The 71936-nt window shown below is 43.5% G+C and overlaps 2 protein-coding genes across 4 annotated transcripts in view; one reads left to right on the top strand and one right to left on the bottom strand.

Annotated features, from left to right (window-relative positions):
• The first annotated feature begins 35066 nt into the window (after positions 1-35066).
• On the top strand, positions 35067-66471 carry FXR1 (FMR1 autosomal homolog 1). Of its 3 annotated transcripts, none has more exons than XM_081911008.1 (17): positions 35067-35270; positions 46480-46532; positions 47565-47658; positions 49214-49285; positions 50734-50882; positions 51892-51985; positions 52730-52846; positions 52972-53142; positions 54385-54463; positions 56163-56272; positions 57029-57115; positions 57512-57719; positions 60409-60579; positions 60732-60932; positions 61856-61936; positions 64341-64432; positions 65438-66471. In XM_081911008.1, exons 1-17 carry the CDS (start codon positions 35220-35222, stop codon positions 65606-65608), a joined length of 2001 nt encoding a protein of 666 aa, XP_081767134.1. In that variant the 5' UTR covers positions 35067-35219; the 3' UTR covers positions 65609-66471. The 3 variants fall into 3 exon arrangements, with proteins under 3 accessions (XP_081767134.1, XP_081767133.1, XP_081767135.1); XM_081911007.1 differs by having other exon boundaries at positions 60373-60579; XM_081911009.1 differs by lacking the exon at positions 61856-61936 and having other exon boundaries at positions 60373-60579.
• A 1722-nt stretch (positions 66472-68193) lies between these two features.
• DNAJC19 (DnaJ heat shock protein family (Hsp40) member C19) overlaps positions 68194-71936 on the bottom strand; it is a 14230-nt gene continuing 10487 nt past the window's right edge. Inside the window, exons 5-6 of the mRNA XM_081911438.1 lie at positions 70276-70346; positions 68194-69197 (exon numbers count right to left, since the gene is read on the bottom strand). Of these exons, the coding sequence (XP_081767564.1) occupies positions 69127-69197; positions 70276-70346 (142 nt within the window). The 3' untranslated portion in view covers positions 68194-69126. The remainder of the gene's footprint in view (positions 69198-70275; positions 70347-71936) is intronic.

Below are 71936 nucleotides of genomic sequence, written 5' to 3'. Positions count from 1 at the left end.
TGCTCTCGCCGCTAAAGCCGCTGTAAAAAATTGCCATACTTGCCAAAGCTTTAATCCGAAACATACCGCCAGATGCCCTCCAGGGGCAAGACCATGGGCTTTTGTTCCATTTGAAAGTCTTCAGGTAGATTTCATAGACCTGCCTCCCTGCCTAGGCTACAAACATGCTCTGGTAATCATCGACCAGTTGACCGGGTGGGTGGAATGTTTCCCTACTCGCAGAGCAACTGCCCACGTTGTTGCAAAGATCCTATTACAAGAAGTCATACCCCGCTTCGGAGTTCCCCAACACATGGACAGTGACAGGGGCTCCCACTTTACATCAGATATAATCCAACAGGTTGCCAACGCCCTCGGAATTAAATGGAAGTTACATACCCCATACCATCCACCCTCCTCTGGGCAAGTTGAAAGAATGAATCAACAGCTTAAATCACAACTAGGTAAACTTTGTAAAGACTCCGGTATAAAATGGGTTAATGCCCTCCCATTAGTCCTACACAACTTAAGAGCATGTCCTCGCGGAACCCTCAAACTATCTCCCTATGAATTGCTATTCGGAAGACCCTCCCCAGTGTATAATACCCAGTTCCCTACATCAGAATTAGAAGTTGGAGAAGCAGAGTTAACTAAATATGTGATACAACTGCAGAAACAACTCATCCTTCTTCACAGATATGCTGCCTCTAGCCAAAATATTCCTCTGGACGAAAACATTCACCCGTATCAACCAGGGGATTGGATATTAGTGAAAACCTACCATAAGGTACCCCTGCAGCCCACTTGGGAGGGCCCCTACCAAGTACTTTTAACCACTCCAACTTCTGTTAAGGTAGCAGAAAAGACAGCCTGGTTACACCACACCCGCTGCAAACCTGCATCGCCACCCGAGCCCACAGCGGACGACTCGCCTTACGACATACCAGCTGGAGCAGCAGACGACGACACCAGCATCGAGGGAGACCAACAGACCGGACCAGATCGGGGCACGCATCGAGCCCAACAGACCGGACCAGATCGGGGCACGCATCGAGCCCAACAGACCGGACCAGATCGGGGCACGCATCGAGCCCAACAGACCGGACCAGATCGGGGCACCAACCGGGCCCAACAGACCGGACCTGACGCTTCACCCCATTGGACCTCAGAAATAATCACAACTGCCGACCAGAGCGGCCAACCCCCAATTCGCCTCAAACTCCGTAAAACACACGCCCCCATTTGACAGCTCCGTTTGACAGCCCCGTTTGACAGCTCCACATCTGACAGCTCCACAATTTGACAGCTCCGCAGTTTGACAGCTCCACAGTTTGACAGCTCCGTTTGACAGCTCCACATTTGACAGCTCTACAACCTGACGACACCTGCCACTCGCAATGGTGAATACCAGACCCACTCTGCTCCTCCTTCTCATTGCTTCTGCTCTCTCCCAACACACCATAACTACACACGTCTCATGCCCAGGATTGCAAATGGAATACAAATATCTCCACTTTGGAATTGTTGATATGGTGAAAAGAGGGAGACTAGACCGCCTGGGAGATTTTGATTTCTGCCTACCCGAAACCTGCGTTCTCCTTCGACATGCTATTTTACCGACCCTCACTAATCACCAAACGCGGGAACTTTTTATTCGCTCCCCCTCTTACATGCCGCTAGGCAAACTCATCCTCACCAGAGATGGACCTTGGAACCGAGCCCAGTGCCTCAATGGTTCTTACGTACTGTTCTCTGATGGTACACCCAAACAAACCCTAAACTGGACACTCCTGGACAACGGTGGCGGCGAGTCAGTTTATACTGACCGGAATCACCCCACAGATCGCCTGATTCACGGGTTTTACTGCCAACGAGTGGATTCCACCCCCCGCCAAACCATCCTACAAGGAGTTTGCCTCCGAAGGTACTGCTGCGTCTGGGACATCGGACTCGCTTCCGGTTGGGACGGGAAAGCGTACCTCGAAGGCTGGCACCACTCCGTTACACCTCCAGCAGAATGGGATACTACCGGACCCCAAAGGTGTGGAGGTCTCGCCACAAACCTCACATACCTGCTTCGTCAAGACCCCCTTCACCCTGCCGGTACCGCACCTCGACAAAGGGGGGAACTGTCAATATCCAAAAACCCCAACAACAACGACCTTTTGTCCACGTGGCATTCCAACACCTACGTGAAACTGATCTCTCAAATTGCAAAACAAACAACAACCAATGAGTGTTGGATTTGTGCCAATGCTCCCGCACACCTCCACAGTGGCATACCATTTCTTGGAGTACCCCTCACACTGCAACAACATCTCTCAGCTGATGTGCAATCCTGGAACCTGACTGCCGTGAACTTGACTTATCAATACATCTACCTAACCGGACCCACTACAGGTGACCTTTGTCGGAAGTTCAGCGGGAATGACAAGGTTATCGGCGAAAGCACCTGTAAGTACACCATTGACATTACTTTAAACGGCAAGATTACCCTATGGCACCAGGGCAACCCCTCCATCCATCCCAGTTTAATTTCAGCATGGAAACGCGTGATGACCTTACCTGATTCCTGGAGTCCCTCCCAGGTCTCCCAATGTTTCTTCCGCGCCTTCCTCACTGGCCGCATAGACTCGTGTCTACAGGGGTTGTTTTGGGTTTGTGGCCACCGCGGCTATGTATGGGCCAGCCCCCACTCCCGTGGCACTTGTTATCTTGGACTAATTTTACCTGGAGTTCGGGTCACACAAGATCTACCCTCCGGAAGAAGACGCAATAAGAGGGCAAAGGACCTATCACAACTCTCTGACGTTGTAGCTAATAGTGAGACTTATGGCCGGGCTCTCTTTCCTGCGTATGGAGCCGGCTCCAACCACGTTGATATTCTTAAATTAACGGACATCCTACTAAATTTCATGGAAGAATCCAATGCGGCTACTCAATCTATCCTGACAGAGTTAACAGAGGTCAGGCAGACTGCGATACAGAACCGCCTTGCTTTGGACTATGTTCTCGCCTCGACCGGAGGCGTTTGTGCTCTCGTCGGAACCGAATGCTGTACACACGTGTCCGACCAAACCCTCAATATCACTGGACATCTTAACAACATCCATAAACTGACGGATGAGCTTAAAAATATCCAACATGAGGGACTATCAGATGCCCAATTGTGGAGCTGGCTGCCTGGATCGGGGTGGATAAAGCAACTCCTAGGAAACGGACTCCTGATCCTCATAACTGTAACCATTTGCGTTGCTGTCTTCTGCTGCGCAATCCACTGCTTCCCGATGTGCTGTCAGACGTGCGGCTCTTGCCTCCCAGCCCATCGCCCGCGATCAGCTACTTCCCACAGACTGCCGACTCCAAGAGCCCAGGCGACCCCCATCGAAATGGGACCCCTGGAAAACTTCCAAGATCCGGATTCTAGGTATGGCATATCAGACTTTTATTGATTGTGCGGAGAGAAGGATTGCGCGGTTTCCAACCTTCGCAATCTTATCTCCGAAGGGGGGAACTGTCACCGGAATTCACCCCCCCTCTCATCTACACGTGTACCTCACAAGCACCACACGCACACACACATCTCCCCTTCCGGACCCGAGAGATGTCCCTTTTAGAGGGTCATCTCCTAAAAGCCTTCCGTAAATAAGGAAGCGCTAGACAGACGACACTTCTCCATAAGCGCTCCGCTTCGCCCCATTTTACTGTGGGTAGACCGGGCGCCTGAACTCTGGGTCAAACAGCGGCCGCCTCAGCCAATCATCGTTGCCGAACAGCGCCCCTGGTGGCGACTACACTGGTACTGCAGCCGGCATTCGCTACGTCCCTGTTTGACAGCTCACTAATACAATGTTTCCGAGTTCAGTCAACCGTGACTGATCCAATCAAGACCTTGCTACATTGTTTCCTGAACTTGGAGCTGGTTTGAACTTCAAAGTCTTTCGCCGTTTTATATTCACTAAAAATCAGTCGTATGTCGGATTTTCATCGGACCACTTTTATTCCACTGCATGTTACCAGGACTATCAAAGGGGGGTGACTCGGGACGGAGTAGCCATAATCCCTTGACCGAGCAGTCACGTACTCTGCGACCTTTCCCCGCTGTCAGGTCAACCTTGATAGCCTCCATGATGGGCTCAGACACAAGGCTATCAAGGATACAATAACTTGCATATCTTGGTGTATTCTGCACGGACTCTCACAAAGGACACTGACCGGATTCCCCTTAGGGGGCAGGAAACTTCGTCTTTCTCCTTTGTTTTACAGAGTGACTCATGTGGGGAGGGGAGAGGAAGCTCTGGCCAGGTGTCAGGACACTCGGATTACCTGTGGAGCCCCTCCTCGACTCCTCCTAATTCAAATGTAATCATGATGTAAATATGATGTAATTCTGGGGGTGTAGCTTGGGGGATTAGCAACTAATAAAAGTTAGGGTCATCCTTTGTTCGGGGCTTCCATTTTGCTTCACCTCGTGGGCGGTGGGAGTCCTGTCGCGACAGTCTTTCTAAATAAAGACCGGGCCTACTGGCTGCTGTTTTGCTCTAATTTGCTCTGGTCGGTGTCTTCCTTTGCCCAAGAGAACCCTCGAAGTCTCCGTTAACAATTACTATGGTGTGTATTTTTGTGTTGTTTTTTGTAAACCGCCCTGTGATCTTTACCACCTCCATTCGTTGGTGCAATTTCAAATGTAGGCTCTAATCCATGGGTTGGCAAACTAAGGCCCGCAGACCGGATTGGGCCCAATTGGCTTCTGGATCTGGCCTGCAGACGGTCTGGGAATCACTGCATGGATTGCGAGCGTGCACATTCTTTCCCTCTCCCTCCCATGGCAGCAGCGCCTCCTCCCTCCCTCCCTCCCTCCCTCCTCCTGGCTTCTCCCTGCCCTGCCTAGAGGAGGAAGGGGGCTGGACTTTGTTGGTGCCAGCAGCAGCAGCAAGCGACTGCCATTTTAAGCAGCCCCTCTCCAGAGCCCTTTCACGTGCTGCTCATCGTCCCTCTACCGCTGCCGCCAGCCCCTGCTGCTTGCAAGACACAGGTAAGCAGCCACCGGGGCTCGTCGGGTGCTGTGGTCTGAGGGACGGTAGACCGGCCCCCTGCTGAAAAAGTTTGCTGACCCCTGCTCTAATCTTTTTCCGCTGTTAGATAGCTATTGCTCTGCCTGCATTCCTACCCTGGAAATCATTTGTTTCACTAAATATCCACCTTGTTTTCCCATGCAAAATATTGGAAGCAGCTTACAAAACAACCGCAACGTAACAGAAGCGTGGCCAGGTAAAAATAACCAGCATATTGAAAGGCAGGTAAGCAATAATATGAAAAAACATCATCATCATCATCATAAGCATCAGGTGACCAAATCCTATATGAGGCAGCCAATCAGAAGCCAAACGCCTGATGGGATCTTAACTCCCTAGCTGCAATGGAGTCAGCTTGGGAGAGTGCCTATTTCGTTGTTTAGTCGTGTCCGACTCTTTGTGACCCCCTGGACCAGAGCACGCCAGGCACTCCTGTCTTCCACTGCCTCCCGCAGTTTGGTCAGACTCATGTTTGTAGCTTCAAGAACACTGTCCAACCATCTCGTCCTCTGTCATCCCCTTCTCCTTGTGCCCTCCATCTTTCCCAACATCAGGGTCTCTTCCAGGGAGTCTTCTCTTCTCATGAGGTGGCCAAAGTATTGGAGCCTATTTACTTCTTTTTAATTAGTTTATACAAAGCTTAGGTTGTGTGTGAGGGGGAAATCTCTAAGAAGTGCCCCCCCCTCATTTCAGTCAGTCAGTTTTATTGCACATAGCCAAAGGCTGCCGCAATGTACACAGGATCATTCAACAATTAAAAGAAAGTATGCTGGATTAATACAAAAAACTTAAAACATTTATATTATCAAGACATTACCTACTCTAAACAGAGCTATAAAATTACCTTAATATACAGGTTAAGACATTCAACAATAAAATTTATGGGCTAAAATCACCACATGGCCACTAGTATATAAAAAAATAATGTTAATTGCCGGTAATACAATGTGCAATTATATTCAGAGTTTGCTGATAAAGGTAGAATATAGCTTGATGTAGATAGGGTCAAATAAAATCATCTCCTTCGTTTCTCTGTAACATCTGAGTGGCTGAGCAACAAAACTGAGTTTAAACCTTGGCAAGATGGAGGCATTGTGGGCAAGTGGTTCCTGTGTTTGTCAATTGAGGCATAGGTGTTCTCGGTCGGCCCACAAAGACCCACAAAGACAGCATGGGTGCCATGGTCCTACAACCGCAGTCCCTCCAAGTGTCCATATTTTCCAGGGACGTCTCTGATTTAGAGATGCCATCCCAGTTTCTGATTTGATCCCAGAACGTCCCGCTTTTCCTTAGGACCTCCCTATTTTAATTGGAGAAATATTGGAGGGTATGGCGTTATGTGACCTCCAAGTCAATGAGATAAGTAACTATGCAACCCTTAGAAGACATCTGAAGGCAGCCTTGTATAGGGAAGTTTTTTAATGTTTAATGTTTTATTATTATTATTATATGTTGGAAGCCACCCGGAGTGGCTGGGGCAACCCAGTCAGATGAGCAGGGTATAAATAATAACATTAATAATAATAATAATAATAATATGGAATAGGATGTCCCTGTTTTCACTGGAGAAAGGTTGAAAGGTAGGTACTGTGTTTTTATATATATATACATTTTAGATGCTTTTAAATTGTCTTAAATGTTTTTACCTTCTTTTTAATTATCACTGATGTCTTTGCCACTCTGGGCTCCTTTAGGATATTGTGATGGGATAATGAGCTGCTTGTGCGTAAAAGCTTAATCCCTCTGGGGTTTGGCTGGTCAACCAAACCCAGGCACTAACGGAGCCCCCAAAGCATGACTCCGTCAGTCGCTGGTAGAATCTGACAGTGGGCGTCTACGGAATTTACTCCAACATAAAAGCTGTTTGACGGACATGCGCCTTCGTGACTCTCTGCGTGACAGTTTCCGGCGAGGGGTGGGAGTTGCTAACGGGGGTCTTGTTACCTCTGCACTATTCTCACTAGAAGTATCCCAGAGCCTTCCCTCCGATTCCCCTTCCGCTGGAACTCCTGCGCTCCCCCTGCTGGTTCCTGCTTCTGCTGTAGAGTCTCTCCTATTCTCCTGGAGCCTTACCCCCATCTCTCTCTCTGATGGCAGTTCCCTGACAGATATAAATTATAAAATAAAATAAATAGATGAATTATGGAGCAGGGGCATACACCCAGATCTCTGTATCGTTAAGTTTTTAGTGTTTGATGTTTTATTATGTTTTTATATACTGGAAGCCACCGAGAATGGCTGGGGAGGCCTGGCCAGATCGGTGGGGCTTTATTATTATTATTATTATTATTATTATTATTATTATTATTATTATTATTATTATTTGTAGGGCTCTGTCTGAGAGATCCACACACCTTTCTTCCCCACTTCAGTGCTTCAATTTTCAGAGCGGCTCTCTAGCTGGAAATCTCACAAGGGTATGTTTCCTAAAAAGATTAGAAACCAGAACCCTAGTTAGCTTTTGTTTAGCTGTTTTGCTGAGGGTGTTCTCCTAAGAGCATGCCAGCGGTGAATGATCCACGCTGAAAACCTTGACGACTCTTTAAAAGCCTTATTTTCATTTTTCAAAAATATGACAGCAAGAATTAGCACTGGCTCTTCTGTTTCAATAATGGCAGAGATGTTGAAACGACAACAAACACCATTACATTTGCATGTACATTTCTGGAGACAAAAATTGTCATTACTAATTTGGGTGGAACGTTTTATCATCTGCCCTCCAAACAAACAAAATCAGTATAAGCTGTTTTTAGCCGTCAGCTGCAAATCAATGCGAGAAACTTATAGACAGACTCTCTGGCACTCATCAGAAAAAAGGGGGGGGGGGGAAATCTTGTTTATTTTTTTTAAGCTGAAGATTCCTCCCCCCTTTTCCATTTTTTTTAAAAAAACAGTTTTCAACACCATAATGAAACTACTTCATTTCAGGCAACAAATATGTGAGGATGCAAAAGTAAAGCACTTTATGCTTTGGCAATGTACTTGCAAATGTGGGACAGCAACATAATGCAGTGTTTCCCAACCGGTGTTCCGCGGCACACTAGTGTGCCGTGGAACTTTGCCTTGTGTTCCGTGGAGGCGGGCGAGTCGGGCAGTGAGAGGCGGGGCGGCGGCGGCGAGCACACGCGGTGCGGCGAGCGAGCGAGCTCCCACATCCCATTGCCGCTCGCTACTGGGCCTGCGCATCCGCTCGCTACTGGGCCTGCCCCAGGAGGTGGGGTTGCGGGCATCACGCCCTTCCCCACGTGAGCGGGGAATCCCATCCGCCCCCACGTGAGCGGGGAATCCCATCTCAGCCCCCGCGAGAGCAGGGGAATCCCATCCGGCCACGCCTCCTGGCCAGGCAATCGGCTGGCTGGAGGGGGCGTGGCTTGCCCTTTTTAGGGCCGGAGCGGAGGGGGCTCGCCCTCTCCGGCTAGCCCCATCGCCGCTCGCTACATCCTATCGCCGCTCGCTACTGGGCCTGCGCATGCTCGGCGAGCACACGCGGGGCAGCGAGCGAGCGAGCTCCCACATCCGACGGCACCAAGCAGGGGCCCTTGGCCGTGCCGGTGCCCATCGTGCCCGCCTCCGCCCAGGAGGGCGGCAAGCAGCCACCGCCACCACCACCCCCGCCGCTGCCCGGCAACCGCGCCGCCGCCCCCGGCTCCCCGCGGCGGGTGATCGTGCAGGCTTCGACGGGCGAGCTGCTCCGCTGCCTGGGGGACTTCGTGTGCCGCCGCTGCTACCACATCCCATCGCCGCTCGCTACTGGGCCTGCGCGAGCGCGAGCGCGCCTTCCGGATTCCCTTCAGCAGGCATCAAGCAGCCTGCCTCCCTGCTTTTTCCAATTAAGGGAACCTCCACTCTCCTGCCCCTCCGTGTTTCTCACCCCAAAGCCTTGTGGGCAGCAGGAAGTGGGGCCGTCCTGCGCCGGGTGGCTGCTGACACGTCCCTTGGGCAGGAGAGGCATCCGGCTGGATGAAGGCAGCGACGCCGGGGGAACGAAACAGCACGGCAGGTCTGAGTTGGCGCCTGGAAGGACACAGACTGCTTCATGTCGCTGCATTCCACAGCTCCGAGGCTGGCAGGTGAGTGCGTGCACTCCTCTCTCTCATTTTATTTAATGTGCATTTTTGAAGCATGTGGAAATAGCCTGCGTCATCAACCACTTTGGGGAAAGTGTGCGTGTGTGTGTTTGGGGCTAGATTTCATGCATGCCTTTTTTTTTTTAAGTTCTCTTCCTGCTTCATCCACATTCACCCCCCCAAAAGGCCATTTTCTGTGTGCTGAATAAATTCTGCAACTCAAACGGCACGAGGTGCCAATGCATCGGGGCTGTGGAATTTATTCTGCTTGCAGAATTCTGCAACTCAACCGCATTTTGATGTTTAAATGTTGTATTTTAATCCTGTATTTATTTAATCCTGTATTTATTTGAATCCTATTAAAGAGAGTTACTTTATATATAGTCAATATAGGCAAAGAGTTAATTTTTTAAACATTTGCTAATGGTGGTGTGCCTCGAGATTTTTTTCATGAAACAGGTGTGCCTTTGCCAAAAAAAGGTTGGGAAACACTGACATAATGCATAAGTTGTTGGACTCCAACTCCCATCAGCCCCAGCCAGCATGGCCAAAGGATTATGGGAGTTGTAGGCACCTGAAGGTCACTGTATTGGCTACCCATGGTCTAGTGCAGGCATCCCCAAACTCAGCCCTCCAGATGTTTTCGGACTACAACTCTCATCATCCCTAGCTAACAGGACCAGTGGTCAGAGATTATGGGAACTGTAGTCCCAAAACATCTGGAGGGCCAAGTTTGGGGATGCCTGGTCTAGTGGCTAAATGCTACGTAATCCAATCCCACGAATCTCTAATTAAAAGCACATTTGTGGCCTATGATTACCCCCAAAGAGCTCTTGGAGCTGTAGTTTATTAAACTGCTGGGAAGTAAGCTCTGTGATTACTACAGTTCCCATGATTCTCTGGGGGAAGCCATGCTGGTTAAAGTGGTATAAATATGCTTTAAATGTATGGCATGGGTGTAACCCCTGTTGGGTGGCATTTCTGCAGAAGACCAGTGGGTGCCGGAGAGTGTGGGTGCTCACATGACTGAATGCTCCTGATACAATTTCCTTTATCCCAATAAAGAAAACTAAATATCATACAGTAGGATTCTAGCTTAAGGTTACCAGACGTCCCCATTTCCCGGGGACAGTCCCCAGATTTACAGCTTTCTCAGCATTCACATGTATGTAGCGAACAATACGTGTCCCCGGTAACATTATTCTAGCCTATGCTTTTCCCTGAGAAGCTACAATAGATTTCTCTGTGTTGTATTTCAACAGAGTGCTCTCAGATGAATGGTCTGCATTGCCCACACAAAACTGACTGACCATGAAGATCATTCACTCAGTCCTGGCCAGCAAAATATTAGGCAGGTGTTCTGGGCTAAAGGCATTATCGGCAGAGATTCCCAGTTTATAGGATGCCAGGCCCGAGAATCCACAATGGATCTTTCCATTTTAAAATGTTGACTCTTAAAACCAGGGCTCTTTTTTCTGGGAATACGCATCCCCCAAAACATTTGCTGAATCTTTGTACTTTTGTCCATTTACTGTATTTATTTTCCCCGATTTGAACTATAAAATTATGATTTTCAGGAGACAAAATGAGAGTGCTCCTAAACATTTTTTTTAAAGAAAAAAAAAAGCACTGCTTAAAACATTTGACTTTACCGACAGCCGGACAATGTTCCTTCGCTACTTTTACAGATAGGAGTGTTACCTTCTCTGTCATTTCAGGACTTGTGTATTTTGTGTATATATGCTATATTTTCTAAATGAAGAAGGTGCTGTTGCCCACCTTAGAACAGAAAACATTGGCGCCCACCTGAGAGGTGCTGGAACTGAGTTCTGGCTGGAGAAAAAAGCCCTGCTCACAGCATACATTGTCAACACATCTGCTCCTGAATATGATGGAGGGGGGAGGTTTATTGGTTTTTGTTTTTTGTTCTTGTTTTTATCATGTATTTTGTGTTTTTTATATTGTATTTTTATGTTGCGAACAGCCCTGAGATCTACAGAGGAAGGGAGGTATACACGTTTAATAAACAAATAAAGGGCAAAACACCCAGAAGTGCCATTGACAAGTTGCTGCCACTTATAAAAACGGCAGCTTTAAGAGCTTGGCCTTGCTTTTCCCTCCTCCCTCCTCTTCCTTTTTCCTCGTGTGCCATGTCTTTTTAGATTGTAAGCCACTGTGATCCACACGACGGTCACCTCCAGACTGGATTATTGTAACTCGCTCTATGTGGGGCTGCCCTTGAGACTGACCCAAAAACTCCAGCAGGTGCAGAATGCTGCAGCGAGACTCCTTACGGGGTCCTCGCTGCGAGATCACATTCACCCGGTGCTATACCAGCTGCACCGGGTCCCGGTGGAGTACAAGATCAGGTTTAAGGTGCTGGTTTTAACCTTTAAAGCCCTATACGGCCCAGGACCCTCGTACCTACGGGACCGCCTCTCCTGGTATGCCCCACAGAGAAACTTACGGTCTTCAAATAAAAACATCTTGAAGGTCCCAGGTCACAGAGAGGTTAGGCTGGCCTCAACTAGAGCCAGGGCTTTTTCGGCTGTGGCTCCGACCTGGTGGAACACTCTGTCACAAGAGACTAGAGACCTGCGGGACTTGACATCTTTCCGCAGGGCCTGCAAGACAGAGCTGTTCCGCCAGGCCTTTGGCCAGGGCACAGCCTGACTCCCTCCCTCGGCAATCTTCGCGGAGCTCTGGCTCAATGGTGGCCAGTGGCTTGAATTTAATTAATTTTATAATGAATGATTTTAGAGTGTTGTTTGTGCTGTACTTTTGTACTGTTTTATTGTTGTTAGCCGCCCTGAGCCCGGCTTCGGCTGGGGAGGGTGGGATATAAATAAAATTTATTATTTATTATTATTATTAAAGGCAGGGACCATCTCAGTACTGCTTTTAGAACTCCCAGAACCTCTTTGGTTAAAGGGCAGGGCATGAATGAATCTCCGAAGGATGATCACCTACATCCACCCACGATAACTGAGAAAGATGTGCTCCGTATGGTGCGATTTGGGATGGCTCATCAGCTGGTATTGGAAGATAGATCTTGCATGCACTGGTTTTCTTTTTGGGGTGGGGAAATGCTGCTCTCCCACCTTCACTCTCCCCGCCAAACAAACAGAGAAATCTACAACCATTCTCCCCCTGCACTCCATTTTCTTCCAATCTGAGAACCATTTGTGTGTATAATTGAAAATTAGCAGTGCAGCTGTTTGAAGAGAGTAATTTATCACGGCACATTGTTCGCTCCTGACACTTTAGACCTGGCTCTAACAAGGCAGTGGTTGCCGGGGGTTGAGCTGCAGAAAGTGATTCGGCTGCAATGCCCCGTTTCCCCTGCTTTGTTGCTAATTGTAGCCTCTTTTTCTCCATTGAATTGGGAGTTGAGTAAAAGAGCTTGTTTGCTCTGCGCAAGGAGGCTGCCAGGGCCGCTTGGGCTATTATCACAAGATACTCTTGATCTTTTGAAAAGCAGGAAATAGAATTTTTCTCCAACAGGGAAAGTAATTTGCGATGCGTCCATTAGTTCTTCATTAAAGCAAGATTAAATTGCACGGCAAATCACATCTGTGTTTGGATGATTAAAGGGTGGCATTTTAGAGGCCAAAACTAATTACTAGCCAAAATGAATGGGAGTGAAAAAACAGTCATGTTTTTACATTAGATAGTGTGGTTTGTAATTAGATTCAAGCTAATTCCACTATTTCTTCTCATTTAATGAGATGAGCCTGTCCTCATCTTTTTCTAGGCCATGCTAACAGCCCCAAATGTATAATTTTGATAATACTGAGAGTTTACTTTATTGAAATTTCTTTCCTACCTGCCACAAGTGATTCTTCGGTCTATAGTACTTGATTTTGCAGAAACCCCCCAAGTGAACACATGAGGTGCCTCCATCATCAATGGAAGGAGAGTGTCTTCTCATGCCCTCTTGCAAGGGTACAACCAGTCATATACATTGGTGAACAAGTGGCAAAGGACAGGTCTCTGGGGGTAAAAGAAACCTACCCTGTTTCTAGAAGGATATTGAAAAGAACTGAGAAGGGGCAACTCCAATAAGGTTTCACAGACAGTTCAAATACATATAAGGGTCCAAGACTGACTCTTGTTTGCCAAATATTTCATCATGATTTCCAAGGAAAAAACCTGTGTGGAATGGTCAATTGAGCATCCCCTCCTAGCATCAGTCGTCTACCATTCACAGATCACATTTCAACAATACAAACCAAGAGATCATCGTGATACTTGATTGCTAGTTTAACTGGCATGGCTTCTTCCAAGGAGCCCATTGGGTAGCTAAAGCATTGTGCAGCTGCTGAGATTTCCCTATTGGAGATGTCTGGTTGCTAAAATGACAATTCCCAGAATTCTTTGGGGGAAATTATGGTGGTTAAACCATTTTAGATTTGCAGTGTATCAACCCCTTTGTTCCCTTGGTTACGTTAGAGCAGCTAAAATGCAGATTCTACAGAGGCATGATCTCCAACTATAGTAAAGCACTAGTATACAGTAGATACAAAATCATTTGTCAAATTGTGTACAGCACCCTAAACAGTTCTGCTGTCCAGGCACCGCAGTGATACCACTTCACTTACTTCCTTAAAATCTCTTCTCAAACCCTACTTTTTCTATGCCTTGGGCTTAACCCATAGACTCCCATACTTGACTGTTGAGACCATATAACACCGGTCCTGAAAGACCTACATTGGCTCCCAGTACATTTCTGAGCACAATCCACAGTTTTGGTGCTGACCTTCAAAGCCCTAAACAGCCTTGGCCCAGTATACCTGAAGGAGTGCCTCAACCCCCATCATTCAGCCCAGACACTGAGGTCCAGCTCCAAGGGCCTTCTGGTGGTTCCTTCCTGCGAGAAGTGAGGTTACAAGGAATCAGGCAGAGGGCCTTCTCGGTAGTGGCGCCCGCCTGTGGAAGGCCCTCCCATCAGATGTCAGGGAAACAAACAACTATCTGACTTTTAGAAAACATCTGAAGGCAGCCCTGTTTAGGGAAGTTTTTAATGTTTGATATTTTATTGTGTTTTTAATATCTGTTGGGAGCCGCCCAGAGTGGCTGGGAGTATAAATAAAAAATTATTATTATATTTAACTCAGTGTCTGTAACAGAAATAAATGCATATACTTCCCCCATTAATCCCTGCTTCCATTCCCATCCCCTTCTCTGTGTTGAATTTTAGATTGTGAGCTTCTTGGCCTCTTATATTTTGTAACATGTCTTACGCTTTGTTGGCGCTCCATAAATATCAACTCACAACTGTCATTATTAGTGACATAGGCATCCAGGGTGGTTCTTACTCACTTGCCTTTTCTGCAGCTTGAGCCAAACATGTCTACTCAAAGCCAGGGACAACCCAAGGCATTTTGGCCCCTGAGGCAAACCACAAAATGATGCCCCCTTCCTGCCAGGGAAGAAAGGGTGAGTGAAGATCTACATCAGGAACAAGGGGTGAGGAATAAATAACTACATTGGGATCTGCTTCCCCTGTGGATCTTGCCACCTGAGGCAGTCACCTCACCTCATCTTGCCTCATGAGTGAGCTGGCCCTGCTCAGACCTGCATTCTGTGAGACTTACATTGAAATGCATAGGACAGTGGTGGCCAAACTCAGCCCTCCAGAGGTTTTAGGAGTACAACTCCCATCATCCCTAGCCAACAGAACCAGTGGTCAGGGATTATGGGAGTTGTAGTCCCAAAACATCTGGAGGGCCATGTTTGGCCACCACTGGCATAGGTCAACATTCCTCAGAAGACTAGCCTTATAGCGATATAGATCAGTGCATGGAGCGTACATTTTGAAAAGGAATTTGTTTCAGTTCAAGTTCACAGCCTCTAAAAATGAACTAACGCCACTCCAGTTCAATTCACAGTTCAATTCGCAATTCATTCACATGGTCTTCAGCATTCCCCGCCCCGCCCCCCGCCCTTCGGAATTTTACAAGATGCTCTGCTAAAGTATAAAATACTCTTATGAAGACTAAGAAAACATCAAAACACACGCACATTGTAAGGTGAACAATTGCTTTATTTATTCCCCCCCCCCAGCAATTATCATATTTAAATCTCAAACAGCAGCATCACTTTTCAGATAGCTAGAATTGGGAAATGCAAGCACAGAGTTAAATGCATTTAAATTATTAGATTAAAACGGAGCTAAATTGAGGTGAATTAAAATCGCCTCAAACTCAACTTCGCAAGAAACATAATTCATGTTCATTTCACTCTGAAATTATAAGAGCTACTTTCAGGTGTAATTCGGGGATTTTGAAATTAATTTGGTGCATTAATTAACCTGAAGGAGTTCATTCACTGATATGGACTAACTGCAATGTCAAAGAATTGGGGAGCTGGCATAAATTAAGTCGGTGTGAAGTTAGCCCATACCCAAACTCTGTTCAGCAGTGGGGCTGCTGACACCCCCTGCGTAAGCCTGGCAGAGAGAAAACGAGTCTTTAAAATAGTGTTCGAGTGACACCATCCTGTTTGATGGCTTAATTTATGCAGGATTGCCAGGTCACGTGACCATCTCTGGTCCTGCCCCTGCCACGCCCCCTTTCCAGCACTTACATGAGTTTAAGATCTGTGGGGCTTGGCTTAGCTGGCTGGGGGCCCTGGCTGAGCTGGGATGAGGGAGTTACACCAGCAAATATCCTACTGAGCTGAGCATCAGGGAGTTAAGATGGCTTAGGCCAGCTGTGCCAGGAAGCTCCCAAGTCCCAGCAGATCTTGTTATAGAATCAGTCTGTTAGTTATATATGGGGAGGTGAGGGTTGTTTTTGTTTTAAAAAAGTTTATTGAAGACGTATGACACAATATAATTAGAGATGGTGATGAGGTTCTCAAGTAGCAAAAGGAAGTGAAATCCAGGTCAGACGTCCCTTTTACTTTTGAAGTTTTAATGGCCACTCCAGTTTTACAACGGCCACTCACTGACGTTTGAAGCAAGCATGTGTTAAAAGTCAGAATGATTTCCATTTGTCTCTAGCAACTCTTAAAGCTTCTGAGGGTTCTGATCTCATCAAGCAGACAGGACTAAAGGACTTCTGCAGGCATTTGATTCAGATACTGATGCCATTTAGCTGCTTTAAGATATCCCTGTGCACTGTTTCTAATACAATATTTGTACCTTTTAAATACACACCCAATTACAAAGGCGACCGTGGAGCTAAAATCAGGTCTGTATTTGAAGAATAAATTTTCAAATAAAGGATTATTTGGAGAAATATTACAATATGAAGAATCTACAACCAGGTTTCGAACTAAGAGCAACAGAAATAATTTGAGACTATTGTGTTACGACTATGATAAAAAAAAAAAGATTGGAGATAGGTTTCCGCAAAGGAGAGATAAGAATAGCATCAAGGAAAATGGGTTGGGAAACTGAAAATAGAAAATGATTCTTTTATAATATGTACTGGAATTTTATGTGTACTTTTTTTTTTTGAAAACTTAATAAAAAATATAATAAAAGATGAAGTATTATTTTTCAAAGTTGTGTAAATCACAGGTGATGCAGAACCCTCTGCTACATCCAACGGTAGCTTCATTTATATGTTTAATTTATTAATTAAATTATTTATTTATTTATTTATTATTTATTAATTAAATTTGTATACCGCTGTTCACCTGAAGATTACAGGGTGGTTCACAATGGATGGATCTACACACAGGGGACGCGGCACTATGAATAAGTCAGAAATTAAATCGTTCTAACAAAAGAAAAAAACCTTATGTAAAAATGCTACTGAAAGGTTTTGTACTCTCTGGCACCACCTGGTGTTGTATGTTAATAACAAATTAAAATCACTGGGTTTTTTTTAACTAATGTAGCTGAGTCCAACATAAAATATAAAATGAAAACGCAAAATACAGTGGTGCCTCGCAAGACGAAATTAATTCGTTCCGCGAGTTGTGTCGTCTTGCGATTTTTTCGTCTTGCGGAGCGCGGATTCGCTGGGTATTAACGGCTTTAAGAAAAAGGAAGCAAACTCGCAAGACGTTTTCGTCTTGCGAAGCAAGCCCATAGGGAAAATCGTCTTGCGAAGCAACGCAAAAAGCGAAAAACCCTTTCGTCTTGCGCGTTTTTCGTCTTGCGAGGCATTCGTCTTGCGAGGTACCACTGTGCATAATGAAACAAAAACAAAAGGAAAACAAACCAATATCCCCCGTTCCATAGAATGTTAATCAGCCAAATGCCTGGCTGAAAAGTTTTTGCCTGGCACCTAAAGATATGTAACAAAGGCACCAGGTGAGCCTCCTTGCAGGGAGCATTCCACAAACGGAGCCACTGCAAAAAGGGACTCGTTTTTGTGTTGCCACCCTCTGGACTTCTCATGGAAGGGGCCACACGAAGAAGAGCATCAGGTGATGATTGCAGGGTCTGGGTCGGTTCATATGGGGAAGGTGGTCCTTGAGTTAAATTCCGTCCTGAGTGATTACCACTCTCCCCCCCCAAAAAAAATCCCTCTAAGGATGAGGTTATTTGATATAGTACAATCAACGGGATCTTGTGGTCTTCAAAGTGTTCTTAGACTGCAATTCCCATCATCCCTGATATTTTGGTGTATATTTTATTAACTTGTTATTATACTGCCCTGGGAACCTTCAGCTTGCAGGGTGGACTATAAATATTCCTACACCACAACTGGATCAACACAGCTATCTGAATTTTGGGGCTCTCCAGGGGGGTGGTCATATTTATGGACTCTCCTGGGGAGCTCATGATGAGCCTACACTTCTAAGTTTACTACTTCACCACCATTTCCCAATGATCTAACTAATGAGTGCAAAGCCACTGGGATGGTTAGAAAGCACCGCTCACTGATCTAATTCATTCTTTGGCCAGGGATGAGACATATGACGGAATCCGCTCTGTTTAGATTAGCCAAATCTGTGTCTTATGCATCTTCTACCCTGAAACTTGGAAGCCTCACAGCCCCAAAGTTGCAAGTGCTCAGCAGTGCGAGAAAAATCACTCTGCACATGCTTGGAGACGCTTGCTGTTTCATCAGTATCTCACTTGGATTATTCCAGGGATAAATCCTGGTTTTAAAAATGTTTCAGAACGGAGGCTTGATGAAGTCTGAGCAGAGCCGTCTTTCCCATTGGTCTTAGTAGTTCGTTGCGCCAAGGCGCCAACCTCTCAGGGGTGCCCTACTAAGTAGGGGAGCTGTGCGGCTTTGCCGGCAGATTCCCCTTTCCCTGCCAGCTGCGCCCCACCAACTATATGGCTGGCAGGTGTGCAGCTTCCTTCCCAATCCTCCACAGGAAGAGAGCAATCCCCGCAGAGGCTCTGCATCTGCTAAAGACAGAGTCGTTGTCAGTGTGGTGTAGTGGTTAAGAGCGGTAGACTTGTATTCTGGTGAACTGGGTTCGCTTCCCTGCTCCTTCACATGCAGCTGCTGGGTGACCTTGGGCCAGTCACACTTCTTTGAAGTCTCTCAGCCCCACTCACCTCACAGAGTGTTTGTCGTGGGGGAAGAAGGGAAAGGAGAATGTTAGCCGCTTTGAGACTCCTTCGGGTAGTGATAAAGCAGGATATCAAATCCAAACTCTTCTTCTTCCTCCTGCTTCCTGGTGAAAGGCAGCATGCAGCCTTCCTGGGTTGCCTTTCTGGGCGCCCCAACGCCAGAGAGCATGTCCGCCAGCACGTTTTCCTGCTTGATTGCCGCCACCACGCTGGGGATTGGGGTGGTGAGGGAGGCAGAGGACATTTTCCACCGCCCCCTCCCTTGTTTTGGAGTTGCCGGGGGGGGGGCGCCGGAGGGATCTTTGCACCACGGTGCTGGATATGTTTAAGACGGCCCTGAGTCTTCGGGTGGCTTAAGACTAGAAAAGAAGGAGGGGAATCAAAGGGATCTGAAGTTGTCTCTAGTCCATTAAAACTTATGTCATAAAAAGTGTTGGTCTTTAAGATGCCACAGGGCTCTTTGTTGTTGATCAGTCCAGTATATCTGAAGGAGCGTCTCCACCCCCATCATTCTACCCGGACACTGAGGTCCAGCACCGAGGGCCTTCTGGCGGTTCCCTCACTGCGAGAAGCCAAGTTACAGGGAACCAGGCGGAGGGCCTTCTCGGTAGTGGCACCCGCCCTGTGGACCGCCCTCCCACCAGATGTCAAAGACTTTTAGAGGACATCTGAATGCAGCCCTGTTTAGGGAAGATTTTAATGTTTGATGTATTACAGTATTTTAATATTTTTTGGGGGGAAGCCCAGCCAGATGGGCGGGGTATAAATAATAAATTATTATTATTATTATTAAGCAACTTGTTGCCTTCGAGCTCTTTGGTTGAAGGGTGATGCATTCGCACAAATGCATAAAAATAAATACCGTAATGCTACTGCTGGAAGATATGGTGGGTGAGAGAGAGTGGAGGTGGGAAGAGAGAGGTGAGTGGAACCACAGAATTGTAGAGTTGGAAGGGACCACGAGAGTCATCTAGCCCAACCCCCTCCAGTGCAGGAATATTTTGCCCAACGTGGGGCTTGAACCCACAAGCCTGAGAATAAGAGTCTTGTGCTCTACCAACTGAGCTACCCAGTTGGCAGTCAATAGACTTGTCTATCTGACTGGGCATTTATTTATTAGTTCGCATCCACACCATACATTCAAAGCACACGGCTTCCCGCAAAGAATACTGGGAACTGTAGTATGTTGAGGGTGTTGGGAACTATAGTTTACCGCTTACAGAGCTGCCATTTCCAGTTGAGCCACCTGGATAGCTCAGTTGGCTTTAGAGCATGGTGCTGATAATGGCAAGGTTGCAGGTTCGATCCCCGTATAGGACAGCTGCATATTCCTGAACTGCAGGGTGTTGAACTAGATTAGTGGTCAGCAACCTTTTTCAGCTGTGGGCCGGTCCACCGTCCCTCAGACCATGTGGTGGTCCGGACTATTTTTTTGGGGGGGGGGAATGAACGAATTCCCCACAAATAAAAGCACACATTCTACTCATGTAAAAACACGCTGATTCCCGGACCACCCCAGGGTCAGATTGAGAAGGCGATTGGGCCGCATCCGGCCCCCGGGCCTTAGGTTGACTACCCCTGGACTAGATCCTCAGGGTTTTTTCCAACTCTACAAGTCTATGATTCTATGATGGAGTTCCCAGGATCCTTTGCGGGGGAGACATGAGCTTTAAATGTATGCAGCTCAAAGTTGGTATCTGAGGGAAAGGACGTTCTCCTTATTCCTTTTATAACCAATCCTCCCCACCCGTCAGCAAAAATAAACTTAAGTCAATGAATATACGAATATGGAGGCAGAGTCCCCTAAGAGGCGAAGCCTCGGTTCTTTTTGCCCTTTTGTGTCACACTGCCACTTGAAATAAGCACATTGAAATACCTGGTGACAAAGCTTCTTTGACTCTAGGCATGAAACGTTAGTTCTGTTCTCTTGCTGGGCTATGAGCCTATGGAGCAAGGTTTGTAGGAGACCTTCTTTGAGGAAGAATAAGCCAGCAGTGAGGAGAAGGAAGCCGTTTGGATCACACCCTACAGGGTCTGGGAGAGCTCCAAAGTTCCATTTGCAAGGAATTCATGGCAAGGGAATGGAGTATATTCTGTTAAGCATGTGTGGGCTGTAGTATTAAGGGCAGTGGTTCTCAATTAACTAAATATTGAGGACCCCCTTGTTTTTCAAAAGCCAAGCCATGGACCCCCTACATTTTGAAAATGTTGATAGCGCTATGGTAGTTTTTGTTACAGTATGTGAATGGTGCAATGGACTCCCTGGGTTATGTAGACACCCGCCCCCCCAGGTCCATAGACCACCAGCTGGGAGCGACTGGCTTAGAGGCTTTTATTTTGGCCGGGAGGGGCTGTTGATATTTTTTGTATCTTTATTTTAGATCTTACTGTGATTTATGTGGAAATTGTTCGGTTTGGTTGTGTATTTTTTAATATTGTATCTATTGTTTAATAATGCTTTTGTTATGTTGCAGCTATCTTTTTCATGTTGTAAGCAGCCTAGAGCATGGTTTTAACTATGGAAAGGCGGAATACTAATAACATTATGTATGTATGTATGTATGTATGTATGCATGTTCCTCTCCACGGAAATATTTAGTAAAAGGTGAAAGATTTATATGATCTGAAGAGAAACCAGAGTATGTATGTATGTATGTATGTATGTATGTATGTATGTTTGTATGCTTGTGAAATATTGCAGATTGTGAGAACTTTTAAACTTTGATTTTATTGTGTAATCTTTATTTATGTTGTGCTTAATATATATTTTATCTCAGTTTGCAGCTGCAAATTGTCTTGTAAACATAATACATTGCTGAACATGCCCTAGGTGGCAGCAGCAGAATGAAATATTAGTGGGGAAGGGAGAAATGTTTCCCCCGATTAATTCAAATGCCCATTAATAAAATAAAAAGTGTGTGTGTGAGAAAGAGAGAGTCACACACACACACACACACACACACACACACATACTTGGGAAGTCTTTGGAGCTCCATAAGAGATTGTTTTAAACTAGCCAGCATTTAACCCTATGCTTGCTGATATTCAATTTTTAACATTGATGCATTTTCAGTCAAAATCTGGAATAATAGAAATAAAACGCTTTGTCCTCAGATTGGTTTTAAATTCTGGGGCTCAGCTCTGGAGCATCTGAACAATGATAAAGTGGGCGAGGAAGTGCCTATGGGGCCAGGGGTTGCCAGTTTAGCCAGCTCTATAGTTATGTGTGTATGTAAAACATTTTTACCTTGATATTCATTGCAAAAGGAACTTCCAGTTCAGGTTACTAGTTAAAGCATAAAGAAAATATATAAACTGCCACTTAAAGCAGGCAGATCACAACCAGAGTGCTCTAGTTGGACATTAAACTCCAGGAAAAGCCTCGTCAAATAATCAGGTCTTTAACTGGCACCAGAAATTCAGCAGCATCAGGCCTTCTCAGTACAGTGGTAACTCAGGTTAAGTACTTAATTCGTTCCAGTGCTCCGTACTTAAATGCTCCGTACTTAACCTGAAACTGTTCTTAACCTGAAGCACCACTTTAGCTAATGGGGCCTCCTGCTGCTGCCGCGCCGCCAGACCTCGATTTCTGTTCTCATCCTGAAGCAAAGTTCTTAACCTGAAGCACTATTTCTGGGTTAGCGGAGTCTGTAACCTGAAGCGTATGTAACCTGAGGTGGCATCCACCCTGAGGAACGCCTTCCAATCCTATGCCAAACAGATAGAACAAGTATTTGAGTTTTATCAGTTTTATCAGAAGTCATTAATGGTTGATGTTTTATTGCGGTTTTAATACTTTGCTGGGAGCTGCCCAGAGTGGCTGGGTGGCATATAAATAATAAATTTATTATTGTTATTATTGGCACCAGTTGTATCGCAGAGGGGAAGGAGTTCCAAAGCTGGGGTGTTCCCTCTGAGGAGGTTCTTGTCTGTGTGGCTGCCATTGAACTTCAGGAAAAAGTTGCACTGCTGAGATCTCCTGGCTGGGAGACTTCACAGAAAATTGATTTTTTATTTGGCTTTGAACTTGGCACCCTTATTAGGAATGTGCAGGGTGTCGTTCTTTTACATCTGAGTTACCTGCAGCTGCCCTGACAAGACGAGGAATGAGGGACTGTGAGGGAAAGGCATGGTTGACCCTGTGTGCCAGTGGCGTAGCGTGGGTTGTCAGCACCCGGGGCAAGGCAAGTAATTTGCGCCCCCTAACCCGTGGATTTGCGCCCCCTAACCCTAACCCCCAGATGTTGCGCCCGGTGCGGCCGGCCCCCCCTGCTACCCCCATGCTACGCCACTGCTGTGTGCACTAAAAGCACAGCTCAGAACACTGCATCCACATTGCAGAAGATTCTGTGGCCATGTGTTGAGCTTGCACAGGGAATCAAGAATGCAGGAATCTGCATGAGATGCTGTTATGTACTGAGTTGAATAGGATCCAAAATGCAGCAGTCTGATTGGTCCTAGAACAATAGGATCCAAAATGCAGCCGTCTGATTGGTCCTAGAACATTAGGATTCAGAATGCAGCAGCCTGATTGGTCCTAGAACAATGCAGCAGTATGATTGGTCTGCAGGAGCCACCCAATCCAGATCCAGGTGGAAGTGAATCCACAACCTGATTGGCCTACAGGAGAATTCCGGAATTAGCCAATCACGTGCAGCCCATTGTGTAAATAATGTATATAAAGCAGATACTTTGGGGGGACTTTCATTCCTCCTCACCACTATGAGCTGAATAAAGAGCATGAAATCCACTCTCGACTCTGAGTATATTTCAGATGCCATACATGCTTCTGGCATGACAGGAACCCTCTGAATAGTATTGGCAGAGGCACCCATCAAGCCTCAGTTTCCTGTATGATAGAACAAATTCCTTGTGGCATGTGGAATGTGGCGTATTCATTGCTTGCCCTGGCCCAGGAGAATGGTGTTGTTCTGTTGTCAATGCAAGACTTAGTAGTCCTCTTTCTCCTCTGGGATGTGTACACACTCAACTGTGTAGCACAAAAATGTAGCTAAAAATCCTTCATCCTCATCCTCAAGGCGCTGCTTTCGGTCTTGATTTCTAGATCCTGGGTGCACTTGGAAACTCCCCTTGATTAGGTTATCCATGCCTTTTCCTCCCTGCACATGCTTCAGCTGAATGAAGAAGGAAGTGGCAATTCCAATATTGAAATACGCCCACTTACGTCATTGGGTAAGGTAAAGGTACCCCTGCCCGTATGGGCCAGTCGTGTCCGACTCTAGGGTTGTGCGCCCATCTCACTTAAGAGGCCGGGAGCCAGCGCTGTCCGGAGACACTTCCGGGTCACGTGGCCAGCGTGACGAAGCTGCTCTGGCGAGCCAGCACCAGCGCAGCACACGGAAACGCCGTTTACCTTCCCGCTAGAAAGCGGTACCTATTTATCTACTTGCACTTAGGGGTGCTTTCGAACTGCTAGGTGGGCAGGAGCTGGGACCGAACGACGGGAGCTCACCCCGCCGCGGGGATTCAAACCGCCGACCATACGATCGGCAAGTCCTAGGCACTGAGGTTTTACCCACAGCGCCACCCGCGCCCCCACGTCATTGGGTAGGTGTAGATAAATCCCTCATTGCTGGGTCCACCTACATATGTTTTCAAAAGGACACACAGCAGGGTAATGCAGGCTCAATCTGCAATGCACTTTTATTTTCAGAATGAAACCAGTTTCTCAAGAGATGTTTTTCACTGACAAAAGAGATGCTGTAAATCTTGATTTCATGTTGACTACTTAAAAAAAATCCCCCGAAGTACTCAGTGTGTCTTGATTTTAAAATAAAATGTTGTATGTATGCAACCTTGTTTACTTCTTCCGATCTTTGTGGATACCATTCTGCCCTTCCCAGTATTATGGAATTAGGGAGAACTGAAACTTCCTGGAAGGAAGAGAAAGAGAGACACACACACACACATGGAGAGCATTATACAAAGCTTAAAAACAGTAAAGCAAGAATGACAGGATTTTCATGCCACTGAAAGATTATCTTCTTTACATTTATAACTCTCATCATGAGTAGATTGTTGGATTGTATGTTCCAGCCTTTTTTCAAGAGACATTTAGAACTTCAAATGCTGCAACAAATTAATTTGCAAGATAGAGACAATAATGAGGGATTCCATTTCAAGACACGTCTGTGAAACGTTATGAAAGCTTAAAAAGGAAAAGAAGACGCGTGAACTGGCAGTCATCATTTACTAATATAAGGGAAAGCTACTGAAGAAGATGCAAAAGCAACAGCAGTTGAAGCTTCTTCTTCTTCTTAATCCGAAGAGGAAACCAAACTGAGAAAGCATAATTAGATGCTACCCTCTTAACAATGTTCTAGGCAACAGAACAAGTTTTATAGAAGGGAAACAGGACAAACAAAACTTGGGACTTCAAATGTAATGGGATTATTTTAAGGATTTTTTAAAAAACATTTTTGTACAGGAGACATGTAAAATGCTTTTGCTATTTTTTCAACTATATTCATTGAGTTTGAAATTTCAGAGTTAACATGGCATAAACTCAGGATCATGCAGGAATTAAGGGGTTATCAACACTGTGATCCTGGTGATTATGAACAAAATGTTTATTGCTTCTAACTATTGCCATTGCTTACTATAGCTGTTATAGATATGTCTTCAGACCTTCATTCTGCTTTTGCTTTGATAACGCCTTTTTATAAAAAGCTCTTTCTAGGATATATCTGTACTGGTCGACAAGCCTATCATTTAAATTGGGAAGGGAGCCCATCTAGGAGAAAGAAAACTCTGATCCAAAACTTCCGCTGACTTGCAGGATATTCTAGGCAGAAGAAGTGGTTAAGGAGAAAATCCTAAAAATCCAGAGCGGAATCTCTAAAACAGTTGGATGGTGCCTTATACGTCTCCTTCTGGTAACTCATGCAGCCAAGCTGGAGCCAGTGGAGCGTGGTGCCCAGCGTGGGGGGGGGGGAGGCAGCCGCGATGGCACCCCACCAGGATTGCGCTGCCGGGGGCGGTGTGCTTCCCCTGCACTCCTCTTCCTCCGCCAGTGGCTGGAGCCAAATGTCTTGCTCTGCTCTCCTTCGGACCTCATCAGCGATGCCAAAAGGGGAGTCTTGTTGACTGGGCAGCCTAGTACCTTCATACACACTGCCGGGGGGGGGTATTTTCTGCTAAAAACAATGCAGAAAGCAGCAGTAAAGAATCACCAAGTCTCTGCAGCCGCAGTGGGTGCTGTGATTCTTCCACCCCTGGAGGCACACTCCATTGTCTCTTGAGACAGATGGATGTCAACAACACCCCTATTTAACTGGAACAATCATTATTTTTAAAGTTCTGTCCCCCCCCCCCCCCAAAAAAAACTCAGCAACCCATGGGTACAGGGGTCAAATCACACAGGTTTCCATTATATAGTTTATTAAATGTATGATGTGGATCCGAGTGTAAGGTACACTCCTCCAGTTTGGTGTAGTGGTTAAGAGCGGTAGACTCGTAATCTGGTGAACCGGGTTCGCGTCTCCACTCCTCCACATGCAGCTGCTGGGTGACCTTGGGCTAGTCACACTTCTCTGAAGTCTCTCAGCCTCACTCACCTCACAGAGTGTTTGTTGTGGGGGAGGAAGGGAAAGGAGAATGTTAGCCGCTTTGAGACTCCTTCGGGTAGTGATAAAGCGGGATATCAAATACATACTCTTCTTCTTCTTCTATCATATTGTAATACACCACCCCACTCTCCAAGCAGTATGAGATTCCAGGGGTACCAGGCATGTGTACCAGGGTCTGTGTTTCCTTTCAGAACAAAGAGGCACAGCAGAGATGGTGGTGTCCTTGTGATATACGGTTTAATTACACATGTACACAACCTGAACGTAGCTGGAGGGAGAGCAGAGCATTCACATCCCAAGAGAGGCCAGTTCCTTCCAGATTCCAAGAGACCCCAAGCGTTGTGTCTGACCCTCTCTGTAGCCTACAGCTGACTGCTCTGCTCTGTCTATCCCCCCAGCTTGAAAAACTGACACTTTTCCCTGTTTGCTTACCTCATTGCCCACTGCAATTCTGCCCCTCCCTCCTCAAACTCTGGCTTTTTGTTTCTTCTACATGTCACATTAGGGAAGGGCTTTCCTCATTTTCCCTTGAGGGGGTGGGCCTGAGAGTCTCTGTTCAGGGCTTGGAAATTATTAGCTTTGTTCCTCCCACACTCAGCAAACTATGCCAGGCTGGGCTGGCTTCTTAGGATAAGCCGAATCATAGAATTGGAAGGGACCCCAATGGTCATCTAGTCCTACCCTCTGCAATGCAGGAATCTCACTAAAGCAGGCAAAGGCCCTCCAGATGTTTTGGGACTACAACTCCCATCAGGACCAGTGGCCAGGGATGATGGGAATTGTAGTCTCAAACCATCTGGAGGGCTGAGTTTGCCTATGCCTGCACTAAAGCATCCATGACGATGGCCATCCAACCTCTGCTTAAAAACCTCCAAGGAAGGAGAGTCCACAACCTCCTGAGGGAGATTGTTCCACTGTCGAACAGCTCTTATTGTCAGAAATCCAGCAGAGTTTGGAACAGTTTAACCAAACCTTGATTATTTCTAACTTTTACTAAATCCAGGAATTATGGAGAAGATTTGGCACCCAAGAATTTATGGGATCCTTCTTCTTGTTGTTTGGTCGTTTAGTCATGTCCGACTCTTCGTGACCCCATGGACCAAAGCACGCCAGGCACTCCTGTCTTCCACTGCCTCCCGCAGCTTGGTCAAATTCATGTTTGTAGCTTCGAGAACACTGTCCAACCATCTGGTCCTCTCTCGTCCCCTTCTCCTTGTGTCCTCCATCTTCCCCAGCATCAGGGTCTTCTCCAGGGAGTCTTCTCTTCTCATGAGGTGGCCAAAGTATTGGAGCCTCAGCTTCAGGATCCGTCCTTCCAGTGAACACCCAGGACTGATTTCCTTCTAAGTAGATAGGTTTGATCTTCTTGCAGTCCATGGGACTCTCAAGAGTCTCCTCCAGCACCATAATTCAAAAGCATCAATTCTTCAGCGACCAGCCTTCTTGATGGTCCAGCTCTCACTTCCATACATCACTACTGGGAAAACCATAGCTTTAACTATACAGACCTTTGTCAGCAAGGTGATGTCTCTGCTTTTTAAGATGCTGTCTAGGTTTGTCATTGCTTTTCTCCCAAGAAGCGGGTGTCTTTTAATTTCATGACTGCTGTCACCATCTGCCGTGATCATGGAACCCAAGAAAGTAAAATCTCTCACTGCCCCCATTTCTTCCCCTTCCATTTGCTAGGAGGAGATGGGACCAGTGGCCATGATCTTAGTTTTTTTGATGTTGAGCTTCAGACCATATTTTGCGCTCTCCCCTTTCACTTTCATTAAAAGGTTCTTTAATTCCTCCTCACTTTCTGCCATCAAGGTTGTGTCATCTGAATATCTGAGGTTGTTGATATTTCTTCCGGCAATCTTAATTCCGGTTTGGGATTAATCCACTGCCCCCCTCCAATTTATAGCAATATGTTCCATGTTTTTGTTAATTTTTTTAAATGCAGTCTCAGAAGCCTGCAATTTTGAGTGGAACATCATTTTTTGTTTATCCAAAAGGGTAGTCACACGCACCTCTCCACTGTGGGGCAACTTGGGGCAGGTGTGGTTTTGAAAGGGGGATGTGGCTGCTGAGGAAAGGGTTAAGAACTTCCTCCCTTGCAACTGCTCTGTCCTGTCCAAAATGTCGGCTTTCTAATGCTTCTTTTTCATTTAACCGCCCCCCCAACCTCACAAATACAGGCATGTAACATATAGTTTCCCTCCAAGTTTTAAGGTACACATCTTTTCTACAGTTAAAGGAACGCAGAGCCCTTACTGTAACTGAGTTGGCAGATTCTTCAGCTCAGATTACAGGCGGACTGTGTGTGAGAGAGGATCAGCAGTGAAAGTCCACAAGACTTTATCCTAATTTTATCAGATTACTTCCCCTGAAACTCTTCTTTTGAAGTGCTCTTCAACAGAAGAACAAATGGGGAAGACATCAATGCTTCATAATGCTGAAAGCTTCTCCCTGGGGTAATTGAAATATTTCTTATCAAAGGATTGATAAGATCAGGTTGCAGCTGTAACAAAGAAGAAACAGATAAAGCCAAGTGGAAATCGGTAAGACAGCGCTGGTGGTACAAGCCTATTGAAGATGGTCGAGCTAATTAGAATCTATAACTCAGGACATTCCATTACATGCTGGGCAAATGACCCTGTAAGTTTCAAGTCTATCTGCTACATTAAAAAAAAAAAGTTCAGATGTAGAAATAATAATGTGGCTGATGGATTCTGTATCCTTGAATGAGCATCACCAACCAGAGGTCTGGGTATCTGGCAAATTTCTTTTAAAATAAGGTCCTTTGAGTTCAATATATGCATCTATCTTCACCAATGTTTAAAAACCTTCTAAAAATTTCACACAGAGCTTTCTGAGAACCAATGTTCAAAAGAAGGGGGGCAATGAAACATAATAAAGTTTTACAAAAAAAAAAAAGGAAGTTGGGGGAAAATTCCCATTAAAGACTGAGGTAGTTTAAATTGGGTAAAAGAAGCAGAATTGATCTAACAAAAATACAGGGTTTTAAATATATATATATAAAGCAGAGACTGACTTAGGGAACATTTTAAATTACAGCAGGACGTGGCCCTTGCTGCACCTGTAATTCAGACTTAAACATGTGTGGAGATTTCCAAATTGCTTCTCAACAGGTATATTTGTAGGGTTCTGGAGGATTATTATGAAGCCCTAGATATGGATACATTATCTTGATTTTTGTTTGTCAAAGTTATCCTTTGTCCTCAGTTATGTTGGTGTGGTCCAGAGGACACATTATTGGATACAGTATAATACTAATAATATATTAGTTATACTCCACCCATCTGACTGCGTTGTCCCAATCACCCTGGGAAGCCTGCAACATGAGATATCAAACATTAAAAGCTTCCCAATATTAGATGTCTTTGGAAAGTTATATACGGTAGTTGTTTATCTGTTTGAAATCTGATGGGAAGGCCTTCCACAGGGCGGGTGCCACTACCAAGAAGGCCTTCTGTCTGGTTCCTTGTAACTTTACTTCTCGCGGTGAAGGAGGAAGAGGAAGAAGAAGAAGAAGAAGAGGAGGAGGAGTTTGGATTTGATATCCCGCTTTATCACTACCCAAAGGAGTCTCAAAGCGGCTAACAATCTCCTTTCCCTTCCTCCTCCACAACAAGCACTCTGTGAGGTAAGTTAGGCTGAGAGACTTCAGAGAAGTGTGACTGGCCCAAGGTCACCCAGCGGCTGCATGTGGAGGAGCGGGGAATCAAACCCGGTTCACCAGATTACGAGTCCACCGCTCTTAACCACTACACCACACTGGCTCTGGGAACCTCCAGAAGGCCCTCAGAGGTGAACCTCTGTGTCTGGATGGCTGAACGATGGCAAAACTCTCATTTCTATGGTCTTCCTTGGTAGCTTTGAACGAGTCATCCACTCTTTCAGCCTCAGTTCTTCATCTGCTAAATATGAAGGGTAGGAGGTAATCTCACAAAATATTACTTGGTGCCCAAGACTGTGTGCACATTACCCTTTACTCCAGCTCCAAATGCTTGAAAGGTAAGGGGTGGGCAAGCCTCCATTGCCCTGTGGTAATTCAATTTTGGGGGAAGGATAGGCTAGAACTGTCTTCCATGATAGTTATCTATGCAGAGGGATTATTATTTGGGATTATTATTTTTAGGAGGAATATTAAGTCAGGTGAACTCCCATCTTTCGATGTAGTGCAGCCCATGCACAGGTCCACCATATCAGGTTGAAAACATGCCATACATTTAAAGACTTTTATAAAGTAATTTCCCCCAAAGGATCATAGGAAGTGTAAAGGTACGTTAAGGGTGCTGAGAATTATAGCTCTGTGAGGTGTAAACTATAGTTCTCCGGATTCTTTTGGGGTGGGGTGCTTTAAATGTACCGTATGTTCCAAAAACGTGGAATATGAATCAGCAAATTTTACAAAACAGTGACTGCTCTCCAAAGAAGCAGACATGTGGGGAGAAACGTAATTGCTTTTGTCCTTCTCTGGACAAAGGAGCACCCTCATACATCATTTTATGCTCCATCATTTGTTTATTTATATACTGCTCTTTAAAAAAATTAACAAATCCCAGGGTAGTTGTCATAACAATGCCTATTGTATTACTAAAATTACTCCAATCTGAATGGTCACTCTCCAACTGCAAAGTAAGTATGGTGCCTTATCTTATTGGGCTGCTGTAGAAACCAGCACGGGAACAGCCCTATAAAGTCCACCTCGACACTTCATATTTTACAGTTGGGAAACTGAGCCTGAAATGCATCTTTCTTGATGGTAAAATTTCCTTACCGCCCACCAGTGCTCAATGGAAGGATTCAGCTTGTGTCGTAGAACCCCCTACCGCCCACCTAGAATCCTGAAACACCCACTAGTGAGCGGTAGGGACCAGGCTGACAACCCCTGATCTAGTGTCACATTGTATATTGCTATTCAAACGTTTCATTTGCAGCTGTATAGCTGAGTCTTTATACCACTTTAACAGCCATAGTCCCTCCTCCCCACCCAAGAATCCTGGGAACGATAGCGTGTTAAGGGTGCTAGGAATTATAGCTTTGTGAGTGGCAGTTCCTAACCACTCTCAGCACTACAGTTCCCAGGATTCCTTGGGGAAAGTAGTGCTTTAAATACATACTACGGATGTGGCCGTGGAAGTTCACAGAAATTGTAAGATTTGCCCCTAAAGTTCCTAGGCCTCTGGATCATGCTGACTTTTCTCAAAGGGAAGATTGTCACATATATAACATGCACACAGAAATATATTTTCAGCTCTTTTTTCTCTTGCACTGCCCTGTATTCTCTTTTGTCCTTTCTATTATTCATTGTCCATCTCATTTCTGCCTTCTCATGTCTCTTTTCTCCCTCCTCTCATTAGTCTCCTACTAGCCCAGTTTTATTAATAACGTTTTAATGTATTCAGCATCTAACACTCGGCCATTTCTCTCCTACAGTCTTCACTAACATTTCCCATGCTGGAGAAAGACTTTTGCTTGGAAGTACCAATTCTACCCAGCAGGGGGAGGGGAAATCCCAGTGTTTCGGATACAGGCTGAAAACCCAGTTAGCTAGGATTATTATGGAATGTGGTACAAATTGCAGTTTGGAGCAGACTCTAACCTCATAGCTCAAAGGATGCAAAAGAAACCCAGTGGAATCGGAGAATACAATTTATAACTTGGTTGGCAGATGACCTGGAACATTTGACAGCAGGGCAAATTCAGTTTAGTTTAGAAACAGAGCAGTCTTGGTGCTTAATTTTTATTGCGGCTATATCACCACGATCACTAATGCATTTTCTGCTCCTTATTCTGTGATTAAGGATGCAGATTATTAGAGTTGCTTTTTTTTTTACTAGTGCTTCACATTACTGCCAATCATAAAGTGAAATAAAATCTGGAGATTAGAAATCATGAAATATTTGTGCATGTGTGAACCAGGTCCAAGCATTGAATAACCCATAGATATCCAGACATGTACAAGCATATGTGCACCATTGGCCATTTTAGGTATATTACTGCCCCGTGTTGCTTCTCAGTCCCACAAATGGCTGTTGACTGGTTGTCAACAATAATGCCGCTTTAAAATTATTTCATCCCACTGAAACCAATCTATGGGTTCCAAGAAGCATTCCAGATGCATGCTGAAACAATCCTTTCCCTACCAGCCTGCTTAAATCTATGGAAATTCTTTGGAAAGGGGTAGGCCTTGCTCCAAGGTCCGTATAGTTAAAGGTATGGTTTTCCCAGTAGTGATGTATGGAAGTGAGAGCTGGACCATCAAGAAGGCTGATCGCCGAAGAATTGATGCTTTTGAATTGTGGTGCTGGAGGAGACTCTTGAGAGTCCCATGGACTGCAAACCTCTCCATACTGAAGGAAATCAACCCTGAGTGCTCACTGGAAGGACAGATTGTGAAGCTGAGGCTCCAGTACTTTGGCCACCTCATGAGAAGAGAAGACTCCCTGGAGAAGACCCTGATGTTGGGAAAGATGGAGGGCACAAGGAGAAGGGGGCGACAGAGGACGAGATGGTTGGATAGTGTTTTCGAGGTTACCAGCATGAGTTTGACCAAACTGCGGGAGGCAGTGGAGGACAGAGGTGCCTGGCGTTCTCTGGTCCATGGGGTCACGAAGAGTCGGACACGACTAAACGACTAAACAACAACAACAGGCCTTGCTCCTTTTAGGCAGAACATGGGTGAGAGCAAGTCTGAGAACCCTGAGAATCAGGCTGCTTGTTGACTTAAATCCTATTATTTCAGGCAAAGAGTGTTGTGCATCAGTCTACTGAGTCACATTCAGTCACATGTACATTAATCATGTAAACTTAAAAAGGATTTGGTATAATCAACATTTCAAGCTTCAATTGTTCTGTGTTGCTCCTTCCTTAGCCGTCCCCTCAAAATGTTTTATTTTTTTCCCTGCAGCAGTAACTGGCCCTCCACATCAGCCTGTGAAATACACCTTGCCTCCTAAACACTCCGGCATTTATATTTCCAGCACAAACAACTTTAATCAGGCAAATTCACATGTAGATTGCAGCACGCCAAGGTAAGCCTTATCATTATCGGTCCAGAAGTATGAATAATATTCCAAATATAGCCTTGTGGGTGCTTCTCGTGGCTCTGTCAATTTCTTTTTAAATTAGCAGAATCTTAGCAATTTCAAATCTTATGGCTTTTGTATAGCTTTTCTGTTGTATGTCTAGGTGCAACCTGTACACATTTCCACTGGGGACAATCTACCATAAATAGTTTGCAAAGAACTACCTGCAACATAGTCCCTCGCCTTTAAATTAAGCATTAAGTTACCTAATTAGTTTTTCATAGTCCCTGATAATAGCATTATAGGACTGTTTTTATCTAGATTCTTTTTAAGAATCTCTTATGGGTGGTCTAGAAATAAGACAAATAAATGTTTTGGTTCACTTTTAACACACTTCAAAAATATTTCTTGTGCCCACCATTGCATCATAGTGAACGGCAGGGAAGAAAACCAGTACAAAAGTAACAGTGGGCCTTACTGCAGCAAATATTCTTCTATTTTTTTATTATAATGTTGGCCTTTCCCCACTACTGTACTACTGCACCAGGAACAACTCTACTGTGTGGTTAAAAAAAGCAGCACGTACTCCGTGGGGTTCAATGCCACTCTCCCTCAATGCTTTTCTTCTCTCAAGCTTTTCAGTTTTACTTGAATTATTCTGATGGCATTTTGGTTTATGTCGGTTTAATTATTTGCAGGTTTTAGATTATTTCTGCGTGCACATTAGTATGGCCAGGCAGTGTGATCTCCGCAAAAGGCTGCCAAGATGCTTCCGAGAGCCTCTTATTAAAGAAGTTTCAGAGTTTCGTGGCAGAGTATGGAGTACAACGCCCCCCTTGCAGTCGCAAAGTGCATGTATGCACACATTGCGATGGATTTGGTCGCTGATCTCAGGTGCGTTCAGTGAAAACAAACAAGGGAACACTATCATTGAAAAGCAGATCAGCTGGATCCGGACCCCGCCCCGCTTTCCCCCCTGGCTTTACACCCAGATTACATTCAGGTTTGGGGCTCTTGCCTCCATGTCCGGCTGGTGAACCTCTGGTCTCTGTGCGCGGGGAACCTAGAGACCTTTGCAGGTAGCCAACGACTCTTTAATCTTGCGTGTCAACAAAGCCAACAGCTCATTTGGGCCAGGGCGACTCTGCCCTCGGCTTGGCGTGTTTGCGCGCTCGCGCTTTGCAGCTACGGCCGGCGGCAACTCCCACGGCCCACCAGCGCGCGGGGACAGGCAGCACCTCTGCGTGCACGTCTGAACGCAGCTTATCTCCCGTCACGGGGCCAGCGACTGCGCCGAGGCCTCGCCTCTATAGAAGTGGGCGCGCGGATCCCACCCTTCTTCCCCCCCTTCGGGTTTGATTCAAGGCGCCTTTAAACAGCGTTCCCCCCCCACACACGCCGCCCCCGCCTGCGAGGGCTTTCCTGGAGCAAACCGTCGCGTGAGGCGGCGTTTCTCCCGCGCGTGTGCGCGAAGAAGCGGGAGAAGGACGTCGTGAGGAGGACGAAGCAGTGCAACTCCCGCTTAATAGGAAAGGTAGCATAAAATAAGAACGAAACGCCCGCCTCCCGCCTCTCCAAGGGAGCAAGGAAAACGAGCCCTCGTCCCCCATCTTGTTTCTCCCGTTTCGCGGCCTGAGGCGGCGTCGCCCGCCCTTGAGGCGCGCGCGAGGCGGAGGTGGGGGCGGTGAGGCCTGAGGGAGCGGAGATCCCTCCGCCTCCGTGAGTCGCCGGCGGCGGCGGCTGAGACTCGAGGGCGGCGCCGCCCGCCCCTTGGCCTCCTCCTCCTCCTCCTCCTCCTCCTCCCGCCTGCTCCGCTCCTCCCTCGGCCCTGGGCCTGCGTCGGGTGTGAGGAAGGGGGGAAAGCCCCGAGGGCGCCCCGTCCCTCCCTCTTTCCCCTCCCTCCAGTCTCTCGCTCTCTCTCTCTCCCCCTCAGGTGGAGATAGTTTCTAGAAGCCCGTCCCGGCGTCCTTTGCGGCCCCAACATGGAGGAGCTGACGGTGGAAGTGCGCGGCTCCAACGGGGCCTTCTACAAGGTACGCCTCGCCCTCTCGCCGCCGGGAGCCCGGGGAGGAGCGGCCTCGGCGGGGGGACGGGGGACGGCCCGTTACTGCGGGGTTGGGGCCGGAGGGGTGGGCGGCCCTCGGCAGCCACCCTCGGAGCGGGGGAGCCTTTGGCCCAGGCCGGAGCGGGCAGACAGTGGAAGGTTGAGCGGTTTCTTTTTTTGGGTGGGTGGGGAGGATAAAGGGTGTGTGAGGCGAGGGGTGCGGGGCGGTGTGGTTTGGGGCTTTGGGGAGGGGCTTGTGGGTGGGTGGGACACGGGTAAGGGGAGAGGTCGTGGGGAGAGCCCAAGTTCTGGGTGCGTTACGTGTCCCCGCAGTGTTGAGGTAACGCGTTTTCGTTTTGGACACTCCTGGAAAGCGGTGTAACGTGCGAAGGGGCTTCCCGGGACAGGGCAGGCCAGGGCTGACTTTGTGAAGCACCTTGAGAAACCTCTTTTGGAGGGTTTTGTGTTGGAAGGCTTTTTTTTGGCCTTGTTACCTCGGTAAAAGTGGGGGGTGGGAAAGGGAGCTTCTGAATTTTATTTTACTGTGGTGTGTTCATTGTGTTCAGTGCCCCAAGTAGGACACGGGTGGGGTGGGGTGGGGGTGTTATGAGTCACTTGTGAGGGGGGTGGGGGTGCCCTCTGCTGTGAGTCAAAATACATTTTATATCCTTTTACTAATATTAGATTCAGGTCAGGCAGCATGGAGTCACACCTCTGGTGATAAGTAGACCAACCTCTGTGGTTTGGCTTTTAGAGAACATTTGTGCAAGCTAGGGCTAGAGGTAGGTTGAAAGGTGTGGGATTCTTCACCCAAAATGCAGGTTATTCTGTTTTAAATATGCTACTCCTTCATAAAGTAAGGAATGCACGACAACCGTAATACTTTTACAGACTCTTGAGTTTATTTATGTCACCAGAAAGCTTTCTTCACTGCCACCCTCTCTTGTATGCCAGGATGTTACAGGATCAATACAGGATACTCTCAGCTGTTGCTGTCAGTCTTTCTCCCTAAGCCAAGCCTTGGATGCTTGAAAATCCTAGACCTTTTTATGGCATGAGGCCTCTGTTCCTCTACAGGAGCACTGATAGGAGCCAGCATTGTGAATTACAGTTTTATCTGCGCACTGTGAAAGTTTTATTTATACTTAATCATAAATGTATGCTATTTACAGCAAAACTATTCACTATGTCTGTGTTTTGGGTGGGTGTTGTGGCAAGAATAACTGGGAATTTAAAGTTTGTTGCTAGTTGACATTCCATGCAATACCAATGGCAATTTTGTAAAACTTAAGGTGAGGGGGACTCCCTTGCAATAAAGTTTTGAAACTCTAATTACACTACATTTGCATTTTGTACTTGAATTCATATACTTATCAACATGGATCCTACTCTTCATCTGTGGAATAAAGAAATTTAAAGTCTTATATAAGCTTTACAAATATATCAGAATATAGGCAGTTCCTTTGTTCTAAAATTTATATATTTTCTCAGTAGGGCCTTTTTACTGGTTAGTGGTGTCAGGAATTTCTGAGAAGTATTTTGCCTGCCATTTTATTTCTTTATGACCTTGTGCAACATACCTGTGCCATACTTTAGTTTTGTGACTTCAGGAGTGTTGAAAGGCATATCTTAAGATATTCTCAAATGCAAAGCCATAGTAAAGGTTAGAATGTTCAAGTTTAGTGCCATGTTAAGTGAAAGTTTTTCATTCAGCATTTTGAAAATATTGTTCAACTTCAGTATGTACATGTGATGAAATTATGTTTATACTTTGCTGAATCCGTTTGGCCTTGAAGCTTCCTCGCTCAGCTAGCACAAGCGTTTATTTTTGAAGAAGTCAGTTTTCTATTCTGCTTTTTCATGTGTGCAGATGGGAGGAGGAGGAAAGTGTTGTTTTCAGAATGGTAAGTCTGTGATTTAAATAAAACCAACCTACTGGCAATAATAGTTGGAACTCCTTGTTGGTGGTAAAAGTAATACAAGGTCTCACTGAGACTGAATTTAATCAGTGATAATTGCTTCAGGCAGTCACATACCAGGCATATATGGTTATTATCATGGATCACAGCACCAATTGAACATTGCTTGGGCCTAGTTGCTGCTAATGTAAAGCCAGGATTTCCAGGGCATTTAAGACATCACATTTTAGCATTTGTGGAGTTGTTAGCTACTGTTGTAAGTAGCCCTTTGCTATAGGTGGGCCTGGGATCCAAGTTGAAAAGGTTCTGGATATTGATAGGCCGTGTAAGAATTGGAGAGCTTACAATTTTGATAGTTGGCAAATCTGGAAATGTTTAACTTACTCTTGGATTTCTTTTTTGTGATTGGCTAGTGACTATATATATATTGTGACTGACACAAAAATAATTCCAAATCCTCCATTTGAATGCAGGCCATCCTGTTTTAATTTCCTGAATAACTCGGGGAGGATATATTGACAGAATGCAAAATCCATGTGACTATACTTGCTTTTAGATTCTTGTTTCAAAATTATGGCTAGTTATGATTCCCTCACCCAGCATGTTTATCTACAACAGGGATGGGCAACTTGTAGTCTTTAGATATTGTTAGATTCCTGACTCCCATCAGCCCTAGTCAGTGTGCCAGTAATTGGAGACAATGAGATTTGTAGTCCAACAATACCTGTTGGACAATAATTGCTTCAGAGTGCTCAGATGGATGAATTTTTAAAAATATATCCGTTATTAGTAAGCTGCCATACGGGGCTTGATTTGTTCATGACCTAATACATGGCTGTGAAACCTGTGGCTAGTCAGGTGTTACTGGACCACATCCCCCATCATCCCTGACCTTTGGTCATGCTGGCTGGAGTGATGAGAATTGGAGGATCTGACATTGGAGGATGTCTGGCAACATCTGATACTTCATATCACAAGTTTCCCACCTGTTATAACAATGAATAAATAACCAGAAATATAGTTTATGGATATGGAAGCTATCAACAGTTATTTATTTCCAGTTAAAGATGGTTGCTATTTATTTATATATTTATTTTAAATCTGGTGTGGACTGGTCTCCAGTTACTAAAAAAAAAAAGCTGACTGACTTTTTCAGTTGATGCAGGTACTTTTGATTTCAAATTGAAGCTAGCCTTAGAAACCCTGTAGCCATAACTTGGCACCAGCATTCGAAACTCACCAGGTGCCAGACGCATTTTGCACCTGCTATCGACCACTTGCAACCAAGTGAAGATGCCAGGATGCCGCCTGACGTCTCCACCATCTGGAGGTGCGTGCCTGGGGGATCCTCGGATCTGGACAGCTTCAGAGAGGTTCTGAGAGATCTGCATTGGCTCCCAGTACGTTTCCGAGCACAATTCAAAGTGTTGGTGCTGACCTTTAAAGCCCTAAACGGCCTCGGTCCTGTATACCTGAAGGAGCGTCTCCACCCCCATCGTTCAGCCCGGACACTGAGATCCAGCGCCAAGGGCCTTCTGGCGGTTCCCTCATTGCGAGAAGTGAGGTTACAGGGAACCAGACAGAGGGCCTTCTCGGTAGTGGTGCCCGCCCTGTGGAACGCCCTCCCATCAGATGTCAAAGAGATAAAGAATTACCTGACGTTCAGAAGACATCTTAAGGCAGCCCTGTTTAGGGATGTTTTTAATATGTAATGCTGTATTGTTTTTAATACTGATTGGGAGCCGCCCAGAGTGGCTGGGGAAACGCAGCCAGATGGGCGGGGTATAAATAATAAATTATTATTATTATTATTATTATTCATACATTAGGAAAATGTCCTGTAGAATTCTGTCAGTTATAGTTTATCTCAGATTTTCTTAATCTCGGCCCTCCAGATGTTTTTGGCGTACAACTCCCATGATCCCTAGCTAGCAGGAGCAATGGTCAGGGATGATGGGAATTGTAGTCTCAAAAACATCTGGAGGGCCAGGGTTGAGAAAGCCTGTTTTATCTTCACAGTCAGAATGAGCTTTAGGAACCAAAAAGTCGTATTGCAAAATATGACTTTTGAGCTGTCTGCTCCAAAAATGGCAACTAGGCATTCCTTGTTGGCAACTTTAATCCTAGTTTAAGGAGCCATTTGGCACCTAGCTTATATATATGAGTTTGTGACACTGCCATTGGTACTTTCAAGAATTGGTATGCCTGCGCACTGAAATCTCTGTGGTGCTACTATTGTTAAAATTGACTGGAAACACTAGCATCAACTTCAATTTAAGAAGGATTTAAAATGGGACTGGCTAAATTCTAGTGAGGTTAAGCCTTTCAGTGGCTACTAGTTATGTCTGTATACTGCCTCCAGTATACCAGTTGCTGTTGAACAATTGCAATAGAGGGCTGTTGCCCTCAACATCCAGCTTGTGGACTTTCCATAGGCATTTGGTTGATCATTGTGGGAAGCAGCGCTGGACTAGAGAGGCCTCTGATATAATCCAGCAAGGCTTTTCTTATGTACTCTTCCGAAGTCAGATTGAATGCCAGTACTTTTCAGGTTTTTCCTCTGTGTACAGTGGTCAGTTTATAATCATTTACAAGCTACTGAGATCCTTGGGGAATATTTTACTCTGTCTCCAGAAAATTACCTCTAGTAGTGTTTTTATATTGGCACATTATTTAGCAATTCTTGCCTTTCTTAGTGTGGCAAGCATCACAAGATGTAATTTTGAAGGCATGAAGACAGCCTTTGGACCAACAGGCAGGAAAACTGCACTGCTGAAAACCTTGTTGGTAGATAAAGTGATGGGCAGAGCACTATCAAGAACTGTACTCCCAGGAAAACATGGTTTCCAACAAAGCAATTGATAGCATCCAGACTCTGCCTTTCTTGGAAAAGCTGGATTTCCCTGCCTCCCTGGATGAACTGAAGAACCCCATCAACTCTCAGGCATGTGGTAAAGCCCCAGGACAGAAATGCTGAAAGCCAGTATTAATTCCTCTCTCATGAGTACCTTCTCTGCATTACAAAGAGGTCTGCAAACTTGAATCCCTTGCAGAAGACCACAGTGCCTGGAGCCGAACAGTCAGGTTGTATACCACAGTAGTGACCAAAGGAGGAATGACTGCAGGGAGGAGTGCAGAGGGAAGACATACCATGGTGTGCCTGTAGCAGCACAATCAGATGCCTTCATCTGCCCCAGCTGCAGTAAAACATGTCTCTCCCATATCATTCTCAACAGCCACAGCAGGTGGTGTAAATCTCTCAACAGTTTAAGTTTACACCTTTTTCCATTGTATCCCGAGATAGACAGATGCCAACAACAAAGGACTGACTATTTTTGTCAAGAACTGTGAAATCAGAGTTTTAGAACAAACTTTTGCCAAAAATGTTATGGGAAATCCAGTGTTAATATTGGATGATGTTTACAATTTCAGAAGAACTTGGAAATTTGCAATGAAATAGTTTGCATAGCGCTAGCCATTGTTAAATTAGTGCAGGTTAGAAACTGGACAATGTCATACTCAAAGGAAGAAGGCACAACATTTTTGTCAAATTCAAATGATACATAGATTTTTGCAATTTTGAAACTATGCTTTAATATCTGCTTCCAGTGGTTACTTTGAGCTGTATTTGTTCTTTACCAGTACTTTTTACTTTCTGCTGCCCATGAGACATATCTCTTTCGGACTGAGCTTTACTTGGCTATCTCACAGTCACTGGCAAGTTGCATAGCTGTAAGCTTATTTTAGGTTATCTGGTTTTGATAGTAGAGGCTCTTGAGAAAATAGGAAGTTAAATATTTTATTTCTTGTTATGCCACTGTAAAACACTATTTTTTCCTTTGGGTGTATTATGATTTTGAAAAATCAGTTTGAAATCCCAGTGTACAAAGTAGCATAATAAGAAGGAGTGTGGTGGAGTCTCCTCCTTTGGAAGTCTTTAAGCAGAGGCTTGACAACCATATGTCAGGAGTGCTCTGATGGTGTTTCCTGCTTGGCAGGGGGTTGGACTCGATGGCCCTTGTGGTCTCTTCCAACTCTATGATTCTATGATTCTAAGAATAGTTTTCTGGACAACTAACATATTCAGAGAAATGGAGAGGTTTTCAAAATAATGGTCTCAATATATCTATGATTTTTTTCAAAGGACTTTGTGATGTGACATTGACTTCTGATAAAATGAACCTGCTAAACCAGGGATCAGGAACCTGTGGCCCTATAGATGATGTTGGACTACAACTCCTATTATCCATGACTATTGACCAAAGTCTGTTTTGGAGGCCTAATCCGGCCCGCTGTTCAATCCGGCTCCTGCGGCAGTTTATTTCGTGGGCTAAAAATCCTTAAAAAACCCTCAACAACTTCAGTCCTAAGAAAATCTCAACAACTTTGGGGTAAAAATAATAAAAAAAACCTCAACAACTTCAATCCTAAAAAAAAGGTCACCAACTTTGGTTGGCCCTTTGGTCAGCCCTCATGGCCCTTTACTTCATCAAATTTGGCCCTCTTTGAAAAAAGTTTGGACAACACTAATCTAGCTAAGGGTGATGGGAAGAGGAATCCAACAACATCTGAAGGGCAAAGCCTTTCCATTCCTGAAATAAACTATCAAATTCTTCGTTGTTCAGATCATTAAAGCTTTTATGTTGGTTGAACTCCTGCCAAGTACAACATAGTACAAATTTCATTCTATACTGATTCTTGATCAGTATAGAATTCATACACTTGTTTTTATTTGAGAAACTTGGCATGTTTCATGTTTCATCATAAAGTGATCAGATGTGCATAAATGAGATAGTATAGTTCTTATGTGGAAATCACATCACAGTATCATATGAGGAGCCTGTTTCAGTGCACTCTTGCATGCATAGATTAAACCCCTTTTTATGGGATGCTCATTGCAGGAGTGTTTTCAAACTAGCAATGTGAAGCATGATGAACAGTTCTATAGCTATAACTTCCCAGTTATGCATGTTTGAATTTATTCTGGGTCTTGAAGGACACAGTTCCCCCTGACCTCCCCCCATTTGCTCAGTATTGATCCAGTATTCCCCCCGCCCCACATTTGCTCAGTTATGATCCAGCATTTCCTCTGATACACCAATATACCAGTGACATAAACAAACATTGAGAGTCGTCGTTGGAGCTTTGATTTAGATTCTAAAGTTTACTGATGTGTGCACAACAAGGTCATAGAATCAAATTACAAATAACTAAGTTGAACCCATACTTGTAAGTTTATTATAACTTTATTTATTACATTTATATTTCACCTTTCCCCACGGAGCTCAAGGTCCTGTGCATTGTTTTCCCCATCTCATTTTATCTTCACAACAACCCTGTGAGGTAGGTTAGGCTGAGAGGCAGTGACTGGTGACCTTCATATGTGAGTGAAGATTTGAATCCTGATTTCCCAGCTCCTAGTCCAACACTCTTAATCACCATACCACAAAGGAACACAGGAAACTGCCTTATACTGAGTCTAGCCATTGGTCTGTCTAGCTCAGTATGCTGCCACTAACTTGATAGCAGCTCTGCAGGGTTTTAGACAGGAGTCTTAACCAGGCTGGCAGTTGAACCTGATACATGTTCCTCCCATTCAGTTCCCCCCCTCCAGAATTTATGAAGCAAACGGAAACATCAGCCCAGGGAACACTAGTGGTTTGGTTAAAAGTAGAAATAGAAAGCTCTAAACATGTAATGTAGCAAGAAATGAGAAAGCAAAGTTATTTTCAGCCTGTGATTTTGAAATCCCTCCAAATCCCGGAATTCTAAGTTTACTTGCTTTGTTCTTAACAAGGTCTTGTTGAATCTCAGTACACCGGGGTTGTCAAACTGGCATCTACAAATGTTGGCTGGGCTTACTAGTCAGTCGTTATTTGTGGTTGTCCTCCATCCATTTAGCATGAGCAGAGGGCTTTAGAGGGGCTATTTTTTAATTTGTCCTGATTATGTGGAATATCTTACATTCCATAGCTTCAAACTACAGTGGTACCTCAGGTTGCATACGCTTCAGGTTACATACGCTTCAGGTTACAGACTCTGCTGACCCAGAAATATTACCTCTGGTTAAGAACTTTGCTTCAGGATGAGAACAGAAATCGTGCTCCAGAGGCGTGGCAGCAACAGGAGGCCCCATTAGCTAAAGTGGTGCTTCAGGTTAAGAACAGTTTCAGGTTAAGAATGGACCTCCGGAACGAATTAAGTTCTTAACCCGAGGTACCACTTTATAGGGCATATGAGGGCTGCATTTGTGGCTATCCTTTTTGCTCTTGTTGAATGGATATGTAAGATGCTCGAATTTTGGCATTGGGATTTTTGTTGATGTTGACAAACTGAATAATTTGTCAAGGAGAGAGGTGTGAGAGGCAGGGTGATAATGGGGTAGTTAGACCAGAAACAAAGGTGAATGTTTAAGAGCTGTATGAACATCACAAATGTTGTCTAGCACAGGGGTAGGCAACCTAAGGCCTGGGGGCCAGATGCGGCCCAGTCGCCTTCTCAATCCGGCCCGTGGACGGTCCGGGAATCAGCGTGTTTTTACATGAGTAGAATGTGTCCTTTTATTTAAAATGCATCTCTGGGTTTTTTGTGGGGCATAGGAATTTGTTCATTCTCCCCCCCCCCCCAATATAGTCCGGCCCCCCACAAGGTCTGAGGGACAGTGGACCAGCCCACGGCTGAAAAAGCTTGCTGACCCCTTATCTAGAATTTTGTCTTCCATCAGTGGCTACCTGGATTGTCCTTGGAAGTTCACAAGCTGATCAAAGCTCCATTCATTTAAATCTCATAGGTTTCAGTGGAACTTTAGCACATGCAACTATATTAAAGTTGGCAACTTGTAGGCTGAAGTATTGGGATGCAACAACAAAGCTAAAAACTTAGGGGATTTTGAGGAAATCCAGTACTGAGACCTGTTGATGGATTGCATCTGTAACAGGTTCAAGGCTCTCTTGGTGCAGTGGCTTGAGATTTGTTCTTCAAACAGTCTTGAGATTTGTTCTTTAAAATATAAATCTGTATAGAAATGAAATTAATAATAATAATGTCCACAAAAAAATCCAACACTATCTAGGCATTATACTGTGGTGACTGCAATGTAGGTTTAAGGTGTCATTTGGCGATTAGATTATATATCTGAGTTTTTAATACTGCTTGTGGACAAGATCCATAGCATTATGTTCTCTTGGACCCTGTTCTGTTGCTTAGTGCTCTGGTGGCATCTCAGCGATAGCTACATTTTTCCTTCTTTCCTTGTGAGGCTGCTTTTTTCCTTTTCTTTTTAAGCTCAATAGTTTTTGTATAAATTTAAGATTGACATGTTGTATTTTACAGCATAGTCCACTGTGAAAAACTTCTTGATTCCCAGTGGGCTTCTTCAGACTGTAGTGTTCAGTACTGTAGAAATAAGCCTAGGTGAGCCTCAAGTTCACACACTTTTCTGGTGTGGTCATGAGAAGGAGTTTGCAAGCTTTTGCTTCTATTTTATGCAATGGAGGAGCAGATTAGCTGAAACCTATTTCTTGGGAACTAGTGCATTCATACTGAGCCAAGGTTTGACTTAACATGACATGTGAATGTAGCCACTGTAGTTAATAAGAACATAAGAACAGCCTGCTGGATCAGATCAATGACCATCTAGTTCAGCATCCTCTTTTCACAGTGGCCAACCAGCAAGTACGACCTGAGTCTGTGGAGGCAGAGCATGTCTATCCTGGCTAGTAGTCACTGATACAGCCTTTTCCTCCATGAATTTGAAGGCATGGATGATTTTCATTCTGGTGAATAACAACGCCCCTGGGGCCTGAGCTGTATATTGTGAGGCTTACAGCTCAATCCTGTGTAGAATGAAACATGCTTAAGGCAAAGTCAATGGACTTGAGATTGTAGGATCAGCTGTTAGCACAGCAGCAGGAGATGGAGTTGTGAAAAGGAGGTTGCATTACAGCAGCTGAGTTAGGCTGCCAGAAAATTTGAAGTGGATTACTTGAGTGGAGGGAAAACTAGTAGCCTTTTAGCTTGATGCTGAAAGCAGATTCCTGCTATTCTCTTCTCTGGCAAAAATGAAGCCCTTTGTTGATGAAGTGGATGAACAGAATGAAGAGCTCATCTATGTCAAGAGAGTTTGATTGGGAGAAGTATTATCATTGTGAAGAGCTGCTGGACAGGAGTTGGGGAAAACTCTGGATTTTGGGGGAGAGGGAGTTTATGCTCTGTGTTCTCTAGTTATGTATGGACTATTTGCTACAGAGCTGGGGCAATGTTTAATTTCTAAAAAGATATGCAGCAACTCGGATTTGTGGAAAATTAATTATTTGTATCCTCCTTAATTTCTTTGTGGGAAGGGGAGGGCAGATTGCACTTCCTCAATGGCAGGAGAAAAACACATTGTGTGTGCTCGGGCATGTTCCCATGCTCTTCCTGACTGATAGAAATAGTTGTTGACAACACAATTTGTTGACTGGTGGTTTCAGTAATTCTTTAAGTAAACTTGAAACTTTCCTGATGTGGCTGGGACTCTTAATTTAGCTAGAATTGCCATCACTTATCACTGTAGCAGTTTTCTTTCCTGAAAGGAAAAGTGGAACGTTTCTTTAACTTAGTTCTGATGTTGTAATCTGTGGTGTGCTAACTGCAAAATAATAGCAGTATTTCTCTTGTAATATCATACTTTGACCAAAATTATTTAGCCTTTGAGTGTTGTAGCTGAAGATGAGGTTACTAATAAACTCAGTGAACCCTTTATTAATTTTTACTGCGGCCGTACCTTGGATCCCAAACGCCTTGTGAGCCAAACGTTTTGGCTCTCAAATGCTGCAAACCCGGAAGTGAGTGTTCTGGTTTGTGAATGTTCTTTGGAACCCGAATGTCTGATGCGGCTTCTGGTGCTTCCAATTGGCTGCAGGAGCTTCTTGCAGCCAATTGGAAGCCACGCCTTGGTTTCCGAACGTTTTGAAGTCTAACGGACTTCCAGAACAGATTCCGTTCAACCTCTGAGGTACCACTGTATATTTGTTCCTTCTTACCTACAAGTAAATATTAGAATAGTTATAAGCTGAATAATTCTATAATAGGATTGACGAATATCCATTTTTCCTTAAAGCTACTGCAAACCATTAAGTATCTCTTTTGTATGCAGTCTTTGGCATATTTACCCATGTTGTGTTTTTTCTTAAAAATTGTTCCAGTTTAAAATTATCATTCTAATGGGAGGTGCCATTTTGCAAAAGAAAAAAATCATTCTTGATAACAGTATTTAACAATTTTTATACTTTATTCTAGGGATTCATCAAAGATGTTCATGAGGATTCACTCACAGTTGTGTTTGAAAATAAGTATGTACTATGTTGAAAAATATTACTCCCTTTATTTAGTTACATAATGTGCCATCCCCCAGAAATGCATAACACATAGTTCACTATGGAGACAAAGCGCAGGAGCTTGACTACAAATACAGTTGAATGTAAAATCGAAAGAACATACTTAAATGTTGTTGCTAAGTTCTTGGAGCCACAGTAGTCCTGTAGTCTTGGCAACTATAGTAAATTGAAACGGGTTTAAATAGAAATAAAGCTGATCTTACTGAGTTGACAATGGAGAGGCTGGTAAATAGCCACTCTGTTGGCTGCCTCCCTGTGACTAAGGCAGAGATCCTTCTGTAAATTAGAAGAGAACATTTCCCCCTCCTTTCTGGCTGTCACTGTCCTGGTTTAGGTGATTGGGAGTAAACTGCAACAAGTCTCAGTCTTGTGTTCTTCCTCTCCCCACCACCCTAATACTTGAGAGAGACCTTCCACTTTCATTTTAGAACAAACTACAATGCTGAATATCTGCAGTGAGGGGGGAAAGTATTTGATCCCCTGCTAAATTTGCCCATTTGCCCCCTCACTGTATATACCACGGAAGTGTTGTTGGTTTAAACCAGGGTAAAACTGAAACTGGAACCTATTTTGTTGGCTAACCTTGGTAAGAACAAACCACAGTTCCCAGCATTCATATGTAATATGGAACTCTAGTTTATTCTAAAGTGAAAGCAGAAATGCTTGCTCTCGTCTCATCTGCAAAGGATGAGAGAGTGGGAGAGCGCATAAAGCCAAGGCTCACCACAGCTTGCTCATAATCATTTGCACCATAGTTTAGGATAGAGAGTACCACTTGAGTCACGGATGGTTAATATAAGTGTGTGTTGTTAAGCAATCTAACAAAAATGTTGTTGGCTTTTGAATATTGAGGTTCTCTGTTTAATATTAGAGTGGACAGTATTCCATTTGTGTCCAATATTAGTATTTAAATAATCAGTTTAAAATTACAACTGTGAACCAGGGTTGCCTTTTCTTACTGACCGTGATGTAATTTGAAACTTTCAGCTGGCAACCAGAACGCCAAGTTCCCTTCATTGAAGTAAGATTACCACCACCACCTGATATCAAGAAAGAAATTGGTGAAGGAGATGAAGTGGAGGTGAGTTCATCCAGTGATGGGCAGTGACTTGTATTTTTAGAGGTACTGTTGGTCAAGTTAGACTCTTAAAACCAATCATGTCAAAATGAATGGAATTTTCACAGCAGTGCTTGGTCACTTGTGCCATGGATATAGATTAAAGAAGTCCCCTCTTTCCAGTAGCTACACAGCTGTCGCGAGTCAGTCTCCATGTTGTTATTACCAAGTAGAATGTATTCTTCATGAAAGCTATGTAAAAGACTTTTTGGGAAGACCATGTATAGTGAGGACAAGCAAGTACTGAATTAGACACACAGGACACAACTCTCAAATGCAACAGCAAGGTGCATTTATTCCTCTAGGAGGCACTGCATTGTCACCAAAGAAGGGAGGAGGATTCAGGGCTTCCTCTTGTTGCCATGGTTGGTGGATCTGTTTCTGTTCTGTGTCAAGCTTGTCTATGCCTCAAATTTGTCATCACATAATGACAAATATGAAGAAACAGAAACTGATTGCGATAGTTCAGAAAATGAAACTGATCCTATGAATACTGCATTAAATTTAGTCTCCCCTCCAATCCTTTTCTCAGCTATTCTTATGGCTCATAGACATAGAACCACAGAATTGTAGAGTAGGAAGTCCAGTCCCCTGCAATGCAGGAATCTCAACATGCGGTCCCCCATCCAATTTGAAAGCATGCTTTGTTTCAACATGACACGGTTTTGTGTCTGCATGACAATGTGGAGAACTGAGGAGATGCAGTGATTTTGAGAATACTTAATAATTTTCTTTGTTTTACTCATAAACTGACAATACCAAAGAAGATGCTAGGTTCCTTACAGTTCAGTAGTTTGTAGCTCCATTTGTAACACATTTTAAAAAGTAAATTCAGTTTGTAATTATTGTTTGACTAAACTCTACTTCAAATATAGCAAATATGGTATTTTATGATAAAGTCATACACAATACATTTTATGTTCCTAAAGTAAAAAAGTTACTTTTGATCTGTAAATGGTGCTTAATTTCAGTTTCCCCCAAAATTTGTGTTTCCTCTGAGAAAAAACTATCTCCTCCCCCCGCCTCGCATGACTTCAAAATTTCTGGAAATTTTACATCTCTACCTATTTCCAAAGATGAATTAGACACCAGTAGAAAATTGTTGCCAGCAGATTATGCCAAGCTCTTTATCCATCTGCCACCATTTTGTAATTGGCTTTATCCCTGTGCTGCCATTTTGTGATTGATAGGCCTATACAGTTTTCAGCCGTGTCATTTGAGCCTTGGGAGTAGAATGTTTGAGAACCATTGCTCTGTTTTATATAAACATATGAAGGTAGACAAGATTATCTTAAATTTTATATTAAGGGAAAGAATTTACTTTTAGAATAGTTTATGCCTGTATTTGTATTGAAACTTCTGGTGTACACAGAAAAAGAAAATCCAGCTTCCAGTAGCCATGATGTTGTTGGCTGTCCACAAACATCATTGAAATGAATCTGGGTAGTGCTAGTTTGTGAAGAGTGAAACATATTCTAATCAATATGGTTTAAATATGCTGTATGATTCCTCCCCCCAGGTGTATTCACGAGCAAATGAGCAAGAGCCTTGTGGATGGTGGCTAGCAAAAGTTCGAATGATGAAAGGGGAGGTAAGTAGGAGTAAAACTTGGGAATTGTAAGCAAACTTCATGAGGAAACATCTAAAGAAAGCATTAAACCTAAGAAAGTTTTAAACCTCTCTGTAGGACGTTATAAACAAGAGCTCTCCAAAAAATAAACTACGGTATGCAAGTCTAGTAACCTATTTACATACACTCCCCAAAATGGATGGGATTGGGTATTCTTAATTAAATTTGCTGAAAGTTTTGCTTCCTGAGGGTGGAGTAATGGCAAACACAAAAAGGATGATTCAAATATTTATCATGCTAAGTATTTAGTGCTCTTTGGGTTGTGTCCAGCTAAGTCATATTCTAGAGAAGACCTATTGAAAACAATGGATTTGTTACTTTTAAGTCCATGGGTTTCAGTGAACCTGCTCTGAGTATGCCTTATTTGAATTCAGCCCTCTAACTCAGAGGTTTTCAATCTTTTTGAGTCCACAGCTCCCTTAACCAACTACATTCTTTCTGCGGCACCTCTGTGAGGCGCAGGAGCTCAGTTACAGCCCCCCTTGCCTGTAGAGCTGGCAGCCTCTTACCCTTTTTTGAACACCCTCCCTTGTGGAGTGTTCCCTCAGCCTCCTCTCCTTCCCCCTCTGCTTGGGAGTCCTCTGCGCAGCCGTTGCTACCGACCATGGTCTCTGAGCTGCCCCACCCCCTGCCCCAAAGAGGTGTGCCTCCCAGAGGCACCATTTGCCTGCAGAGCTCATAGCCAGGGCTGCTGCAATAACCAGCTGTGCAAACCCTAGGGAGGCAGGGATGTAAGAGTGCATCAGAGGAAGGAGGGAAGGAAAGAGCGAAAGAGTCCAGCATTGCCCTGAGCATCATTCAAGGCACCCCAGGGTGCTCTGTTTTCCATAATAGCTCATTTCTGAATGTTACACCTTTTTGTTCCTATAACACAGTCTTTGTCAACCTGGTGCCTTTAAGATGTTTTAGACTACCAACAGCTGTGCTGACTGCGGCTGATGGGGGTTGTAGTTCAAAAACATCTGGAAGATACCAGGTTGACAAAGGTAGGTAATGCATTTTGCTTCCCTTATATCTAGGGCTTCAAAAACGCCATGCTCCTGTTTCTCATGTAGTATAAAGGCTGAGTTTTACACTACGATTGGTGAGACCTGGGTTCAAATCCTCCCCATATCAATGAAGCCCATTGGACGACTTTTGGCCAGCTACACACTTTAGCCCAACCTAAACCTTATTGTTGATGTATGCCACCCTTGCATTGGAGGGCTGTGATAAAATGCAGCATATCAACAAAGCTGAGGCATGTGTTTTATAAGGATATGATACACTATGGAGATGATAAACTGCTATGAGTATTTCTGGGTCCAATAATTTTAGAGGTCTTTGGGTTCACTAATTTTAGAGGTCTTTGGGGGACAAATGTGTGCCCTTTAGATTGTATTTAAAAAATTATTCTAATCTGTCCTTAGTTCTACGTCATTGAGTATGCTGCCTGTGATGCCACTTACAATGAAATAGTGACATTCGAACGACTTCGGCCTGTGAATCAAAACAAACCTGTTAACAAGAACACGTTCTTCAAGTGTGCAGTAGAAGTTCCTGAAGATCTGAGAGAAGCGTGAGTGACTACTCTAAAATTTCATTATATCGCTATCTTTTATCTAAAAATTGGTTTTCTTTTAAACAACCTAAAGCTGATTTTTTTTTAAATAAAAAAAAATCATCTGAAGTCTTAGACAGATGAAAGATGGAGTACACAGTTACCTGGGAATAATTCCTATTATACTCAGTAGGATTTACCTGCAAGTAGACACGCATTAGATGGCAATGACTCTGTTTTACTGAATCTTTAAGAAAGACAGATGGGTAAGAAGGCCTAGACATGCAGCAGGATTTTCTCAGTACATTCATACCTCAGAGATCTTGTGGTTTTGGTCCAGACCACCGCAATAAAGAGAATATCACAATAAAACAAGTCACACAATTTGTTTCGTTTCCCAGTGCGTATAAAAGTTATGTTTACACTGTGGTCTATTAAGCCAGGCCCCCCTGACTGCAGGGCGGGAGGGGGAAAACCTAGCTCCAGCCCTAGCCAGCGCCACTCTTGTGACCAGAATGGTGGCAGCAGCGGGGGGCTTCTTTCCCCTGGACGCGGCCAGGCTGTCTGCAGCTGCACCTGTGTCCTCTTAAGGAGCAGTATCTGTGAAGCGCAATAGAGCGATGTATGCCTGTAGCAGGGAGAAGTGGGTGAGAAATTCAAAGGCCATAGACTAGATTTTGATTGTGGCAGAAAACAGAAATTGCTGAGAGGCATGGAGAGGAAGAAATGGGAAGGGACCCTAGCAACAGGCAACTGGGTTGAAAGTAGGAGTTTCATTTTTTTATTAATGGTCATGAGTTTGGTGGGTAAGGATGGATAACCAGTCTCACGAGCTTCAGCATTCAAGGAAGAGGGAATTAACATAACAGGAATATCGCCATATCTGTGTCTGCACTCACTTGTACAAATGTATTGAATTTTTTTTATGCTTTTGAATGCTTTGTCCCCAAGTATTGCAGTTTTATACAGCAGCATGTTTTGTTGATAAAACTGCCACCTGAATGAATTTATAAATTGATTTTTCTAGGTGTGCTAATGAAAGTGCCCATAAGGATTTTAAGAAAGCTGTAGGAGCCTGCAGAATTTTTTACCAGGCTGAAACTGCTCAGCTAATAGTACTGGTAAGGTATATTTTCTGTTTGGTTTGATCACTGTGTGAGTTTACTTTTTGGCTAATATTACGATTGTGTATGAGGGAGAAAAAAAAGATTGAAGACTGAAGGTTATCTCCATCTTTGTATTCAGAGTAGGTCCATTGAAATCAATGCCTGTTGTTTCCAATGAGTCCGTTCTAAGCACAGCTTAGTTCTCCAAGATACCTTGTTACTTGGGTATATTGAGAAGCATTCTCCTTGTGAGTGAGAAGTTTCCTTTAGAGATTCCAGGGTAGAAAGTTGTGGGCAGAACCAGTAGGCAGAGGATCTCATGCAAGCTAAAGCCCATGCTTTACTATTTTGCCTTATGACATTTCTGTGCATATTGCAATACAAGACGGCAATACAAGGGTGTGTGTGCCAAGATACCTTGCATAACTTTGTGTACACCCCCATCCACATTTCCTGCCGCAGCTGATGCATCTGTATGGGCATCGCTTTCTGCCGATAGTAGGTCAGGCCATCCCAAACAATATCCATCGCACCATTTTGATCCAGTGATGAAAATAAATGTTTGCTGACCTTGTTTCAAAAACCAAAAACAGCAAGCATTCCTTGATGTTCTTCTGAGTAACGGAAGAAGTTCTGCCACATTTTTCCAAAACATGCAGTTGTAACAAGGAATTGTTAAATAAAATGAGGGCTCTCTAGCTATAAATTGCCTCGTAAAGTGGAAATGCTGTTTGTATCATTGTTACTTTATTTCTACAGTCCGCCAGTGAGGCAACAGTGAAAAGAGTAAATATCCTGAGTGACATGCATTTGCGCAGCATTCGAACGAAGATAATGCTTATGTCAAGAAATGAAGAAGCAACAAAGCATCTAGAAGTGAGTTGTCCTCATACTGGTTTCCGCCCCAATTTCAGCCACCCTTCTCAATTCCAGTCTTGATGTAGCTGTTCTCATATTTGAAGTTCTGCTGTAGTAAACAAACTATTTTGCCTCCTCCCTAGTGCACAAAACAGCTTGCAGCAGCATTTCACGAGGAATTTGTTGTCAGAGAAGATTTAATGGGACTTGCAATAGGAACACATGGTAGTAATATACAGCAAGCCAGGAAGGTTCCAGGAGTTACTGCAATTGAGCTTGAGGAAGATACCGGAACTTTCAGGATCTATGGAGAGGTAAAAGGGAACAAGGGGTTTCTTACCATTGTAGTTGTATGGTGTTCTTTTTCTTTACTTGCCCTAGTGGTCTGAATTTGGCATGAGCCTGCAACTCACTGCAATAGATGCCTCCCTCCGGTGTCCAAGGATCAGTGAGTTTGATAGAGACCTTTTCCATTGTGGCCCCAAAGGCTGTGGAACTCCCTGCAGTGGATCTGCAGCAGGCTGCCAAACTATAGTAGTTTCGGAAGGCTAACATACGTTTTCCAAGTGACTTATTCTTGAATTAAGTTTTATTGGTTAGACTGGGTTGCTGTTGCTGTGGAAAAATGTTTTAACGAGTTGGCCAAGTATGCTTTTTATTGGATTTTATTGGTATGTATGGGAAGTGTTCTTAGGTTTTTGTTGGTATTTTGTAATTTTCTTGTTAGCTACCTTAAGCGACATGGAACTATTTTAAAATAAAATAAATAAAAATGAGATGAGCGCAAGATTCCAAAAATCCCATAGCCTTTGCAAGGACACCGTGCATTTGCTAGAAGGGAATGCTGCATAGCAGCAGTTCCCAATTAGCTAAGTATTGAGGACCCCCTGTTTTTCAAAAGCCAAGCCATGGACCTTTTGAAAAACTTTCTATCCCTGTGTTTGAAAATAACCTGGGTGGGTTGTCTGGACCTCCTAGGGTTCAAGGAACTCCCAGTCAGGAACCGCTGCTGTATAGAAGGCTGTTTTTACTTGTGTCTGAATGGAAGTTTATATGATGAAACTCGTAGTCACTGCTTTATTTTCACTTGCACTGAAGCTTTCCTGCAGTATTTTGCATGTATTTATATCCCTTTCTGTGCACTTAAACACTGTCTCTTGTGATTGACCTTGTTGTAAATTCCTTTAGAAATCATGGTGTTTAAGGGTATATAAATGGTTGAAAACATTTGATTATTAGAGAAAGGAGTAGAGAAGCATGTGGCTACTTGAAGAAAACCAAGAAATATCAGAATTTAAAATAAAAGTAGTATAGAAATTTTCCCAAATCTCCACTTGTATTTTAGGCCACTAGACTCCAATCACACAGTTCGTAATCTCACAGTTAATAATATGAATGTGTATATTTCTTTAGCATTTTTAACTTGCAAATGAGATATTATGTATCTATCTCCTGTCTTACATTTAAATGTTAATTGACTGAAGGAGTTTTAACTGTTGGAAGGGGTTTTAATTTTTAATATATTGTGTTTACAAATGGCTTCTGTTCTTTTCCAGAGTGCTGAGGCAGTAAAAAAAGCTAGAAGCTATTTGGAATTTGTGGAGGACTTTATTCAGGTTCCTAGGAGTCTTGTGGGTATGTAATAGTGATAAAACTTTTAACATCTTTGAATACCCTCCCCCTGCCTATTCAGTATGAAAATGTTTATGTCTCCTCACTCTTTAATGACACTCCAGAACTACTATTTTGGTGGCTGATACACTGGAGTATATATAGACAACAGTGCTGCACTAACAAATGGAGTATTCTGGATTATGGTTAGAGGAGCATGGGAAGGCTATTTCCTTGGAAGAGGAAATTGAAGGAGATGTTAGTTATCCAAGGGAACTGAGTCCAAATAGATTCTCTACCCTCAGTTAATTTCTGTCGGGCTGGAAAGCAAGAGCAGGCAATCCTTTCCCTCAATTGTGCCTCTTCATCCTACTCTTTTTGCTTCAATTATTGCCTTTCATTTTTCTTAATTTCTTCCTCTTTTTGCCAAAGGAGCTAAGAAGCCTCAAGTGACTCAGTTCATTATCTCCTTGCAGAGGCAGTGATCAAGTGCAGCTCCACTCCTCTCTCCTGAGAGAGAAATTTTAAGCAGATGATACCTATTGGTGCTCCACACTATGGTCGCTTCCTGGGCTCATTCATCTGCCTGCCATCCTTGGTGTATTGGTCGTGATACTGAGGGAGAATATAAATATTTTCTCCCTTTGTCTCCTCATGACCAAGTTCTCGTTTAGCTGCTGCCTGGGACTCATTCACTCTTCTTCCCTACCACCTGAGGATAATGCCTACTGATAACTTGAAGCATTGTAGTCTTGCCCCTCAGGGTCAGTGTAAGGTATAACCATTGTTCTGCTAGACATGGAGTAGGCTCTAGTAGAAACTGACATGGGACTAGAGTGATGCTCCTCTAATCCTGCGCATCAGATGCTGAGATAAAAGGTTTTTTTTTCTACATGGTGAAACTTCATTTTGAGTAAGACTGTAAATCACTGTTTCTGATTCCATCTGCCATGGGTTTTGGATCAGTTCATTGTTCATTGACCTTTTAACTTTTCATCTTCCTCCTGTTAAGAATTGTGTGTCCCAAGTAATTGTTGTTCCAGATTAGGGGAAGGGAGCTCTCTTCCTTGGGTAACATCAACTTCTGCCTTGTAGTCTTGAGGAAGTAGACTTCCCTTTTTTTGGAATGTGCCTCTCATACCCATAAAAGAGACATGACTTGTTGAGGCAAAATATCCTCTTTTTCTTCCATATTCCTAAATAGTAATCAGTAGTCAGATCTGAGTGTTTGCTTGATTATAAACACGTTACAACAATCTTCTGAAAGTCCCTAACATGGGAGAAACATGGAATAACCTCATTGTTAGAAAATGCGTACAGTGGTACGTCTGGATGCGAACGGGATCCGTTCCAGAACCCCGTTCGCATCCTGAAGCGAATGTAACCCGTGCGTGCGTGGGTCACGTTTCGCCGCTTCCGCACATGCGCGTGACGTCAGTTTGAGCGTCTGCGCATGTGTGAGCGGCGAAACCCAGAAGTAATGTGTTCCGTTAATTCTGGGTCGCCGCGGAGCACAACCCGAAAATGCTTAACCTGAAGCGTATTCATCCCGAGGTATGACAGTATTGTGTTTTTAATGAATCCATTTATAAATAACTTTAATATTAATTATTTTGAGATTGTAAAGGGAATTTTTTTGTTCTCAGCCTTTCAGCTACTTCTGTTGATAGATTGCTTGAGAAATACTTGAGAAATCTCAATTTTTAAATTTTTTTTATTAAAGGAAAAGTTATTGGCAAAAATGGCAAAGTTATTCAGGAAATTGTGGACAAGTCTGGAGTTGTGCGAGTGAGGATTGAAGGAGACAATGAGAACAAACTGCCCAGAGAAGATGTAAGCTTTAATTCTTATTTGGAATTTGTAATACATCCAAGGGGTGGCAGGGGTGGATAAATTGTAGTGGCAGAACGATAGAAAAGCCACTGCATTAGATTATTCTTTCTGCCTAGTGTCTGATGGACGTGTCACTCACAAATGCTACTACATTGGCAGTAGGAACACAGGAAGCTGCCTACACAGAGTCAGATCATTAATCCATCTAGCGCAATATTGTTTATGATGACTGGCAGTAGCTTTCCTGGGTTTCAGACAGGGATCTCTCTGGGACTGTCTGCATGTAAAGTGGTTTCTCTTCCATGAGCTGCAGCCTTTCCCCTTAGGGGTGCCATTTGAAAGGTCAAAATGTTTAGTGGTGCCATTTGTGGGTTTTGCCAACTGCTGTCTAACACCTTTTTGGTTATTTCAAGCTAAGGTTGTCTTGGCTTCAGACTTTGGCACTGAGTATTTAGGTTATAATTCTAACTGCAGTTCGGCTTTCTTCTTTGAAGATGTCTTAATACTAAAAAAGTTGGGTAGTGTGATAATTTGCTGTGTTTATGTGGGGATGCTCCCTACACCTTTATCCACTGAGAGAAGGCCCACAGGTAGACTGAATCCATGGTATAGAAAGTTGTAGAAATTCCCATTAAAAATAAAAACAGGCTGCAACCCAGTGCACTGTTACACTTGTGTAATTGTACACTGGGTTGTAGGCATTATTTGCTTGTGACTCTCTTTGTGCTTCAACAACATTACGTTTTATCTTTGTAGGGAATGGTTCCGTTTGTCTTTGTGGGTACTAAAGAAAGCATTGGGAATGTCCAAGTGCTTCTTGAATACCATATTGCCTATTTGAAGGTAAGCATTCTTTGTGGGAAAGACAGCAGTTTCAGTATCATGGGAATGCACAATAGTATGACTTGTGTTGGTGATCAGTATTGGATCTGGAAACACAGAAGATAGCAAACAGCATACACCAAATGCTCTGAAAGCAATGTGGATGAAATCACGGTGTTTTTCAGTGCATCATAACATGTTGACTTTCGGTGGGTCTTTCAGTCTACATCTCAAAGCATTACTGCCCTGAGAGCAGCGTGCATTGAATAGTCCTAATTGAATCTTAGGACTAAAAGAGCTGTTTGCTGCTTTGAATATTGTTACAATAGAAGTAGGGGGTGTAAGTGTTAAAAAATACATTTTTTTAAAAAAGCAAAACAGTGGACTTGCTTACATTTAGTGTAACTGTCCATGCAGGAGGTGGAGCAGCTGCGGATGGAGAGGCTCCAGATTGATGAGCAGCTACGTCAGATTGGCATGGGGTTCAGACCGTCATCTACCAGAGGTCCTGAAAAGGAAAAGGGTTATACCACAGATGAGAACAACCCTTCCTCTGTACAAGGCTCCAGATCCTATAGTGGAAGAGGTAGGGGACGGAGAGGCCCCAATTACACCTCTGGCTATGGTAAGTTATGCTTAAAGATCAGTTTTGAAAGTCACAGGTTCAGTCCCCGGCATCACCTACCTGACACTCTGGAAAGGCACTGCCAGTCAAGAGTAGACAGTGCAGGAATTTGCTTCAAATAGACACTGATTAGATACCAAATTTTGACCTGGAAGCTCAAATAATTCTTCCATTACAAGCATTTCAAAGAATAATTTCACACAAGTGTTTAAAGCAGGAATAAAAGAAATTTCTTTTGTGGTAGAGATGAAAGGCAGAGGGGGTAACCTTTCAGCCTAGGACCTCATACTCTCCAGCTCATTTCTCACACGTTTGGTGCTTCAGATACAGGAGAATCTAGTTTTCACTTCTTAATTTTCTAATTTAGTTAGGTGCGTTCAATAATGAGCAATGTTTGCCTCCTAGGCAGCCCCTTGTGAAATTTGGCCTGTCTTGTTTCTGTCAGCAACAGTGAATAGTGTTCAATTAGCCTGATAGTCTAATTTCAGTAATTTATCAGTATTATTCAGTGTTTATCAGTAATGGTGGTCTCAGGGTTCTATACTCCCATCTGTGAATTAAATTGGTCTCATGAAAGGTCACATACATATCAGTAAACGGTGATTGCACACACAACCCCATTAACTATGTTCAATATTGATAGACCTTCTTGAACCCGTATGACTATTTGAGCTTTATGAAACTCAATGAAATCTTAAGAATTTGGGGCCTAAAAGTTCTCCTTCACTGGGTTAGATTGACCAATGGTCTAACTCAATATAAAACAGCTTCCTTTATTCCTCTTGAGTTCCATCATCTGCAGTATGGGAAACCATAATGCTGCTTAACTGGCCGGGCTGTTGTGAGGAATACAACTAGAAAATTAATAATAATAATAATAATAATAATAATAATAATAATAATAATAGCATCTTTATTGTCATTGCCCCCTCTCGGGGACAACGAAATTACTTGGCTGCTCCATTCACCCAGGTAGGGCACTCCTACGTTATAAAAACGTAGTGGAGGCCAAGCTGTGAATGGTGGACATGCTGCGCTTTGAATTTTATTACTAGTGTTTGATAGCTTTTAAAAGATTTTGACACTTAAAGAAATCCAGAGTTGTCACTTAACTTGGAAATCAAGAGCATCAAAAATAAATTACTCATGTGAACTTCAGAAATAGTCTTGTCTGTTTGGCAGCATACTTTCATACTTGTTTCTGCAAACATTAACAAAAATGGGTATACAGAAGCCCAACTGTAGCTGAAGGGCCTGTAGTGTGTATTCAGGCTTGTTGTCCATCTTGGTCTAAATGGATCAGATATTTCAAATATATCATTTAGTGTTAACTACAGCAAAATAATGATCTCCTAATGAAACAAATGGGTTGCCTGATAAGGTACTGTATAGCTGGTCCAATGAGTGCGTAATTTTTCTGTTACTTTATACGTAAATTCAGGTTTAGAGTGTTGTTTTCATGCCAGGCTCCACATACATGTTTCTACATTGCTTGTGAAAAGAGGTGGCAGCAAGTTCAGAATCTTGGACCTCTGTATGCATTGTGGACAAATGTTTTCAGCAGCCAGGCCTTTGTGTTTCCTCTTAGTGGGATGCTTGGGAATAATAGGCATGTTTGGAAGTAGAGGCTTCCATTTTTGTTGTTTTTTATGCCACCACTTCAAGAGGTTTGGGGCTCTCTTTTTAACCCTTTATAGTTGTCACATTTTGACCAAACTGCGGGAGGCAGTAGAGGACAGAGGTGCCTGGCGTTCTCTGGTCCATGGGGTCACGAAGAGTCGGACACGACTAAACGACTAAACAACAACAACAACAAAGTTGTCACATATTGACAGCCCAAGTTCTAATGGAAAATCCTGCCCTCCTCCTTGTTTACATGTTTTGATTTGAATTAGTAATATTGCAATTGTCCATTATATAATGGCATCATATTGTATGTTTCCATAGGAACATCTTTTATCCCTCCCTGCCATGTTGTTTCATAACTGAGCACTGTGGGCTATTAATAACCCAAGACCATCAGCAGTAGGGTTTTAGACTGACTGAAAGACTTTTTGTTTGTGTTGGCAAGGTGTTCTTTATCTGTAGCAGATTGAGATGTATGAATGTTACAAGAGTAAAAGTAGTAGTTTAGGTGTTCAGTTAGCTCTGCATCCTGTGGCAAATAGATAAATTACATGGAAATTGTGTTGAAGCTAAGGTGCAATGGAAGCATCCACAATTACATACATAAGAAGCCCCTTTCAGATCCACTCTGATATGGTTCCCATTAGTGACCATTTATGCTGTTTTGTGTGTATGAATGAAGTTTTTCTACTAATATTCAGTATTAGATTATGCAGAAATAGGTTTACTTCACATGCTATGCATCCACCTTGGCATCTAGTTTGTGCTGCAGAGTTCAATTTCTCATCTAATTTGTCAAGTCAGTTTTTTGTACGGAGTTCTGTTATGTGTTTCAGACACTGGTTCACTGGCCAGATGTTGTACATTCTTCTGGGAATGGTACTTTTCTTCTTGTAGAGCAAACATTTACCCCTGAATGTTGTGCCTCAGAAAATTGCATGTATCTCAGTGGCATTCTTCTGCTAAAATTCAAAATTGTACTTGAACAGTACTTGATGATCACTTCTCCCTCTCATTTATTGTAAAGGAACAAATTCTGAGCTGTCTAATCCCTCTGAAACAGAATCGGAAAGGAAAGATGAACTGAGTGATTGGTCCTTAGCAGGAGATGATGAGAGGGAGAGTCGACACCAACGTGACAGCAGAAGGCGTCCACCAGGGGGAAGAGGGCGCAGTGTTTCTGGAGGTCGTGGACGTGGTGGTCCCCGAGGTGGGAAGTCCTCTATAAGTTCTGGTATGTATTTGAGAGTTGTGTGTTGTGATTGCACTGAACTACTTCCCTGTTCCTTGATGATGGTTGATTTTTAATATTTTAAAGTTGAAGTATGAGATGAAAACAGTGTCAAATGAAGACGTGCTCTTACTGGTTTTGTCATTTCCTTTAAGTGCTGAAAGACCCAGACAGCAACCCTTACAGTTTACTTGATAACACAGAGTCTGACCAGACTGCAGACACAGACGCAAGTGAATCACACCACAGCACTAACCGGCGTAGGCGATCTCGTAGGCGAAGAACTGATGAGGATGCTGTCTTAATGGATGGAATGACAGAATCTGACACAGCATCTGTTAATGAAAATGGCTTAGGTATGTAAATAGCCTTATCAGCTCTGTCTAACTAAAAAATATAATAGTCACTCTTCATTTTCTTAACTAGCACTTTATTCTACTTGTTTCCTTGTGGTTCAAAACTGTGTCCTCATCTGTTGCAGTATTGAAAGATTTTAGCTGTATATTGGACTGGAATATTTTGGACCAAATATTTGGAAAGGCTGACTTTCATTTGATTGTTGTCTTAGAGATGCCTTCTGATATCTATGTTATATCTAGGGTTTTGCAACCCTATCTCTGCTACCTTGTTACCATATATGCATCCAGTCCAATTTTAGCCTTAATCCATAGTAATGGGATAGCAGAGCATACATTGAACTCATTCATAAGGCTTCATTCCATGTAGATATCTGCTATCGACTTGGTGGGAAAGTCAGAGGAGCCAGGCCTTAATTTCATATTTGTTTACTTCTCAAGAGTTAGAGTCCCCTTTGCCTTCTCTAGGTCTTAAGTAGTTTTATTGCTGAATTTGTTAAATGAACTTTGGGAAGAAGGAAATTGAGGCCAGGAGAAGAGTCCCCATTTCTTGCTCCTCTAAGGCTGTGATTCAAAACATACTTAAAAATAAGTAGGGCTTCTGTGTATGTGATTTCAGGTCCAGGGTTTATTTTCAGTGTCTAAGAATAGCCATTTACAGTTTAAGCAAATCATACCAAGGAAAAAATATTTCTCATGAGATGGGGAATTAATTTCTTTAGCCAATGTTTAACTTTCGGTACCAACTTAGTGATAACAGCTTAAACAGAGTTGCAGTTGCTTTTTCAGTCCCCTGATGTGTAAAGTTTTTTGCACTACTTAGCCATTCTGAATACTTTTTCCTTTGAAAGTGTTGTGTGCTAAATTGCCAGCAGAACAATTTGGTCACCGAGAAAGTTCATAGTAAAACTTTGCAATTGCAGATGATAGAGACAAAAAACCCCAGCGACGCAATCGTAGTCGCAGGCGTCGTTTCAGGGGTCAGGCAGAAGATAGACAGCCAGGTAACTCGAGTGGAGAGGTGAACCACCTCTGGTCACAAGCATGAAGGAATGCTCTGCGTTTGCTGTTTGTGTACCTTCTAAAATATATGTAAAGCTGTCTTTTGTAAATAATGATTGCTTAATACTAATCAAACTGCAGGATGAGAAATTGTCAGTGGGGCATGTTCTAGTTTTTATAATGAAACTAATACTGTTGCCTTTCATTTGGTGTACTTCCACTGTAAAAGTGTGCATAGACTTTACTTAATCTATGTTGAAATTAGAGGACAACTATAAATGAATGTCATAGGTGCAAGGGTATGTATGCCATGTTGCAAGTAACACTGTCAGACAGACTCTTCCTTCGGCCTTCTGGCATCTTTCCTTAATATGCATAAAAGGTATGTTAGCCAAGTTCTAGTGCTGTAGCAAACCAGGATGCATGGAGCCTTCCTGTCCTTTGAATCAAACTTACATCTCTTGCTTTTAAGAACACCAGAAATCACAACTAAATTAAAACAAAATATTGTTGCATGTTCATGCTTTGATAATTGTGGTTTGACAGATTTTTTAGAAATACATACTAACACCTTACATATTTTAAAGGTGTAAAATAACTTTCAGTATAATTCTAAGTGTTTCACCTGTAAATTCCTTGTTTGTTGTGCTAAGTATTTTTTTTTTATCTCCCCCCTAAAATGTAGTGTCTGTATTTCACTCAAGTAATTATTGGTGATTACTGTTGTGTTTGCTATATTATCCCCACACAACAGCTTAAACAAGCTGTTGAACAACAGAGGCATACCACACACAAACCATCTGCAGCTTTTGTCAAATGATGGTGTAAATTTGCTTCTGCAGAAGCATAGAATTGGAAAATACCAGAAAGTCATATAGGAGGGCTGTTGCTAAGTGGCAGAGCCCATGCTTTCCATACAAAAGGTCCCAGTTTAGTCCCCAGCATAGAATCATAAAATGTTAGGGCTGGAAGGGACCATTCTAGTCTAACCCTTTGCAATGCAGGAATCTCTTTGCCCAACTCTGGCTTCAAATCCACAACCCTGAGATTAAGAGTCTCATGCTCTACCGACTGAGCTATCCCAGGACCAAGGTAGGGCTTCTCCAGGTAAGGCTGGAAAAGCCTTCTGCAAGAAACCCTGGAGAGCCATCGCCAGTCAGTATTGACAGTACTTAGCTAGAGGGACCAGTGTCTGACACAGTATAAGGCAGCGCCATATGTTTATAGGCTTACATCACCTTCTAAAAGGTGAACTGTTGTGAAAGCATATTGGGTTAATCTTAAATTTTGGACAAGCTAATGTCTGGCGGTCATTGTCACATGAAGCATCTTCAGAAACATGGCTATGTCTGCACTGTCAGGTTTTTCTCTCTACACGTTGTGTATATAGATGTGCGATCCAGACTGCTGCATTGAACTGCACTGTGCTCTTTTCCCTCTCCAGCATAATGGTTGTACATTGCAATCTAAAGGAACGCACATTCCCCTTATGTGAATAATTTTAAGCAGAAGCAGATTGCTCACATGTAGCTCTGCAGCCCTGTTAATGAAGACCACATTAACCCCCTTGGCAATAACAGGAAACTCGAACCTGTTCTGAAGCTATAATTTCTGTGCACAGCTGTTCTGCTTTGTGGTTTTATTTTATGATTTTAATGTAATTTGTATTTTAATTGTGATACTTTTATAACCCTTCATGGGAGTATTTGGTGAAGAGCAGCCTATAAGTACAAATAAATAAATGACCCTTAATGCTCAGTCCTGAAGAATTTCATCCTGGGCTGACACCCAGGCCATGTTAGATAGATTGCCTGGCCCCGTATATCACCTTCCTCTCAACCTGGCCCAAAACCACTTTGTATTTTTCAAGCTTATTATCAAAATAATTTTCCTTTGGTCTCTTTGAAGGATATAATTCAGAAAGCTGTAAGCACTACCATAGCAAACCAATCATTTTCCAGTAATAATGCAGCCTATAAACAAAATCCTGTCCTGCTTAAGACATGAATAGGGAAACCCTTTGGAAACAAATAGATTTATTGACTTGATTAGGATTAGTTCTGAGTAAGAAGCTATGGGGAGGCTTTAGATTGCCCCAGACAATTAGTAACTTGACAAATAATTCTGTTTGTAGTTGAGAATCCTTCAGAGACTGTCAGTATACAGTACTAAATGATAAAACATTCAAAACATATGTAGACAGTTGGAGTTTAGAATCTCCGTTTTCCCTCCACACCCAGCAATCATTCCTGAAAGCTTAGGCATTTTGAGAAATGTATTGTGTTATAAAAACCTTATAAGGCATCTGCATAAATGGGCCCTGTTGGTTTGCAGCCCGTGGTGGCTGCCCAGTTCTTAAACATCAAGTAATTTAAGCAAAAATATTTTTTTCCTCTCTCCTCACAGTAACAGTTGCTGATTATATATCAAGAGCAGAATCTCAGAGTAGACAAAGAAACCTCCCAAGGGAAACACTGGCCAAAACCAAGAAAGAAATGGTAAGAAAAATTACAGGAAACAAAATGATACAGTTAATAGAAATATGTTGTCTCCTCCCGTGTGTGTATAGAATAATTTAATCATTGACACCACAACATCAGAAGAGAGTGACTATAAATGCTGTTATATGTAGTTGCCCACCACGCTGGTGCTGGTGCACACTAGGGAAACACAGTCTGGTACCATCATAGGTCTTTACATTGACATACACAGCAATATCAAACGTGTGATATTTTACTGTATTTTTGGTTTCTATGGAAGCCGCCCAGAGTGGCTGGGGAGGCCCAGCCAGATGGGCGGGGTACAAATAATAAATTATTATTATTATTATTATTATTATTATTATTATTATTATTATTATTATTAATTTTATAGGATCCTGTGTCTGAATCCTTCCCGTTAGTGCAGACTGCCAAACCTTTGCTAGTCTTTTGTCTCAAGTGGGCTGGTGTGGGGAAGGTGACGGCATGTTAATATTTTACGTAATAGGACAATTAAGGCGGGAGTACTTGGCTACATATCACACCTTCTGGGTCACACCAAAGGCCCATGTGATCCCAGACTTCTGTTCTCACAGCAGCTAACCAGGTGCCTATGAGAAAGCCCATAAGCTGGACATGAGCCTAATAAATGTAAATGTGTTCAGTGAAGAAGGCTTATCCTGTTCATCTATTATCCACCTATGAAAAATAATGGTGGTTCATGTCCCCGTTTCCTCGGAGACAATTCATGTATGGAATTCATTGTCACAAAATGGCTTAGGCAGCAAGTGTTTTTAAATGGGTTTTAAAGTAAACGATTTAATTATATGAAAAGGTAACAGAATTGACAAACAGAATGCTGTAGGTAGAATATAGAGGTACCAGAAATCAAATGTATTAATTTTTATTTAAAACTTGCTTTTCTGGTAACATCTGAATTTGAGAGGAGGGAAAATAGTAGCTTATGTTATGAATGATTCATGTGTCGTCTTGTCACTAATATTTTTTAAATTTTGTTTTCAGACAAAAGATGTGATTGAAGAAGTTGGCCTTTCTGAAAAGGCCATAAATGGCCCTGCAGTTATTTCTGAGACTGAGCCTTCCAATTTGCAGCATAGTCCTGAAGAAAGGCCTAGTACTGTACAAGAGGATGGGAATAAACAGGACGAAGCTGTGCTGAATGGTGTTTCATAAACAGAGTTCCTAGTTTACAGTTCTTTTACATTTACATTTTACAATAGTGCTTGTATAAGCTTGCCAAAGATAGAATATGGATCGCGAGTCTTGACACCGCACTTTCAGTTCCTCCATTTTGGAAAACAGAACAGGGAGGGATCCTGAAGAAATCCAATGTTGAACATACTTTGACACCTACTGTGTTATAAATATCATCAGATGTGCCTTGAGAATAGTATATGTAACATTTAAATAAAAACAAATTGCTGGCTATAGGAAATGTTATTTTGTTTTCAAAATATGGCAGAGATGTGGGGGGGATCCCTAACGTAACCTTCTTTATGAAAGCATTAGCTGCTTTTGTTACATTTTTAATAATATGCAACCACTTCTTCACCTGAGGAAAACTAGAAAAAAAAATGCAGTCTAAAATATTTTGCACTGAATTGTAATTTCTCCATTAGTTTAGTCTGGAAACTGGTCTGTTTTAATACATTGTTTTTTAAATGCTGTATGTAGTGGGGAAAATACTGCAGACCACTGGAATACATTTATTAAATTCTCAATCTGCAGGGATATTGGGCGACATTGGCAGTGACTGTTCTACATTGAGGCTTTGTTTGATTTATTTATTAAACTGTACAGTATTTAAAAATCAAACATAGCTTTAGTTAAAACACTTAAGCTGAATTAGTCATGTCCATTAAGGCATAACCAGAACTACTGAAAAGATCAATTTCCAGAAAGTTTATTCTGTATAAACTACATACGTTAGTCCTTAGAGTATTTTTATTTTTGTTTTGGTTGTTTGATGTGCAATATGTTTTTGTATGCTGGTAGAAAAATAAATAAACTTTGATCTTCCACTGGTTGATCCTTAAGTACTTGCCAAGGTCATGAATTTATTACAGCAATCTATTAAAAGATTTAGAGTGAACTCTTTGTGACAATGCTATTTACCACCTGTATGAGCTAAATGAGACAGGATGGCAGGAAATCAGTGACTAGGTTTACCTTTGTTCCTTAAAAGTTTCAGTGCAGCTAGGGATCATCTTCCTGATCTAAATTGCCCCCTACTGCATTTTACCCCAAGGAGAGAGGCAAACAGCTGCAGTCAGGGGTAATTGCAATTAGGAAGGAAAGATTAAACCTTTTTTTCAGTGCCTCAAAACCGATCATTTTTTCTTCAAAAACGTATTAAACCACTACCCAGGAGACCCACATGCCGATCCTCTGCCATGTTGTCAATGGGATCCAAAATATAATCACTGCAAAAAATAGCTTTTCACGTGTGCTAGAGGTGCATAACAAGCCACTTATTTTGTGCACATTAAGACAATTATCCCCAACTAAAAAAACTCTAGTATGGCAATAAGCTACATGAATTGGGTAACAGATTTAAATGCTACCCTACCCATGCAAATACCTGTTCTTTACCTCTTGTTCCTTTACTCTTGAGTAGAAATGTTTTTATTGATACGTTGAGAGTGAACCTGGAATCGGCATGCTTTATTGAGTATGTACACCAGCCATGTCTAAAGTCTGTTTCTGGGACCCAATCCAGCCCACCGGACCTGTGGCAGTTCAGCAACTTCAATCCCCCCCCCCCCAAAAAAAGTTACCAACTTTGGTTGGTGCTTTGGTCGGCCCTCACAGCCTTTTACTTCATCAAATCTGGCCCTCTGAAAAAAGTTTGGACACCACTGATGTACACCATACCTACAAAATACATTTTCTTCCTCAGAATTCTTTGAGGGGAAAATGTGCTTGCTTTGGAGACATGTAGCAGCCACGTATCACCGCCTTTCATGTTTTGTTTCCTTCAACTGACAAGGCTTATGCTATAAATATTGCTATGAGTTAGTGGGGGAACAATGAACTTCTAGATCCCCGGGTGCCCCATTTCTCTAGATTCTTGGGTGCTGGGGTTTAATCAGAGCCTTGATAATTAAGGTAAGCTGACATGATGAGCCAGGCAGAGGGAGATGATGGCCCTGCCATTAACCCATTGCAAAAGCTGCCTACAAGACAAGGTAACTGGGAGGTTGCCAGGGCAATGTGAACATAATGTCACACAGAAAAAAAGTCCTTTTACACAGGTTTTTTGTCAAGGTGATCTGGGAATGAGGAAGAGGAAATTAGGCAGAACTCCATGCAGAGGCTGCTGCAGTGAGCTGCGGGGCATGAATGGCTATGCCTTTGCACCAAAACATGCTGAAGCTATTGCAGGAGCAATGTACATAATGCTCTGGATGCCCCTACTGAAGTCTTCAAGTGTAAATGTGTGTGAATAAACCATATTTCTAAGACACTGCAGCTTCCGCTGTGCCTTGATTCTCCAACAAAAACCACCCTGGGTGAATCCTGGAACCCCTGGATTCTTACTGCTTGGCAGAGAATGGTAGTGGCAAGTAACATACTGCAACCATGTTAAAAACCTTGCCCTGTGAAAGCAAAGATCTTTTAGGGCCAGACCAGTAACTACTGTTATCAGCACAGCAGCAGGGGAACTTTGGCTGTAAGCAAGACTGGATTTTCCAGTGTTACTACTTAGTTTGAACCTAGTAGCATAGGCTAAAATCTAGGAACCACACCATGATGAGCCAGAATAAGGTTCTTTGTATTGAACTACATGGTCACTTTTTATTTTTTTTAATGGAATTTGTAAACCTAGAATGTGGATACAGGCATGGTACTCTAAAGTTTGTTGCTAATAGCTGAATAGGTAACTTGGCTTGGGTGTAGGATAGTAAGTAACTCCAGAAGACTTGTCAGATTTTGATGTGGCTGCTTTTATTTCTGCTCTTCCATTCTTCAGCATTCACTGATGTTTCAGGATGTTCAGAGATTCAGATTTTGAGAGAAGGGATGACATTCAGGTTAAGTTTTTCTTGATACTAAGACAGTTGGAACGCGATGCAGAACCAATGGCCCCTCGAAGGATGTTCAACTCCAGTTCTCATCAGCCCCAGCCAGCATGATGTCCAACATATGGAAGGCCACAGGCTCCCCCATCCTTGCTTTCAAGGGTACACTGTGGGGAGGTCCCAATTCAGTCCTCGTGCCTGGCAGCTGTTTTAAGGGTTCAATCTCAAAAGAAGGAGAGAGCCTTGACACAGATCTGTTTCTGGTCAATGTAAGTGTTTTACAGACATAAGATTATTATAACAAATTTATTGCTTTGAAACTTGCAATTATAAAAAGCTAGGAATTTCATGATGGGAATAAACCAGATAGACGTTTTATAATAGGGCAATTCGTACAACTGTCCACACTTTGAAATAATTTCAAAACACTACATGATGAGACTTAAAAGGGTGGTTGTGGTTTCTTTTGCAACCCGGTCTTGGATGTTGGTGTTACCTTGCTAATCCATTACTCTCACCTGAATATAGATTCAGGTCTCTAAATATAAGCCAAAAGATGAATGATATGACCAGTACTGGAGCAAACAGTCCCTCCTGGCACAAACTTCATCTTTTGTCAACAATAAGAATAAATTTTAAAAATAAAGCCATTGATCAGGTGGTGTGTCTTCATTTCTTAGCTTGACCTTCCAATAAGTCTTTAGCTTCATTAATTTTGGCTGCGACGTACGGAGAACCTCCTGGCAAAGGGAAAAGAAAAAAAAGGATGTCATATACCACAAAAGGAGATATTTGTCCCAACCTTTTGATATGTGCTATGGTCTAAACAACAGAGCCTAGGGCTTGCTGATCGGAAGGTTGGCAGTTCAAATCCCCATGACGGGGTGAGCTCCCATTGTTCAGTCCCAGCTCCTGCCCACCTGGCAGTTCGAAAGCACATCAAGTGCAAGTAGATAAATAGGTGCCACCCCGGCGGGAAGGTAAACCGCGTTTCCATGCACTGCTCTGGTTCAGCAGAAGCGGCTTAGTCATGCTGGCCACATGACCTGGAAGCTGTCTGCGGACAAACGCTGGCTCCTTCGGCCTATAGAGCGAGATGAGTGTGCAACCCCAGAGTCGTCCGTGACTGGACCTAACAGTCAGGGGTACTTTTACCTTTACCTTTATACAGCTATGTTTCATGACAGGAATAAAAGCCATTTCAGAGTGATGGACGTAGGGAGAACCTTCAGAATGACAAAATTATCCCATCAGAGGGAACCCGGGTCATCTAATCCAACATCCTACAATGCAGGAATCTCTTGCCCAATGTAGGGCTCAAACCCTGAGATTAAGGGTCTCATGCTCTACTAATTGAGCTGCTCTAGACACTCAAGCAGGGACGCGGGTGGCGCTGTGGGTTAAACCAGAGAGCCTAGGACTTGCCGATCAGAAGGTTGGCGGTTCGAATCCCCGCGACGGGGTGAGCTCCTGCCAACCTAGCAGTTCAAAAGCACGTCAAAGGGCAAGTAGATAAATAGGAACCGCTCTGGCGGGAAGGTAAATGGCGTTTCTGTGCGCTGCTCTGGTTCGCCAGAAGTGGCTTAGTCATGTTGGCCACATGACCCAGAGTCGGTCACGACTGGACCTAATGGTCAGGGGTCCCTTTACCTTTACCTTATACACTCAAGCAAAGTACCCAAAAGAGGGCCCTTCCACACCTACCAGAAAACATCACATTTTCTCCTTAGCACAACACTTGAAGACTTCCCATCTGACTTTGCAGCATGGTCTCATACTAAACAAACACTGTCCAATGTCAAAATTTATCTCATTTACCTTTATCAGGATGATTCAAGAGCATGATTCGTCTGTGAGCTTCTCTGATTTTTCCTTTATTAGCTGTAGGACTAGTAGTTAAAACAAAACAAAAAAGATCAGTTCCAGGTATGCTCAAAAGTAGCAACCTATAGATAACACTGGTCAACAATAAATTTGTTGTCTGCATTTTTTCATTTGATTTAGGACGAATCTGATGCGCTGAATCCAAAAATCACATGGGTTTTGCTCAATCAGGTCAAGTTTTTGAGCTATGGCCACATGTCATTTTTTTACGTTTTTATTCACATGTACGCTTGTGTGGAGCATTTTAGAAGAAGTTGGTGGGGGTAAAATGCCATGTCGAATAATTGTTTTGATTGGAAATGATTATTTTAATGACAACAAGTATTCAGGTCCAATAGTTCTGGGTGATTATGTCGAAAAGGGATGAGTTTGAAGTCATAAAACATCGAAATCTTCCATAAACTGGTGCACAAGTTTCATAAGGCTTATTTTGATATTAAACTTGGTGACCAGGCTAAAGCTTGGGCGCCACACATGGTGTGCAAGGCATGCACCGAGACTCTACGTGGGTGGACCAATGGCAAGAGGAGTCTGAACTTTGGAATTCCCATGGTTTGGAGGGAGCTGACAAACCATGTCACTGACTGCTACTTCTGCGCTGTTGATGTGACTGGGATCAACAGAAAGAACCAGAGCAGCCTCGAGTATCCTGATCTTCAATCAGCACGTCGTCCTGTAGCTCATTGTTATGAAATTCCAGTGCCTATCTTTGGAGAACTTCCTGACATTAGTGACGAAGATGCCTCCAGTGTTGAAGGACATGAAGAAGAAGTGGTTCTTGAAGATGATGCTCCACATCCATTTTCCCAAAAGGAGTTGAATGATCTAGTTCACAACCTCAGCTTGTCAAAGGACTCTGCCGAACTGCTGGCATCCAGATTGAAGGAAAAAAACCTCCTCTCTGACAGTGCTCACATCAGCTTCTTCTGAAACAGGCATCCAGAGTACCTCTGTTTTTTCTAGGAAGAGAAGGACTTGGTGTACTGTGCAGATATTGCGCAGCTTCTGCTCAAGCTTGGAGTGCCACAGTACGAACCCAAAGATTGGAGACTGTTCATTGGCAGCAGCAAGCGATCACTGAAATGTGTTCTGCTACACAACGGCAACCAGTTTGCCTCTATACCCCTGGCTCACTTGAGTACACTGAAGGAGAACTATGAAGCGGTGAAGTATGTGCTGGAGAAAATTGGTTATGATCAGCATAAGTGGTTTATTTGTGTTGACCTGAAGATGGTGAACTTTTTGTTGGGACAACAGTCTGGCTTCACCAAGTACCCATGTTTTCTGTGCATGTGGGATAGTAGGGACCATGCTCAGCATTACACAAAGAAGGACTGGCCTGTGCGGGAGGAATTGGTGCCTTGCAAAGAAAGGAACGTCATCAACGACCCTCTGGTGGACAGAGACAGAATACTCTTCCCACCGCTGCACATCAAGCTCGGCTTAATCAAGCAGTTCACCAAGGCTCTGGACAAGGATGGTGACTGCTTCACTTACTTGTGCCAGGCTTTTCCAGGATTGACCATGGAGAAGTTGAAAGCTGGCATCTTTGACGGTCCTCAGATCCGTCAGCTCATCAGAGATCCAGAGTTCGG

Source organism: Podarcis melisellensis (genome assembly GCF_964234715.1).
Source record: "Podarcis melisellensis genome assembly, chromosome: 5".
Lineage (NCBI taxonomy): Eukaryota > Metazoa > Chordata > Lepidosauria > Squamata > Lacertidae > Podarcis > Podarcis melisellensis.
The sequence above is the reverse complement of the archived record's forward strand: the minus strand, read 5'-3'. Positions and strand labels throughout refer to the sequence as shown.

Bases quoted from the DNA above. Each gene is read 5' to 3' on its own strand.
- FXR1 (XM_081911007.1), top strand. From the start codon at position 35,220: ATGGAGGAGCTGACGGTGGAAGTGCGCGGCTCCAACGGGGCCTTCTAC. The intron at 50,883-51,891 runs GTGAGTGACTAC...TGATTTTTCTAG, and splicing joins CCTGAAGATCTGAGAGAAGC to GTGTGCTAATGAAAGTGCCC. The intron at 60,580-60,731 runs GTATGTATTTGA...ATTTCCTTTAAG, and splicing joins GAAGTCCTCTATAAGTTCTG to TGCTGAAAGACCCAGACAGC.